General features: G+C 48.6%; 3 protein-coding genes across 4 annotated transcripts; 1 reads left to right on the forward strand and 2 right to left on the reverse strand.

Moving 5' to 3' along the window:
• Positions 1-8,534: 8,534 nt before the first annotated feature.
• MRPS18A (mitochondrial ribosomal protein S18A) lies at positions 8,535-26,008 on the forward strand. Its single transcript, NM_001257635.1, is given in 6 exon segments — positions 8,535-8,671; positions 15,191-15,222; positions 18,008-18,115; positions 20,998-21,121; positions 21,343-21,412; positions 25,399-26,008. Coding segments are annotated over 6 exon segments (591 nt in total). The 5' UTR covers positions 8,535-8,559; the 3' UTR covers positions 25,544-26,008.
• A 282-nt stretch (positions 26,009-26,290) lies between these two features.
• On the reverse strand, positions 26,291-51,484 carry RSPH9 (radial spoke head component 9). Of its 2 annotated transcripts, none has more exons than XM_028847519.2 (5): positions 51,195-51,484; positions 46,275-46,440; positions 42,152-42,236; positions 41,116-41,262; positions 26,291-26,513 (listed from the first exon to the last, which is right to left on the reverse strand). In XM_028847519.2, exons 1-5 carry the CDS (start codon positions 51,419-51,421, stop codon positions 26,353-26,355), a joined length of 786 nt encoding a protein of 261 aa, XP_028703352.1. In that variant the 5' UTR covers positions 51,422-51,484; the 3' UTR covers positions 26,291-26,352. The 2 variants fall into 2 exon arrangements, with proteins under 2 accessions (XP_028703352.1, XP_028703351.1); XM_028847518.2 differs by having other exon boundaries at positions 42,152-42,281.
• Positions 51,485-55,665: 4,181 nt separating this feature from the next.
• Positions 55,666-60,709, reverse strand: MAD2L1BP (MAD2L1 binding protein). Its single transcript, NM_001265944.1, has 3 exons — positions 60,645-60,709; positions 59,911-60,176; positions 55,666-56,546 (listed from the first exon to the last, which is right to left on the reverse strand). The coding sequence occupies exons 1-3, from the start codon at positions 60,688-60,690 to the stop codon at positions 56,034-56,036; spliced, it is 825 nt and encodes a 274-aa protein (NP_001252873.1). The 5' UTR covers positions 60,691-60,709; the 3' UTR covers positions 55,666-56,033.
• Between the last annotated feature and the right edge of the window lie 239 nt (positions 60,710-60,948).

The following is a 60,948-nucleotide window of genomic DNA, read 5'->3' on the forward strand; positions in this document are numbered from 1 at the left end:
AAAAAGAGAGAGAGAGCAAGTAAATTCCAGGGCAACCATCGAGTTTACAAAATGTTTCTTTGTCAGACAAAAGCTTTCACCCCTGGAGTGTTCACTAGTGCATGTCATCATTTGTTTATAAAAGGCACATAGTAGCTCCTCAATTGATACCCATTGGCAAAATAAATGATGAACAAATGTGTGGATAGAATGAATAACTTGGGCAGAGTAAAAGTCCTCGTGAAAAGACAAACAGCACTAAAAAAGCAATGGAAAGTGTTGAATTAGCAGAGACTCTAGACACACCCCAATTGTTTCCAGGCCTATTGCGTCAAGCAGGACACACCTGTAGAGCAGCCACCACCAGGCAAGGGGTTCTTTGTCCAAGGACTCCCCACCCCACCCCCGCTCATACCTGTTTGGGAGGCAGAGCTCTAACAGGAGGGAACTGCCCTTTATAAAGGTCATAGGAAACAGAGGTGTGTCCCCAGGCCGGCCCAAAGCTGCCAGGCCCAGGCCGTTCCCCATAGCAGTTCTCTCTCTCCCCAGCTTAAGGTGCTGTCCCTTCCTTCATCTGCACAGAGCCCTTGAGGCGGAGGAGGGCAGCGGCTGCAGATGAAACCAGACCCTTCTTGGGAGGCTCAAGCCTCAGTTCCTGGCCTAGGCAGGGCAGGCCACATGTTGTTATGGTTGAGTCGACCAGCTGGGAATCAGCAGGGGGTTTGTAAGGAAACTGCATTAATTAGGAAAAAGCAAACATGACTGTCACTCCAGTCTGCCAGCCCCTTCCTCTGATTTCCCTTGCAGTTCCCCCAGCCCCACGTGGTCTCCATCAGATCAACTCTCCCTCCACCTTCCCGCCCCTTTCCCCTTTCCGTTGCCTCTGCTCCTTCATGGCTCACATCTGCACTGCTCTTGGCTCTGACCCCTCTTCCTGGGCGAGGTGGGAGGAAGGCTGGAAGAGCACATCCATCCACAGCTGGGACCAGAACCTCCCCAGCCCTGAAGCCATAGATGGGCTGACCTAACTCCTTCCTGGGCTCTGGCCTGAGCCTCACTGTCCTGTTAGCCAGCAGCACATCACTCGACCAGATCATCCCTACTGCGAATTTAAGTTTTCCTTGGCAAAATGAACATTTCTGGGTTCATCTCCTGTGGGTTTCCCTGAACATCTTCATTGAGAAGGTTTATTTGGGATGTAAGTTTATCTCCAGAATTAAGACAGAGTCCAGGACAAGATGTGGAGAAAGAAGGGCGGTCTCCTTGGGAAATGGGGTGGAACCTAGGGGACTGGGCTCCTCCGAAGAGGAGGTGGTAGAAGAAATAAAGAGAGGTTCAGAAATAAAAAGAGGTTCCTCAGCCTACCTTCTCTCATACATGTGTATACAGCGTCATTGCTGCTCTTCGAGTTCCAGGATTGCCACTGCAGCTGGAAATAGTTCTTCTCATGCATGAGAATGGCTCTGTCAACAACCCCAGAGACTTAGGCTCAGAAAAAGACCCTTCCTTTGGGTGGCAGCTAACCATCTGCAGCTCTCAGACAAGGGCCCTGACCCCCTTTTATTCCACAGCACAGTTGTACTTACAAAAAGAATCCACAGCATACTCAACTAGGGAAAAGGGAATAAAAGACTCACTAATTAAATAGAACATACTGTTTTTGGAGTAGGAAGCTAGATATTAGAAAAAATTTTGGGCCAGGTACAGTGGCTCACGCCTGTAATCCTAGCATTTTGGGAGGCCGAGGCGGGTAGATCACCTGAGATCAGGAGTTGGCAGCCTGGCCAACTTGGTGAAAGCCCATCTCTACTAAAAATACAAAAATTAGTCAGGTGTGGTGGCAGGCGTCTGTAATCCCAGCTACTCGGGAGGCTGAGGCAGGAGAATCGCTTGAACCCAGGAGGCGGAGGTTGCAGTGAGCCGAGATCCCACCACTGCACTCCAGCCTGGGGGACTAGAGTGAGACATCGTCTCAAAAAAAAAAAAAAAAAAGCAAGCTAAAAGCTTAGCAATTGGAGATTGGTGATTGAACTTCCAGACAATGAAATAGTACATAACCATTAGAAATAGTGTCAAAGTATGCCTGTAGTCCCAGCTACTCAGGAGGCTGAGGCAGGAGGATTGTTTGAGCCCAAGGGATTGAAGCTGCAGTGAGCCATGTTCAAGACACTGCACTCTAGCCTGGGTGACAGAGCAAAACTCCGTCTCTGAAAAAATAAACAAATAAAGATATAGATGTATATATGTATGTGTATATATACGTATACATGTATATATACGTGCATATATCTGTGTATATATGTGTGTATATATACATACACACACACACACACACACATATATATATAGTGCCAAATGACAGAAAAAGAGACCACGGGAACTAAACAGAGATTCCAGAAACCAGACCAGATGAAATGCAGTGGGGGAAAGTGTGAAACTTTTCATTAGTCAGGCATGGTAGCAGGCACCTGTAATCCCAGCTGCTCGGGAGGCTGAGGCAGGAGAATTGTTTGAACCCAGGAGGCGGAGGTTGCAGTGAGCGGAAATTGTACCATTGTACTCCAACCTGGGCAACAAGAGCAAAACTTCATCTCAAAAAAAGAAAAGGAAAAGTGTGAAATTTTTAAATGGTGCTAGGTCAGTTAGATACTGAAACTATAGGGGAAAAATGAATCTTAATCCCAGTTTCAGACCACATAACTAAACAATTCTAGATGACTCAAAGACCTAAATGTGAAAAGTAAACAATAAAGTTTTCAGAAAAAAAAGACAGAAGAACATCTTCATGACCTTGAAGAGGACAAAAATTATTATTTATTTTTTACTTTTTTTAGAGACACCTTCTTACTCTGTCACTCAGGCTGAAGTGCAGTGGCGTCATCATAGCTCAGTGTAACCTCAAACACCTGGGCTCAAGTGACCCTCCCCATCTTAGCCTTCCAAGTAACCTGGACTGCATGCACATACCCAGATATTTTTTTTTAAAATAGCGTCTTACTCTCATCGCTCAGGCTGCTGGAGTGTAGTGGCATAATCATGGCTCACTGCAGCCTTGACTTCCTGGGCTGAGGTGATTCTCCCACCTCAGCCTCTGGAGCAGCTGAGACTACAGGCATGCACCACCATGTCTGGCTAATTTTTTTGTGTATTTCCAGTAGAGACGGGGTTTCACCTATTGCCCAGGCTGGTCTCAAACTTCTGGGCTCAAGCAATCATCCTGCCTCAACTTCTCAAAGTGTTGAGATTACAGGCATGAGCCACCACGCCCAGCCAGAAAAAGAATTGAATAGGAAACAAAAAGTATCAACCATAAAAGAAAAAAACTTATAAATTGCACATATTAAAAATTTTTAAATACTCCTCATAAAAAAAAAAAAACTACTACAGGAGAATGAAAAGGCAACCCACAGAGAGGGAGATGACATTTAAAGTACATATATTCAAGAAACGATAAGTATCCAGAACATATAAAGAACTACAAATCAATAAGAAAAAGACAGGCCGGGAGCTGTAGCTCTTGCCTGTAATCCCAGCACTTTGGGAAGTTGAGGCAGATCACTTGAGGGGAGGAGTTTGAGACCAGCCTGGGCAACATAGTGAGACCCTGTCTCCATAAAAAAAAATTAAAAACAAGCTGGGTATCAAACTGGGCACGGTGGCTCATGCCTATAATCCTAGCACTTTGGGAGGCCGAGGTAGGCAGATCACCAGAGGTCAGGAGTTTGAGACCAGCCAGGCCATGATGGTGAAACCCCATCTCTACTAAAAATATAAAAATTAGCTGAGCATGGTGGTGGGAGCCTGTAATCCCAGCTACTCAGGAGGCCGAGGCAGGAGAATTGCTTGAACCCAAGAGACTGAGGTTGCAGTGAGCCGAGATCATGCCACCCCACTCCAGCCTGGGTGACAGAGCTAGACTCCATCTCAAAAAAAAAAACAAAAAAAACCAAATAGTTGGGTATCATAGTGTACGCCTATAGTCCCAGCTCCTCAGGAGGCTGAGGTTGGAGGATCACTTGAGCCCGAGAGGTCAAGCCTATAGAAAGCCACGAATATGCCACTGCACTACAGCCTGGGTGACAGGGAAGTCCTGTCTTTAAATAAATAAACAAATAAATAAATAGAAAAAAGAAAAGCAAAACACAGGCAACCCAATAGAACATGAGCCAAAATATTAAACATACATTTTACAAAAAGGATGTCTAAATGGCCTATATTGCTATATAAACTGCATGCTTAAAATTTATTGGCCAGGTGTGGTGGCTCACGCCTGTAATCTCAACACTTTGGAAGGCCAAGGCAGGTGAATAATCTGAGGTCAGGAGATCCATACCAGCCTGGCCAACATGGTGAGACTCTGTCTCTACTAAAAATACAAAAATTAGCTGGGCATGGTGGGGTGCACCCGAGGCTGAGGCAGGAGAATCACTTGAACCCAGGAGGCGGAGGGTACAGTGAGCCAAGATCACACCATTGCACTCCAGCCTAGGGGACAGACTGAGACTCTGTCTCAAAAATAAATAAATAAATAAATAAATAAATAAATAAATAAATATAAATAAAAACAAATGGTCTATAAACATATGAAAAGTTTCTCATCTTCATTAAGCATCGGAGAAATGTAAAATAAATACACAGTGAGAGCCTACTACAGGCCAACCAGAATGGCAAGATTAAAAGGACAAAAAAAGAAATCAAATATTGACAAGGTGTGGAGCAATTAGAACTGTCACACACAGTTGATACCAGAGTAAACTGGTACAATCATTATGGAAAATTGTTTGGCAGTATCTAGCCTGGCCTTTGGGCCAGACATGGTGACTTGCGCCTGTAATCTCAGCACTTTGGGAGGCTGAGACAGGCAGATTTCTTGAGCTCAAGAGTTCGAGACAAGCCTGGGCAACATGGCAAAACCCCACCTCTACAAAAAATACAGAAAATTAGCCGGGCATAGTGTCATGTGCCTGTAGTCCCAGCTACTCAGGAGGCTGAGGTGGGAGAATCACCCGTGCCCAAGAAGTCCAGTCTGCAGTGAGCCATGATCATGCCACTGTACTCCAGCCTGGGTGACAGAGCAAGACTCTGTCTCAAAAAAAATTTAATTTAATTTAAAAAGGCTTTTGTAAAAACTGTCAAGGCAATATCTTCTACTAAAGCTGAGCATAGGCATACCCTGCAACCTAACAGTTCCACTGCTAGACAGACCCCAGAGAAATTTGTTCCTTTTTTTTTTTTTTTTTTTTTTTTTTTGAGGCAGAGTCTCACTCTGTCGCCCAGGCTGGAGTGCAGTGGCGCAAGCTCAGCTCACTGCAAGTTCCGTTCCCGGGTTCACGCCATTCTCCTGCCTCAGCCTCCCAAGTAGCTGGGACTACGGGCGCCCACCACCACGCCAGGCTAATTTTTTTGTATTTTTAGTAGAGACGGGGTTTCACCGTGGTAGCCAGGATGGTCTCAATCTCCTGACCTCGTGATCCGCCCATCTCGGCCTCCCAAAGTGCTGGGATCACAGGCGTGAGCCACCACGCCCGGCCCCTGGAAGTTTGTTCTTGTGTTCACCAAGAGTTACGTAGAAGAATGTTACAGCACTATTTGTAGTAGTCCGAAGTGGAAAGTATCTAAATTCTATCAACAGAAAAAAAAAGTAATTTTTAAAAATATGGCATATTCACAACGGAATATTATATAAAGGTCACATGCAGGGAAAAGTAACGTATCATGCTAAAAGTCAGGATAATGATTATCCTTGGGGGGTAGTGTCTGGAAGGGGACACAAGGGGATGTTCTAGGGTGCCAGTCATGTTCTGCTTGAACATGCCACTCCACTCTAGTATGGGTAGTGTGTTCCCTTTGTGAAAATTCATTAAGCAGTACACCGATGATTTGTGGTTTTTTTGTTTTGTTTTGTTTTGTTTTGTTTTTGAGATGGAGTCTCACTCTGTTGCCCAGGCTGGAGTGCAATGGCATGATCTCGGCTCACTGCAACCTCCACCTCCAGGGTTCAGGTGATTCTCCTGCCTCAGCCTCCTGAGTAACTGGGATTACAGGAGCCAACCACCACACCCAGCTAAGTTTTGTATTTTTAGTAGAGATGAGGTTTCACCATGTTGGCGAGGCTGGTCTCAAACTCCTAACCTTAAGTGATCCATTCTCCTCGGCCTCCCAAAGTGCTGGGATTACAGGCATGAGCCACTGTACCCAGCCTGTGTATTTTTCTTTCATGGGTAATACTTTAATTAAAAGATGTGTTGTTGTTTTTTAAAGCTAGTCTCCTGATCAAAACCTGGTCTCACAGAATTGTAGGGACTAATCATAAATGGACTCAGAAAAATAAGATATTATAAGGCAAAGAATATCCACAGTATTATTTCATCTTGCTAAATGTAAACAACGCTTATCTCTGGATTTTAGATGACATTTATTTTCTTTTCACTTTATTTATTGTTTCATTTTTCTACAATGATCACATGTTACCTGTTATAGTTGTTTTTTAAAATAAAATTTGGTTATGATAAGTTAAGATAAGATAATGAGAAGAGGGTTGGCATTCAAATGCTTTAGCTCACTATGTCCAAAGCAAGCCCTGGGTGAGGCTCTGTTGCTGCCTTTGTCTCTACCGGATTCCTGGAAGTTGGAAATGGGTGAAGAAACAGGGGATGCAGTACAAACACAGAAGGTTATCTATACAGAGGTCATCTATACATCCATAAGCTCAAGGTAATCTACACAGAACAAACTTGGAAGATATAGGAAGAGTCAAAGCTTTCTTGATCCTGGCTGGGACACCTAGACCTACACCCCACTAAGACCCTCGGCTTCACTTCTAATCCACGTGTCAGTCTCTGCCACCTTGATTGACTTTTCTTTTAAGTTTCACCTTCACGGGGTTTACCTTTGCTAAATGAGATGTTTTAATGTACCCCAATGCTGCATTTCTCGTGTTCTCCCTCTCTATGATGATGCCACTCAAACTTTCCATACAGCAGCTGCTCTGCATCCTCCTAGCCTACTAGGGTGATGGTCCTAACTGGATGATGGGCTCCTCTCCCACTCATCAGAAAACATCCTATGCCATTTAATAAGCCTGACTTTTCCCATCTATGAATCAGAGAAGGATAACTAGAAAATCCCTCTTCAGGCTCATTACGGAAGGTGGAAATTATCCTTCCAAGTGGAAGAACTGAGTTGTGAATGATTTTCCTTTCCTATGGAGCTCCAGAGGAACATCCTATATGTCCCACAAATCTAAAAGAGGAAAAACTGGGCCGTTGTATTTTCTCTTTGGTACCATAAGCTTCCTTACAACACAAGTGAGTCCAACTTGTGAAAAGAGTCATCTCCATAACTGCTCTATTAACTAGCTTATGTTTATTGAGCACTTTTGTTTTGTTTTGTTTTGTTTTTGAGACAGAGTTTCACTCTTGTCACCCAGGCTGGAGTACAATGGTGCAATCTTGGCTCACTGCAACCTCCACCTCCTGGGTTCAAGCGATTCTCCTGCCTCAGCCTCCCAAGTGTCTGGGATTACAGGTACCCACCACCACACCCACCTAATTTTTGTATTTTTAGTAGGGACGGGGTTTCACCATGCTGGTCAGGCTGGTCTTGAACTCCTGACCTCAGGTAATCCACCCGCCTCAGCCTCCCAAAGTGCTAGGATTACAGGCAAGAGCCACCACACCCAGTCGATCACTTATGTTTTATCACATCTAATTTTCAGGGTCTAGTCCTCCCCTAGGCCCTATAAAATAGATTCTACTCATTCATTCAACAAGTATATATTGTACTCTTATTATGTGTCAGGACTATACTAAGTGCTGGAGATGTGAGAGTCAACAGAAAACAATGTTCCTGACTTCATGGAGCTTACAGTCTGGTGAGAAGACACATACAAAACAAACATAAAACTGAAATTCTCCCAAGCACTAAGATGGAGAGGCATCTGGTGCTGAGAATGGGCAGTCAAGCAAATAAGGAAATAAGGTTTGAGGCAAGCTCTAAGAAATAAGTAGAAGCTAACTAGACAACTAAAGAGTAGACAAAGGAAACAGCTTGTGCCAAGGCCCTGGGGCTAGAGAGAGGTCAAAGTACATGCAAATCAAAGATCAGTGTGGCAGTGGTCAGGGAAGAAGGTGGTATCAATTCTATCCATGGTCTGCCTGATATCCTATACTCCAGAGCCAGAGTTCCTAACCATTTCAACCTCTCCTGTAGAGGTCTAGCCCAGTCACAGAAGCTGAAAGACCACAGCTCACGCGCAGTGAAGAGAAAACTTTAAAGACTTAGGTAGGAGTGTTGCGTGCGATTTTCCTAAGGAAGGCTTCCAGGAAACGAATGCAACCTTGAAGACTTGCAGGCATTGGCAGACAGGAGCTAGAAGACCTCCCCTAGATCCTTAACACGAAATGTAGGCTTGACGCAGAAGCCTCTCTTCTTACCCCAAAGCAGACAGGTGAGAGAAGTTTCGTGACAGGAGTAAGCGAACTACAACCCCGCCCCCGCCGTTCCTGCCCCACCACTGCGGCGGCGCGCGCCACGTTCCGGAAGCGGAAATGGACAAGAGCTCAGGGTAGGTTTCTCAAGATGGCGGCCTTCAAGGGTTTGGTGTCCGCATATGGGGGGCTTCTCCGTGGGCTCCTAGCGGGCCCGGCAGCGACCAGCTGGTCTCGGCTTCCAGCTCGCGGGTTCAGGGAAGGTGAGTCATGCGTACCAGCAACCTCCTGAAGTTAAGAAGAGCGGCGGAGATTGCTTCCGCCAGCCCCGGTGCGCCCCTTCCTCCCTTTCCTTCGTGCGATTCTGAAACTTAGGCGGTACCGGCTCCCCAGGCGTGCTTAAAAGCCCCTTCCAGACCCTGGTGCCTTATCTTGAGCTCCTGCCCCTTGTGAGTATCCTCACGAGACCGAGGAGGACGAAGAGAAAGCCTGCTTACTTAGCAGGAGCAGAAAAGAAACCTGTCCCAAGGTTCAGAAAAGTTTCGGAAACGGTTTTCTTGTTAATTCTCCCTTCTATATTCTCCGAATCGCAGTCTCTTTTATTAAAGAGTCTCTGGATCACGAAGGAAGGCCATCTGGGTACCCTCCCCCCCCCCCCCCCCCGAGCCTCCCTTTCCACTTTCTCTTCTCAAAATGCTGTGATCTGATGGCGGCTTTCTCTGCCCGGGCCGCTAGTCTCCCTGTGAAGGGGAGGCCAAAGTGGAAAGGCCATTGAATAGCTGAGACATAGGCAAATGCAGAATGGTAGTTCAGCTTTTCATTAATCTTAATCTGGGAAAGCGGCCTGAGTCGAGCATCAACTGAGAGCTTACTGAATGCCAAGTGCTATGCTTCAAGCTGTGAAGGAATTCTGGAGACAGAAAATACAGCCCTTTTTCTGAAAAGCTTAGGTTCTAATGAGATTATGTATATGCACACTCCAATAAATGCAAGTTAGCCTTTTACGTGATGAAGTACAGGGAGACTCAGTTACTGGAAACAGCAAACCCAGTTGAAAGTTTTCATAAAGAGGATGTGTCTTGAGCAGGCTCACAAAAGGATGGAATCTGGCGGAGAGTGAAACGGTCTTTTAGGACATAGCCTTCCTTTGTGTACTCCTGGAAGCAGGAAAGGATGAGTGATGTGCAAAAGAAGAGATGTGGGGTTTTTTGAGGATCTGGCATAGTATTGGGCAGCATATCCTTTAACGAAAGCTGAGAAGTATCCAGTGCCAAAGAGTGATCATTGTTGTCAGAGGGAGCAGAAAAGTCTAAAAAGAAGAGCCTAATGAAGGGGCCATTGGATTTGTCTCAGAGGAGGTCTGTTTGTAGCTTTCAAATAGCAATTTCAATAGAGTGGCAAACAAGGAATCCAGTTTGGAGAATTGAAGGAGATAGTTGATGAAGAAATGGAAATAGCAGGTATGTTTGAAGAATTCAGCCCGTAAGGGGAGTGTTTGCTAGAAAAAAAAGTCTGGATACTGCCTGGTTAATTTATCCATTAGTAGACCCATTAATAAAGACACTAAAGAAATCATGCAGATGATAGAAAGAATTTGGATGTCTCATCTGTTCCCATGCTGCAAAATAGGCATATTTCCATACCATTTTGGGGGAGTCTACCAAGTGTCAAACACTATTGGCTACAATTTGCATATTCTTTTGAAATTCAGAGTTGAGGCAGATTTTGCTATCCAGAAAAAAAGGCAAGAGGAATCATTTTGTTTTAATAACAAATATTTGAAATTAGACTTAAAGAATTTTTTCAGTTGGAGAGTTTGTGAAATGATGGACTGTAACCCAGGTACAGTGGTACATATCTTTAATCCCAGCATTTTGGGAGGCCAAGGTGGGAGGATCACTTGGGCTCAGAAATTGGAGTCTAACCTGGGTGACACAGTGAGAACCCCTGCCTCTTTAAAAACACGAAAAATGGAGGGACTGTAAATCAAATGGGTCTCTGAAGTCCTTCATCTAAATGTTAGGTTGAATTAATGTGATTCTACATGAAGGCATTGCCATATTCTATATTCTTAAGACTCACGTGTCTTCAAAGCTTTTAAATGAAAACATTTTATTTTGCTATTCTATCCATTATTTGTAAGGCATAAAGTATTGTACATATAGCTAATTTTGACTAGTCTCAGCTGGTATATGTGACACTCAAACAATATTGTACACATAGAATTTAAAGTTGTGGGAAAGAAGCTGGGTCTCTTGCTGAAAATATTCAAGCATCTTTTCGAAGTATCAGATAATAATACATGATTTTAGTCAGCTTATGAGGACTGAGCACCAATTTTCCTGTCTATGAAAACTTTCAGTCTAAAGCAGTGATTTTCAACTGGGGGGGGCAATTTTGTCCCCCAGGAACAATTGGCCATGTCTGCAGACATTTTTGGTTGTCACAACTGGTACTACTGGCATCTGGGGGGTAGAGGTGAGGGATGCTGCTAAACATAATCCACAAGTCAGTTCCCCACAACAAAGAACCTTCTGGCCCAAAATGGCAGTCCTGCTGCTGTTGAGAAAGCCTGGTTTAAAGTTTGACCAGAGAGATACACAAAACCAAAAAAAGATTATTATGGAAAAAGCAAGACTGAAGGAGGACAAAAATAGAAATTGTGACTTCCTGTGCCTGCTTCAAATACTGTGCAAGGTTTTCCACATACATTTATTTAGTCTTCTCAAAAACACCTTAAAGGTGGATATTAACTGTCCTCATTTTTATAAATGAGGAAATGCAGTCCCAAGGGGTTTAATAGCTTGCCCAGCATCCAATAAGTGATGGAATTGGAAGTAGAGCCAGCCCTCTTCCCTCTCCACCAGTAACATCACCTTGGTATTCCATGGCAGGGCCTTCCTTGTTCCCTCCTTCCCTGAAAGCTCTTAGCAGTTAACTTGCCAAAGACCGTTTAGTGCCTTTATGGTTGGCACTGCCAGATTTAGCAAAGACTATGTTGGATCTCATTCCTCCCTTATCCCTCTCAGAGTCCTTGTGAAGGAAATGTATTAAAAAAAAAAAATTATATAAATTGTCATGATCTATCAGCCACTTAGAGAAGGGTATATTGAATTGAGCAAAGGCCAAAGGGAATTTGCTTCATCTCTTTCAGTCAGTTAAGAAGGCCTTCTGGAAGACCTAACATTTCAGACAAGGATATGCCTGGTAGGTTGGGCAGTCCCATATAAAAGCTTTGAGAGAGGAGTGAGTTGACGTCTTTAAAGAATTCAGGGGACATAGTCCAGAGTAACCTGCTAACTCCTCATTCTGAAGCATAGGTCAGAGGAACGTTCCTTGAGGGGTCCAAGGGAAAGAAAGGGAGGTGATGAGGGAACCAGAAACTTCAATGGTAGAATTAAAGATGAACTGGAGGAAGCAGGGCTTGAGGCAGGAAGGTGTTTGCGAAGGTGGTCAGTGGCCAGAAATGCAAGCACACATCCCAAACATGGTACTCCTCTCCCTGACCCTACATAAGACTATTAGGGCCACTGCCCAGCCATCAGTTACTCCAGTCTTTCCTACTCTGCTTGGGCCCTGGTTTCCACAGATCCTCTCCAAGAGGGACCTTGGTCTCTGGGCACTTCAGCAGTGCCCTGCACTCCTCATCCTTTTTCACTTCCTGTTTTACTAAGCAGTTGGGTCTTTACATGGTTGCAGTTCACTATGTCTGTTCATGTGGCCATCAAGGTTTTTTGCATTTTCCATGTTTGTTGTTGTTGTTTAAGAGACAGAGTCTTGCTGTGTTGCCCAGGCTGGCCTCTAACTCCTTAGCTCGGGTGATCCTCCTGAGTAGCTGAGACTATAGGTGTCACCCCCTCTCCTCCTTTTGCATTCACTGCAATCTCACCACAATGCCATTTGTTCCAGACTATTATAATTCAGTTATCTTGGACTCCATCCTAGGCAAGTATTTACTGAAGTACTCAAAGGACCTTTTTACGAGGCATGGACTTTATTACAGTCAAGTTCCCATACAGAGTTTAGTTCTTTTCCTCCTCTAGGGCAAAGACTGCGGACCCTATTCTACTGTAACTCTCCACAGTAGGTAGAACGAAGCTGTACAGTCCACAAGTGCCCAGCAAATGTGTTGCCTCATTTGGGACAGATTATTTCATGTGTATGAGAAGTGCTTATCTGGAAAGATTTTGGCCCTTAGTTCTAGTTTAGAAAACTGCTTCATCTCTTCGCTTAGCTTACTAGATACTGCCATATCTCAGAACACAAGGGTGATTCCATCTTTTTCTAAACAAGTTTTCTGTTAGTGCCTAAATCTCTCAGTCCAGCTTTTCTTAGCCACCCCCACTTCTCTTGAATAGGGAGGCAGCCAGGAACAAAATGGATCTCAGGTTTTGTTTGGTTTTGACACATTTTTGTATGCACGCTGTAAATCAATACTATTTTGATTCCTATCTCCTCTTTCCAGAGGCTTAAAATCTACTAAGGGCCTCCCTAGGCTCCAACAGGGCCTTCTCCCCCTGCACTAAGACACCACCCTGATCGATGTCAGTTCAACGTGAGTTCTCAGGTCATTCCTTCTGGTTTGACAAATTGTCTCTGTTAGATAAGCATCTGCCTATTGTTTTACCCACTGGCTTCTAGTAAGATGATTCGCTGGCTCAGGGTTGCTGTGTGGAGGGGGAGCTTGTGAACAGTGGAGCTTGCCATGGGCTTTGATCTGTTTTCCAGGGGCCAGTGGGATGACTTCAGGGTTTGGTACTTTGCCGGGAGTGATGTGTGTTTTGTTAGACTTGTTTACCTCATGGTTAGGACCCAAGTGCCTCCACCAAGCAGGGAACCACATGTTTATCCACTTGTGTTTCAGGGCATTGTTCTTCTGCTGACTCCAGTGGTACCAGAACGTGTCTCTCCTTTTGTTTCCTTTGGGGATTCTTGGAAACTTTCCCCCCTACTTGTTGCTCAGATTAGGTTGTCTCTCAACTTGGTTTTTGCAAATTTGCAGAGTTGCAGGGTGCCGGGAACCCTTACTGGACTGGGGATGTGCCGTCCTCCTACCTCCCTTCATTTCTCCCCATCCTCCATTTGTAGGTTGATTCTGCAGACTGACGTATTGCAGTGACCTTCCCTCTGCAGCTGTGCTGGCTTCCAGACTGAGGACCATGTTGAGTCTCACCCAAATCCCATTCTTGGGTTGGTCTGTGTTCCGTACAAGTAGATCTGTGTGTGGGGTGACGCATTTTCTTTTACATTGAAAAACCTAGGTTGTCTTTGAATTGATTAATAACTACAGTGTTCTCTAGAGAAAGCCTCAGGGCTTTTCTAGTCATTGTTATTCCTTTGTATGTCTGGCGTTGGACACTGAGAGGCTGTCAGGTTGGTTGTTTTGGAGCAGTGAGTATGAATGGGTTGCCCAGAAGACAAATAAGGGACAATTCCAAGCAGTCTGTGTCCAATTAGGTGTTGGTCACAGAGCTCAGTGATCACAGATGCTGCCATGGACCTCTGGTTGGGTTACAACTGCCTTTTGCCTTAGATGGTCCCTTCTCTTTTTATTGGTGTGTGTGTGTTCGAGATGGGGTCTCGCTCTGTCCCTCAGGCCGGAATGCAGTGGCATGATCATGGCTCACTGCAGCCTCAACCTCCTGGGCTCAAGCAGTCTTCCCACATCACCTTCCCAAGTAGCTGGGATTACAAGTGCATGCCACCATGCCTGGCTAATTTTAGTAATTTTTGTAGGATTTTGCCACGTTGCGCAGGCTGGTCTCTTAACTCCTGAGCTCAAGTATTTCTTCCCACCTCAGCCTCCCAAAGTGCTGGGATTACAGGCATGAGCCACTGTACCCAGTCTGGCTTCTGTCTTTCTAAAGAAACTGTCAGCAAGGGAGTATCTCCAAGAACTATCTGATTATATTAGCCGAAATGTGGGCTATTGGCTCGGTTCTTCTTTGAATGATGGTTGAAGTTGTCATTCTGCATCTTGGTTAGGTAAGGTAGTAAGATAGGAAATGTATTTAGCCTGACAGATGTGTGCAACTGGTTGTCTTGCCTTCAGGTTCTCTTCTGACTGCCTCTCCTAAATAGGCAAAGCATGGAGGGCATCCCTCTCCGTTTGGAATGGCAATACTTGAAATTCTTCTTGGACCCAGTATCTTCATGCTCCTTATTCCTACCTGTCCATCAACCCTCTCCAGTATAGATGATAAAATGCAACCCTGCAGGGAGGAGAGGATTTCACTCACGACCCTCACGATGTGTTCTAGGAGTGAACTTGCCTTTTTGCTCATTCACTGGGTGCCACTGGAATAGTGTTAGTTCAGTGCTGTATCTTACATTGTTAATTCTTCAAAGCAGAAACCATTCTTATCTGATTCTCTTTGTGCAGGAACACACACCGCTTGGGTACTTTTGAAGGTCTTTTACATACCACTACCCCACCCTCTTTTATTGCTAGCCACTGTAGGACAGGATCTGACCAATTCCTTTGGATAGAACCAAGATAAATCTTTGCATAGAAAGGCAAAAACAGTGTGGAACTCCTTAATCCCATACCAGAGAGGTGATGCTACCTGGGCATCCTGGGCTTGCCCCCACCCCGCCTCAAGGGCATAGAGCCTTGGCACTAGTGGGGTGAACCCTGCGTGCTTTCTGTTCCAGGTGGAGACCATGAGAGAGTACAGACGGAAGGCTGCTTTTTTCCAAATGTGTAGAATTTGAGCTGTTATTTGAAACTCTCTGTTCCTTATTAAATGGCTGACCTAATTTTTCCCCCTTTATCTCTGTAGTGGTGGAGATCCAAGAAGGGAAGACAACTATAGTAAGTATCATTGAGTTGGCCATGTATAACCTCTTTAACACTTGCAGCTGCCTGGCCGCTCCTCTGAGGGAGGGAGGGGCCCAAACTGGACGCCCAGCTCCAGGATCAGCTCTCTCAGTGACCATAAATCCCACAGTCTACTATTTTTCAAGCTGTGCGCTATAGTGTGGTTAATCAGGAACAGTTGCTATGCCTGGGCTGAGGTATCTGCTCTTTGATTAAAGTGGCCTTTTGTATAGCAAGGTCTCAGAGGCCTTTGCTGATAAGCTCTTTGGCGGGTGATGAATCAGTTTCCCGATGGGGAAACTAAGGCATTATTGCACGCCTAGAGAGCCAAAGTAAGTTGACCCAGAGCCAAGAGCCTGGACCTCAGTTCCTTTCTTTTCTGCCTAGAATGACTAAACTACTCCTTAAATGATGCATTTAAAAAGTGACATTCTCCCGGCCCTGGCCTTACTAGCTGGCGCCCTGGCTTGTCTGTTGGTAAGAAAGTTGGAACAATTCTTCATCTACGCACTCCCCTCTTTCGTTCCCTGGGCCCATCCCACCTCCCTTCCTTGGGGAGTCATGGGGCCTAGATTATCCTATAATCCTTAAAAGACAACAACGTTGTTTTCACATGGCCTTCTATGCCTCCAAGAAATCCTCAGCGACTCCACAGAGCTCCCAGAGGCCTCTGTAACTTCCATGTCAACCAGAGATTTAACCCTTTAGGTAGCCAGCCAAGCTCAGTCCTTCCCAAGGCAGTCTTATTCCCAGGACAAGTCCATTAGGTTTCCCCCTAGAATGCTCCCTCTGCCTTTCCACTACTTAGCCTCAAAACAGTTCTTTTTAGGGGACCGCCCCAGTCCCCTTAGGGTACCTTTTAGGCTTCTTGATTCAAAGCCAAAACAAGCATTCACTCTATAAACTCCACACTGGAGGAAAGAAATACATCTGACTTTTGAGTATAAAGAGCGTTTTTCATGTGGGTCATGAGTCTGCTGTTTGTAGAATAGATGTGGAGGCATTGTGGCCTATGAGAGCCCTCAGGGGAGGGAAGAGCCCATCCATGCCTTTAGCAGCATGGCCATGGCTGACTGGGTATTATTCTCTCCCCTATGAAATAAGATCAGACACCTACCTCACTAGATTCTGGAGGTTAAGTGAACTAATATATGTGAACCATTCTTAGCACTGAGCTACACATATAATGGGGAGTCAATAAATGTTAATTCTCCCCACCGCCGAACCCCTGACCCACTGCAACCCGCCTCCCAAGGCCTACCATGTACTTGGGAATTTTCTGTAACATCTCAGTTTCTGGCATAGTTGTGATTGCCGTGGCAGAAGGAGGGTAGCTGTGCCCTGCACGGCCAAGTAGTACTTCCAGCCCCTTTCCCCTGTGCCACTTCTCCCCCAAGAGACAGTGTTGCTTCCCTCCCATAGCCTCTCAGACCCATCCCAGCCTCACTCTCATAACCCATGGCCTCAGTCATCAAGGCTCTCTAAACTCCCCTCTTGCAACTGGAGCTAATTCCCAGATCGTTGGTTTATTGCGCTTAGTAATTCCAAAACTGTATCACAGGATACAGCAGCGATAGGGAGGTCATTTCACACTTGGCCTCAGCATGGTTTAAAGGTGGCATCCAAAATGATAAAAGCAAGGAGCATGACAGGGAAATGTATCCTCCCATCTGTATCGTGTTAGGTTTTCCTTTCTTTTGTTTTTTTTTTTTTGTTTTTTTTTTTGAGACGGAGTCTCGCTGTGTCTCCCAGGCTGGAGTGCAGTGGCGTGATCTCGGCTCACTGCAAGCCCCGCCTCCCGGGTTCACGCCATTCTCCCGCCTCAGCCTCCCAAGTAGCTGAGACTACAGGCACCCGCCACCACGCCCGGCTAGTTTTTTGTATTTTTAGTAGAGACGGGGTTTCACCATGTTAGCCAGGATAGTCTCGATCTCCTGACCTCGTGATCCACCCGCCTCGGCCTCCCAAAGTGCTGGGATTACAGGCTTGAGCCACCGCGCCCGGCCGGTTTTCCTTTCTTTTGTAAGAGAGAAGGAGTGCCTGCATATCTGCTTATATGGCACAACCCGGGTTTTTTCAGCCTTGCTATTCCTGGCATTTGGGGCTGAGTAATTCCTGGTTGTGAGGGCTGTCCTCTGCAGTGGAGGATGGTTAGAACATCCCTGCTAGATGCCAGTAGCACTCCCTCCCCCGGACATGACAATCAAAAATGTCTCCAGACATTGCCAGATGTCCCCTGGGAAGCAAAATCACCTCTGGTTGAGACCCACTGGCATAGCCTTAGCTCTGTAAGATAAAGCTGGGAACTGCAGTTTCCCCCTAGGAGGACATGTGGGATGGAAGGGATGCTTTCTTTGGACTCTATATCCCTGTGCCACTTGAAACTTTTTACCATGTGCATGTATAACTTTCCCCCAAAAGCCAGGGAGGGAAAAAAGTATAGTGTTCTGGTGCCTTTGTTTTTTCTTTTGAGGAAGGAAAGGTAGCATTCAATTGATACAGCAAATCCCTCCCTCCCTCTTGCCACTGGTATTTTCAGATGGTTTCCATTACCCCTGTAAGCCACCAAACCACATCCCTGTAGCTATCTCAAGGCCTAGCATACAGCAACTACAGAGTAAACACCACAGTTCAGGCAGAGAAACCTCTTAGCTACTCCCACAAGAACCCCCAAGGTAAACTTTCACCAGCATTCCCATCATTTTGGGGTTTGTGCAAAGATAATGTGGCTCCACGCAGGCCCTGTCTCTCACACTGGCTCTCCTTCTCTGTCTCCTAGATTGAAGGCCGTCTCACAGCGACTCCCAAGGGCAGTCCAAATCCTCCTAACCCCTCTGGCCAGTGCCCCATCTGCCGTTGGAACCTGAAGCACAAGTATAACTATGACGTGAGTCTGGGTACAGAGACACTCAGTTCTGTGTGTTGTGAAGCTCTCAGATTCCCTGGTTAACTGGAGCAGTGTCCCCCCGTTTTAGCTACTGCTGCATTTCATGGAACCACCAGAGATGGGAGCATTTTGTCCAGTTGTTCTCGACCCTGGCTGCGCATTAGAATCACCTGGGGAGCTTTAAAAAATAGTGTGATGCATGGGCTCTACCAGGTCCTCCCAAGCCACTTCGTAGATGTAGTCTCATTCACTGCAGCTCTCCCTCTGAAGAAGACCCATCACCATCTTCAGTAGCCTGGGAGACTGAGGTCACGGTGCAGAATCAGCCTCGGGGGGTGGGGCCTGAGCATTTTTTCAGTGCTCTCCCGTGGCTCTAATGAGCAGCCAGGGTTGAGAGCCACTGATTGAGTTTGTGGTCTGGTTGCGCCTCAGACCACTAGGGCCCTTAACTCAGTTCACAGGGGTTGTCCTCTTGTGGGATAGAATCATGATCTGGGTTTGGCTCTCCTCTTTTATGATGAAGGTGTATTTGAACAGACTTGGTTCTCACTGTGATCTGGGAACACATTACCCTGTCGTTCTGTATTGGAGCTATAAAGATACCTGATTGCTCAAGCTCTTCTAGTGCAGTCGTTTCCAGGGAAAGAAGAAAGTAGTGAATAATAACAACAGGTAACATTGAGTGCATACTGTGTCAGGCACTGAGTACTTACCTGTTTTAGTTCACTTAGTTTTCACAATAACCCTATGAAGTAGGTACTAGTTTCATCCTCATTTTACAGATGAGGAAATTTGAGGCATGGAGAAGCCAGTGAACTTGCCTCAGATCCCCCAGCTGGTATCAGAACTGGGATACAAACTCCAGGGACGAAAGCCCAGGCAGAGCCTGTGCTCCTAATGACTACACTACCTCCTCCCCAGAGATGGGGAGGGCGTGGGACTAAGGACACAGCCCTGGAGAAATCCTTACTTGTTCTTCAGAGCTCTCACTGGTAACATGAAGCACCCTATTTTTGGGTTTCAGGTGATTCAGGCTCTGGGCCAGTTTGACCTGTAAGTTGTCCCTATGCCCCTTTGTGGAATAGGATGACTAAAGGCAGAGATCCTGGTCAGGTGATAAGAGCAGGAGAAGCCACATGCCAGTGGGATCTGAACAGAGTGACCCAACTAATCTCGTGGGCTGGAAGCCTTGGCTTGAGGCCACCCTGAGGGATGGGGGGGTTCTTTCTGTCCTGGGGCCCTTCTCCTGATGGCCGCCTGGAGTAACAGAAAGCAAGCACACAGGCAAGGGGCAATGTTTCCAGCTGCTCACCATGCGGAAGTTAGTGGGGTTGTGGGCATCCTTGGAACCTCAGCTGCTGATAGGAAAGCAAACCCCACACCCGCCCAGCCACCGTAGGGCACTCTTCCTACCAGCTTTTTCCAGGAAACATACTTGGCTGTCTCCAGCAGAAGAAATCGAATCCCGTCTGAGGTAAAGGCTAAAGTTGTTTTTCCTTTTACCCCTTTCCACTCAGAGCACCATTAGCCTGAGCTGCACAAAGCTGTTAGCTTGCTTGGCAGCCTACGGTGGATGGCTGGGGCCTCCAACCCAGTTGATTAGCCCTGGATTAATCCAATCCAAATTCTTTTCATCAGATTCTGAAAAGTACAGGGGTGGGAATTGAAGGCCTAGGTCCCTCAGGAACTGTCCAGTGATTAAAACAAATCTGCAGTTATGCAGCAAGGCGCCTGCCAGGGCAGCAAGTTGGTTTGTGGAACTTGACTGCTAAGATTGGCATGCCAGGCACTTGCAGGGAGGGGAATGGTGAGTTTTCTTTAACCCCTTAAGCCATTCTATGAGAATGGGGTCTTGCTATGTTGCTCAGGCTGGTCTCGAACTCCTGAGCTCAAGCAGTCTGGGAATCGTAACCTTTTAGACCTGGCAGGGAGGTGGTCCCTTTTCTTGATTCTGGCTCTGTGTATCTGTTCCTTTGACAGATCCAAGCAGCCTGGTGAGCACGTGATGGTCTGAAGGAAGCCCAAGAATCCATTCAGATCTGGTTACAGGGGGCCTAGATCATGTGAGATTAAACTTCACAACCCTGGTTCCATCCTCCTTGGCTTTTATGCCTTCCTAGCACTTCAGAGGGAACGGCAAGAGGTGGAGGGGCTGTTTGCATATACTCTGGCTTGTGGTATATAGACCTTAAGGTCTAAAATGTTACAAGTTTTCCTCTTGTGTGGAAACATATGGCAGCCTCCTAACCCCACCTGAGCAGACATTTTATCCAAGAAAGATGCTTCAGGTTCATAAAAGATTGGTGACACTTCTTGAAAAGTTTCTGTTCTCTAACCTAGTCTATCAGAAGATCTCACGAGGCTAGGTGTAGGGGTGCAATCCCAGAACTCTGGGAGGCCGAGGCGGGCAGATTGTTTGAGCCCAGAAGTTCGAGACCAGCCTGGGCAACATAGGGAGACCCCATCTCTACAAAAATTAGCCAGGCGTGGTGGCACGCACCTGTAGTCCCAGCTCCTCAGGAGGCTGAGGTGGGAGTACCACTTGAGCAAGAGATTGGGAGGCAGAGATTGCAGTGACCCAAGATTACACCACTGTACTCCAGCCTGGGCAACAGAGTGAGCCCTTGCCTAAAAAAAAAAAACTCATAGAGAAGCTGGGAGCTTTTGGGGTTGGTAATGGGGTACAGAAAATCTTACTAAGTTGGGATTAACTTTTGTTGCGTGAAGGTAGCAGACCAGTGTGCAAAGCTCTGTGTGGAGGAAGTGATCTCAGCCAGGTTCCCAGGAGACATCAGCCTCCCCTATAGACCATGAAGCCCTAGCTTCCCAGCATCAAAAGCAAGCCCAGCTGACCCTCATCCCCTATTTTCGGTTTCCACTAGGATGTTCTGCTGCTTAGCCAGTTCATCCGGCCTCATGGAGGCATGCTGCCACGAAAGATCACAGGCCTATGCCAGGAAGAACACCGCAAGATTGAGGAGTGTGTGAAGATGGCCCACCGAGCAGGTAGAAGGTCCTGGGGACCAAGAGGGGCAGAGGGCCGCAGGCGCTCTCTCCCTACCCGGCTGCCCCATGTTTCAGCCCCTCCTGGAAGAAAAGAGGATATCCAGAGTGTTAATTATACTCCCCATCCAATGCCAACCTCCCCACTCCCTTGGGCTTTCCCTCTGGCCCCCTCAGAGCTGCAGAGGGAGCTGCAAAGACTATCCCATCTTCCCCCCACTCAGGTCTATTACCAAATCACAGGCCTCGGCTTCCTGAAGGAGTTGTTCCGAAAAGCAAACCTCAACTCAACCGGTAAGCAAGCCTGGGTGTGAACAACCTGAGCGTTCTGCAGGCCCTTAGCCCTCACTGGCTTCTACTGGGGAAGCTACTTGCCGGAAATCATCCCACAGCTCAGGAAAGCTATGCACCTTGGCTGTCTGTTCCATTCCCTGCCAGTTTGAGCATCCACCCCCATCAGTCCACCCCTGCTGCAGTCTTTGCTTCTTCTGTTGCCTTCTTTGCCTCAGCCTCTTTCCTCTGCTTCTTCTTTTGCCTCAGCCTCTTTCCTCCCCTGTAGCGCCCTTAGCAAAGGGGCAAGGAGGGTAAAGGCCTGCTGATTGGGCATTAGAATGTGCTAATCCCCCATTTATGACATCACACTGGGTTGCTATGGGGATGTTAGTACTACTACAAACTTTCAGTATCCCAGCTCTCTCCAGTGCTGGGGTTATTAGAGGACAGAAGGCCTTAGAAATGGGAGGGCCTTCTGGGTTAGTGCCACTGAATAAAGCTGTGCAGGTCGCACACTGGACAACTTCAGGGTAATATCCATGTGGACTAGGTCACAAATAGTGCTCCCCAGAGTTGTACAGTTAACAACCTACACAGCACCATGTGGCAGCCTAGGAGGCCCTGAGTTCATATAGAGAAGGAGAGGATGGCCCCCAGCCCCTGGAATCACTCTGTCTGCCTTTTAGTCTAAGCAGGACCCTGTAGAGTGGGGGCAGATTCTTGTCTGACATGCAAGCAGCTGTCCCATTGCAAGTTCCCTTCTTCCCTCCTCTCTGGCATCAGCACGCTTACATAGTCTTAGATCTCTAGTATCCTCTTGTTGAGAGTAGAGCCAGGTCTGTAGAATTGATTTGAGGGGGTTCTTCTCCCCTGCGAATGGCCCTTTCCTCCTGTCCAGCTGGTGGTTCCCAGACTGGAGTGAGGAACATATTAGGTGGGTGCAAAAGTAATTGCAGTGTTTGTCCTTTTTTTTTTTTTTTTTTTTTTTTTTGAGACGGAGTCTCGCTCTGTCGCCCAGGCTGGAGTGCAGTGGCCAGATCTCAGCTCACTGCAAGCTCCGCCTCCCGGGTTTACGCCATTCTACTGCCTCAGCCTCCCAAGTAGCTGGGACTACAGGCGCCCGCCACCTCGCCCGGCTAGTTTTTTGTACTTTTTAGTAGAGACGGGGTTTCACCGTATTAGCCAGGATGGTCTCGATCTCCTGACCTCGTGATCTGCCCGTCTTGGCCTCCCAAAGTGCTGGGATTACAGGCTTGAGCCACCGCGCCTAGCCTGTTTGTCCTTTTTTTAATGGAATTGCTCTCTGTAAGGTATCAAAGATGACTGACACAAAGCAAACGCCTCAGCCCCCAGCAAATCTCCTAGGCTGATTCCCACCAGAACGCAGGCATGGAGGGTAAGGGGCTGCAGGGGTTGTGGGATGTGGGAATGCAGTGCTTCTTCCTGGTACCCTGCCTCTCTGTCCCTGGAGGCTAAGTCAGAGCTGGACCTTTACCAACACCATGCCAGCACCCTGGCTGTGTGCCCATCTCTACCTGCACCCCCCACATTGCTAGCTCAGCCATCTGCCAGCAGCTCTTGGAGAGCAGGACATGCTAACCTCTTCCTATGTCTCCTAACTGTGCTATGGACCATTTGGGGGTTGAGCCCACCCCCTCTGGCTTTTTAAGAGACAGCAGCAGGCCTGAGGACACAATCCATCCTGCCTCAGGCCTTTGAAGCTAGGCCAGGCACCCTCCCATACATCCGGCATCCTTTAACGTGACACAGGATTGATGATGTGTAGGGGCTTGTTGGTTGCAAAAGGCCACCCTGAGCGGGAGGGGGAGTTCAGGCTACGAAGGAAATGGATTCCCTTGCAGGGGAGTCTCATTTAATGCTGCCATGCATGGGCCCAGGCTCTGCTGGGGCCTGGTGGAGCCATACTTTGTCCCTCCTCCTGCTACCCCTTCAGGAGAGGTAGGAAGGGGCTGGTTTAGGAAAGAGACTTGGTTCTTGCTAGAGTTGAGGTGTTCCCAAAGAGCTAGCTGGAGGCCATCCAGCCCACCCCCTGCCGGCTGGCTGCTCCATGTGGCACAGGCATCAGACCCAAGGCCAGCTAAAGCCCAGCTTGCCTCTCCAAGGCACGGGAGAAAGAACAGCTTTAGGGCAGTAGCTCTGGAGAGCCTTTTCAGCTTATCCTCTGCATCCCTAAATCTCAATGAGCACCCCTTTTGGGGAGCCTGCTCCCATACCCCATCTCTTCATGTACCCCTCTGAAGCCTGGGAGAGGCCAGCAAAGGGGCCATCCCTGGTGCCCTCCCTTTACCTTACTCTTCCATCACCCAGCACCACCAACCATAGAAAAAGCAGTCTCCTCACACCTGTAATCCCAGCACTTTGGGAGGCCAAGGCGGGTGCATCACTTGAGGTCAGGAGTTCAAGACCAGCCTGGCCAACAAGGTGAAACCACGTCTCTACTAAAAATACAAAAATTAGCCAGGTGTTGTGGCGGGCGCCTGTAATCCAAGCTACTCCGGAGGCTGAGGCAGGGGAATCGCTTAAACCCAGGAGGCGGAAGTTGCAGTGAGCCGAGATCACGCCGCTGCACTCCAGCTTGGGCGACAGAGCGAGACTTTGTCTCAAGAAAAAAAAAAAGCAGTCCCTGTAGCTAGCCTCCTTCACGGTCATCACCCTGGCCAGGGCAGTGACAGTTCCGGGAGATACACGGAAGGCCCTCCCCTCCCTGCCCAGCACACACTTGGAGTGCAGGTCAGCACCTCCCGCAGCTTCCCCTCAACACAGGGCTGGCAAGGTCCAGCAGAGCTCAGTTGAACTGCATAAATCAGCAATCATTTTTTCACTTCTTTTATCTAAGAGTTTTTAGCTAAGGTTATTGATTTTTTTAATAAAAAAACCTTTTCTTTGACGGTCTCTAGAGACAACTGGGTTGAGCCCCAACCTAGAATGGAGGCAAGGGAGGATTCCTGGCGTTTGTCATGGCTGAGCTTTCAGAATGAAGGATGGGCCTTTCTGGACAGGATCCAAGTTTTATTCTGGACAGAGTAAAACCCAATCCCAGCCGGCATGAGCCACTTTTCTGGGAACTATCAGGGCCCTGATCATCCCCAAAGGAGGCCAAAGGTCCATGGGCTGCAGCCATCTTTCCCCACCCCCCTCCTACTTACAGGAACCTTCCTAGGCTAGAGCCACACCCACGGGCCCTTACCCCTTGATTCTCATCACAGGTTGGGTGAGGGGCAGGGGTCTTACACCGGTTATGGTACCCTGGGGAGTTCCCTGAAGGCTGGGGTAGCTGAGTGAGCCAAATGGAGAAGAGTAGTGGGTTTCTCCAGGCCCTTACATCAGCTCTTCTCACCCCATGGTTGAGGCCAGAGAGGAATGATCTGCTCTTCAGGCAGCCTCTTTTACACCTTTTCCTCAGCAAACACACACCAGCATTGACAGTTATAAAGATCAAGGGGGCCAGGCGCGGTAGCTCACACCTGTAATCCCAGCACGTTGGGAGGCCGAGGCAGGCTGATCACGAGGTCAGGAGATCGACAGCATCCTGGCCTACATGGCAAAACCCCATCTCTACTAAAAATACAAAATTAGCTGGGTGTGGTGGTGGGCACCTGTAATTCCAGCTACTCAGGAGATTGAGGCAGGAGAATGGCTTGAACCCGGGAAGTGGAGGTTGCAGTGAGCCAAGATCACGCCACTGCACTCCAGCCTGGTGACAGAGCAAGGCTCTGTCTCAAAAAAAAAAAAAAAAAGATCAAGGGAGCTTGTGGCCCTGGGCTGCCTGACCCTGGCCACACAGGCTTGCGGCAGCAAGATCCCAGCCCATCTGTTTAGAGGACGCTCAGCAGTTACTCCCAGGAAAATCCCTGCACTTCAGGAAAGGGAAACTGGTGAAAGGATTTGCTTGCCCAATCATGGCCTGGCCTGAGGAGGCAGTGCTCCATACTCCCAATTCCAGCTTGGGCCCCAGCCCTCACAGGCTCTTTGTTCTCCCTCCACAGGTACCTGACGCGCTGGGCTCCTGGCTCCGTCAAGCCCATCTACAAGAAAGGCCCCCGCTGGAACAAGGTGTGCATGCCCGTGGGGTCACCCCTCCTGAGGGACAATGTCTGCTACTCAAGAACACCTTGGAAGCTGTATCACTGACAGAGAGCAGGGCTTCCAGAGTTCCTCCTGCACCTGTGCTGGGGAGTAAGAGGCACACTCATAAGCCCTCGGCCGCAACTATACTCCAGACCATGATGGCCTGGCCCCTTCGACATGGATGGACAGGGGACAGTGGGACTAACTTCAGTACCCTTGGCCTGCGCAGTAGCAATGCTGGGAGCTAAAGGCAGGCAGGGCAGTTGGGTCCCTTGCCAGGTGCTGTGGGGCTTGGGCCATGCTCAGTGCTGGGGACAGGAGTTTTTCCCAATACAATGTCATAAACATTGAGTTTGGGCTCGTGGGCTTACCCACTGGGTGTGTGCTCACTGCCTGGGAAGTGCAGGGGGTTCTGGGCACATTTCCAGTTTGGTGCAGAGTGTTGAGTCACTGATCTCTTGTGATGGGGCCAATGAGTCAATTGAAAGGAATTCATGGGCCAAACAGGTCCCATCCTCTTCATGACAGCTGTGAGCTCCTTACTCTGGGAGAGCTGCAAGGAGCCAAGGTGGGCTACCTGACACACTTGCCGCTCTCGTGTGAATCCAAGAAACTGCCTTTCTCAAAGGGGCCCTGGTGGTCACTTCCCACAGCCATTTCACCCATCATTGTCTAGTATCTCTTTCATTAGCACATTCCAACCCTCTGCCACTTGGTGTAGAGATGAGCTCCCTGGCTCAGTGGGCCTTTCAGAACCTGGAACCAGATGGAGGTGGAGATAAGAAGGTAAGACAGAACAGGCGGGCCAAGTTCACTGAAGCTTAAGAAAATCATGTTTAGACTGTTGTTAAAAATCCAGGCTGGCTTCCATTCTATAGCATGAAAGGCAAGTCCATGTTCTTCTCACCAGTGCCCACGTAGATGTAGCCATAGTGCTTGGTGCGGGGAGCATGGTAGAAGGTGAGGCCTGGCCAGAGCAGGCTGCGCAGCACCACCAGGGCATTGCCCCTCTCCATCTGGATACTCCAGGACCCTGAGAGGAGACAGGCAGGAGGTGAGGCCTGGGTGCTGCTGGAGCCGGAGCTCTGCCCTTCGTGCTGTGGCCCCTGGCTCCTTGGGCAGCCAAGCCCAGGTGCTAAGGTTCCACTGGAGAAAGACCATTTAATTCTCCAGGTGCTTTACTCCCTGATTGCCTTTTAGCCATTATTATTTTCGTTTTAAGAGACATGGTCTCACTCTGTCGCCCAGGCTGGAGTGCGGTGGTGCAACCACAACTCAACCTCAGCCTTGACTCCTGGGCTCAAGCAATCCTCCCACCTTAGCCTCCAGAGCAGCTGGGACCATGGGCACGCACCACCATACCCAGCTAACTTTTTTGGTTTTTTGTAGAGATGGGGCCTCACTGTATTGCCCAGGCTGGTCTCAAACTCCTGGGCTTAGGCGATCCTCCCACCTTGGCCTCCCAAAGTGCTGGGATTACAGATGTGAGCCACCACACCCAGCCCTTTTAGCCATCTCACTGCTCATTAAAACAACTTTCAGGGGGAGGGCAAAGGAAATGAAAAGAGGTGAAACTCAAACCAGTCTGTTTTGTTCCTGTCAGCAGGTCTAGCTAAAGGTTGAGTTGCGGAGGAGGCTGAATCCACAGGCAGAGGGGAGTTGGGCTGGGCCAAGGGAGAGACACCGACTCCTCCCACACTACCCAGTACAGTCACCAGTTCTAGTGTGGTTTGCCCCTACTTGCCGTTTTGCTCTGTCTTCCCCATTTCCTGAAGCCTCTCCTGAGTTGGATTAGACCAGACCAGGAAAGGAAGGCTCAAATAGAAGTTTGGGCAGTTCAGTCCTCCTAGCTCAGTGGCCCTTTCTGACAGCTGGTAGACTGGGAGCCATCCTTGGTGGGAGGGGACTTGGGCTGCCCCTAGTGAGCCTTTGTCCTAGGTTCTGCCCTGGTTTTTGCCTCCCCACACAGGAGCAGCCCAGCTCAGGGCTGAGTCGTGCAGCCATGAGGACTTGGCTGGAAGGGCCTGATTCAGCTCCAGAACCCAGGGAGGGAGCCACAGTGTGGGAGGAAGGAGCCTGGGAAAATCGCCTCTGGATGCAGATCTGGGGCTTCTATTCCCCTGCGCACTGAGGCCTCTCCCGGCCCAGCCACAGCCCTGCTCCAGGCCCTGCCAGAAAGGCAAATGCTTTGAAAGTTTTGGTGTTGGACCAGCCAGCCATGCACTGAGAGCTGCTCTTCGGCCTTCATCAGCTGCCAGCTCAGCCCGGCTGCTTGGCTCCTGCTGCCCCAGCTTCCCACAGGCCACCTCCAACCATGGTCCACCCTAGTCACTCCACACCCTGCAGCCTCACAACTCAGTCCCCACCCACTGGGGGCCACCCTGCATCCAAGAAACCTGATTGCCAGGAACCCCTGACCCTCATGGCAGCTCACCCCTACTCAGGGTACAGCCGCCTGCCCAGGTCAAAACCAGAGTTTTCTGGGAGTATATAGTTTGGCTGTCCCTGGTCCTGCTCAGGGAGAAGCCAGTCACAAAGCTTACTTTAGCACTGTGCAGTGGCCAGCACCAAGTGCCATCACTCATGCAAAGGTTGAAGTCAGATTCACAGTGTGGACTTGTCAGCTCCACACAGTACCTGCTGGACAACATCAAGAAGAAAGTAGAGTGTCCCTGTGTTAGCCGGGCTCCGGCTGGAACACTGCCCCGAGAAGGAGTATTTCCTCTGACTCTTAAAAGTTTTCTCTGGGTGTTTGGGGTCCTCTGCCTCTCAGATCTGCCCTCAGAGTTTGATAGTCCCTAGCCTGGTACTTTCCTGGTCATGCATCTCCAGAAAAGAGATTGCTTAGGGTTGATGAGGGTGGGGGGTCCAACAGGACAAAGTGTTCCTACTCCACTGCTTCAGCCTTGGACAAGAAGCACAGACCCAGGAAGATCCCATTCCCTCCCTTGATCACCCCACCAGCCTAGAGTATCATCAGGGTTCAGACTCCATAGGACACAGTCCCTCAGCCCCTTGAACTAAGAAAGACCAGACTGCCTCATCTGTATCTGCCTACCGAGGGAGGGCAGCTTGCAGCCTGCCTGGGCCAGGTGCTGCCCTGGAGAAAATGGGATCCTGGAGTCCTCTAACCTAGACCCTTCTCAGTTCATTGCTGCCAGCACCTTAGCATGCCTGGGCAAGGGCTTGGTCCTGCCCTGCCCTCACACCAGCCTGCCTGCCTAGGCTTTGGCCACCTCTTGCCACCAGTATATAATGTGGGGGGCGGGGGGCAGTGTTCTTGGACAGAGTGGCCTAGGCCTATCAGCAGGGACTCCTACCCAGAGAGCAAGGAGAAACTGGCAGGGCAGCTAGGGAAATACAGTGCCCCCGCCTGGCAGGGGGCAATGCTGCGCAGGCGGGAGGGTGCTGGTGGAATACGGTAGCGGCATGTGGGGCCAGTCAGAAACAGCACTGCCTCCCTCCCTCGCATTCCTGTCACACTCCTGTCCTCTCCTAGTCCCTGGCTCAGCTGGTCGCCCGGGAAACACACAGACTCAACGTGCCAGGAGTCACGTAGCATCTACCTGAAGAGCCAAGCACTTGCTGTCACCTTCACCCACTTTCTTACTGCAACTGCTGAACAGGCTGAGCCCAGCCAGCTGCTGTCGCCGCCTCCAGGACTCAGGGAAAAGCCCCCTGCAGACTTGGTGCTACAGGTTCACAGCCCCCGCTCTCCCTTTTCTCCCCAATCCCTCCTGCCCCCTAGCAGCCACTCTTCTCCAGAAGCTGTGTTTTGAGGATGTGATGGGTACAGGTTGGTAAGTCAGGAGGGGGGCCTCCTGGGTTTCCTGGGCCCTCAGGGTCTCACCCACCTTGCTAGTATGGAAACCTCATGCTGGGGCATACTTTAATTACATTCTCCTGCCATCCTGGAAGAAAGGCAGCTCTGGGATTAAGATCGACGGAGAGTAGGCCAGGCTGGGGACCAGGGCTGTCCGGGGGCAACAGATGGCCTAAATCCTCTCAGATGAGCACCAACAAAATTTTCGTCACACAAAAAAATAAATGGCCATGAGTTCCCAGTGGGAGAAGCACCCCCACCCCCTGCAAGGGCCATAAGAATCATATACCACCTAGACGCCTGAGGACAGAGGAGGAAGGAGAAACCCCTGGTTGCCAGACCCCTATCAAATCGATGAGTAGCAATCAGGCTGCGTGGCCCAGTAGGCTGAACACTTGTCAGCCAGGCTTCCAAGGAACTGGGGCAGGAAGAGCCACCTGCACACATCCCGAAAGGAAGGCTGACCCTGGGCACCATGTGCTCCGCCACCCTCTGCCCCCTATGCTTGCCTCCCTCGCCCCCTTCCCGGTCCTCTACAACCACCAGCAGCAGCTTTCAAAGGCTGCTTTCCAGGGTGGCAGGTCCATTGCTGCCCTCTGCTGCCTGAACTGAGCATTGCTGCTGAGAAATTGCTTGGGAAGGAGCCCCAGTCTGTCTGCACCTGGAAATTCTGAGGCCTCTGCACCAGCCCAGAGTGGAGCAAGGAGAGGAGCAGTGCCCTCCAGCCCTCCCCTTTTACCTCCCAGGATACCGATTCTTGCAAGGCACCTTCTAGTTTACATTTCCCTTTCCTATCCTCTGTTTCATTTGATCTTCCCAAACCTCTGAAGCAAGGGAGGTGTCTTTCTTATTCCAAGGGCATCACAGGTGCCTGTTGTAGCTGCTCCGTGGCTATTTGCTGATATAGTGGATGTTCAGGGAGCACTGAATGGCAAGATACTGCCTAGGAATCTAGGCTCCTGACTGGCATGGTGGCTCACGCCTGTAATCCCAGCACTTGGGGAGGCTGAAGTGGGCAGATCACCTGAGATCAGGAGTTCGAGAGCAGCCTGGCCAACATGGTGAAACCTCATCTCTGCTAAAAATACAAAAATTAGGCATGGTGGCATGCACCTGTAATCCCAGCTACTTGGGAGGCTGAGGCAGGAGAACTGCTTGAACCCAGGAGGCAGAGGTTGTAGTGAGCCGAGGTGGCAGCGAGACTCTGTCTCAAATATATATATATATATATAGCCTCCTGACTCACAGCTGCATCTGTGCCACCTGGCTGCAGCCCAAGGTCAGAGAACTCTTAGTCATTACCCTGGATCCAGCAGGAGGACGGTCATGCCACCCCAGAACCGGCTACCCACTCCCATGGAACTTTGCAGATCCCTGGACACGGCATGACAACTCATGAGGACAACAGCTCTCCCGCTCCTCTCTTCGGCCAAGGTGTCTCTTGTCACTTTGGCCAAGGGACAAGATGTCGAGTCATTGGCCTACCTCATGGACACAGAGCAGGGGTCCCAGGAACAGGGCCAACCTAAACCACACCTGCTCAGAAGCCACATGAAGTCACCCTGAACAACTGCCTCAGACCCTGAAAGGAAACAGTTATCCTAACTGGCCAGAAAACAGTTGCCAAATCCCATCCCTCCAGCCAGTTCTGGTGTCCCAGGGAACTCCTCCTTGGGGTTTTGGCCCCAATTAGCAGCCCAGCCCAGCTGCTGCCTGCCTGGCAGGGGAGCCTCCAAGCAGCTCAGACTGCTCTTTTCCTAGCTGATAAGGAAGGGGACTAGGGAGGAAAATCAGCTGTCTGTTCTCCTGTGACCATCCACACTTCCACTCCATTGCCATGACCCTCATCAAACCATCATGAGAAAAAGGTGGGCCTAGGCTGGGCATGGTTTTTACAGGCTTACACCTGTAATCCCAGCCCTTTGGGAGGCTGAGGTGGGTGGATCTCTTGAGCTGAGTTGTTCAAGACCAGCCTGGGCAACATGGTGAAACCTCAACTCTACAAAAAATACAAAAACTAGCCAGGCATAGTGGTCCACACTTGTAGTCCCAGCTACTCGGGAGGCTGAGGTAGGAGGATCACTTGAGCCTGGGAGGTGGAGATTGCAGTGAGCCAAGATTGTCCCACTGGCCACTGCATTCCAGTCAGGGCAAAAGAGCAAGACCATGTCAAATTAAAAAAAAAAAAAAAAACTGCGCCTAACTTCCTGGAGGCCTTCTGGTAGTAGTGGCTCTGGGAGGCGGGACCTGAAGGTTATGGGGAGGTTTCCCAAGGTAAGGCCAGGAGCATCCCTCCCCTGAGACCCATGTGCACAGGAAATGCCAGGAGTCCTCAGCTTCCAAGTTTCCAGCTCATAAAGCAACATGGTGGGGTGGACTGGGAAGTGGAGCCAGCAGCTGATCCTGCAGCCCTGAGGTTATAACATCAGGGCAGGATGCCTAGGGCCTTGGGTAACTGCAACTCACCCACCTGCCAGGCCCAGATCCCATACCTCCCATAGGCCTGATGAATTCACTTGCCAACTGGACACATCAGAGTGGCTCACCAGGCTGGAGTGCAATGGTGACCAATCACAAGTAACATGAAACTCCTGAGCTCAAGCGATTCTGTCACCTTGACCTCCCAAAGCACTGGAATTACAGGCATGGGCCACCTTGCCCAGCCCCAATCCCTGCAACCTTTAGGAAGACTCCAAAGTCTCACATTTTACTTCTCCTGTTGCAAGACAGCTGCCTCCAGGGTCCACCTTACCTGAGACAGCAGAGGGCAGATAGGGCTGATGGTGTTCCCTTAGGAAGACTTTGCTGGGCCCCACCCCATCTAGCTGACTTTGGTCTTGGCTGCAGAAGCTCTATCACCCTCTTCACCCCTCTCAACGCATAGTGGACGAGGCTCCATGGGCAAGGCAGCGCTACTACACCAGCCCCTCTCACCCAGCACAAAGGAGAGCCTCATCTTCTGATTCTGGAGCATCCAGCTGCAGGTAAGAAAGCTGCAAAGGGCTTCCCAGACACACCCTGAATCAGGGGACAGGGCTGCTATCCTCTGATTAGGGGAATGAAGAGGACTTCTGTAGGCCCACCCCTCAGCCCCTGGCTCTGAGTTTCCATCACCACTCTGTTCCAGGCTCCCTTTGTCAACGAGGGACGTACAGCCCCCTCAGGCTCCTGGCAAGTCTGGGAGCAGAGACAGAGGAGATGACGGGTGTCTGAGAAGTGTGTCTGATGGGCAAGAAATGCCCCAACCCCTATAGAGCTTCTTCATATCCCCCTACTTGTCCAGGAGACCCTCCTATCTGTCACTACAGCACTGGCCCTGCCCAGAGTACCTTGACTCAGATGTTCCTGTATGATGGAAGCCCAAATTGCCACTCCTTGATGGCAGCTCCTACCCACTCAGAACCATTGCCTGGCCCCTGGGGCACTGCAGTAGCCCTGAGATGGCCTCATGATCCCTGGCTTGCCCTGCCCTGTCTAGAGCCACCTGTGCACCACTGCCTTATTGTCACAGACCTGCTCACAAGCCACCAGCAGCTTCTACGGCCTTGGTCTTCTAGGCTGTCCTAGGCCTGCCCCAACTCATCTCTGAGGACTTGCTACCACTAAAAAAATTAATAAGTCCGGGTGCGGTGGCTCACACCTGTAGTCCCAGCTACTCAGGAGGCTGAGACACTAGAATCGCTTGAACCTGGGAGGCAGATGTTGCAGTGAGCCGAGATCGTGCCACTGTGCTCCAGCCTGGGCGAGAAACTCCGTCTCAAATAAACTCCGTTTCAAAATAATAATAATAATAATAAAAAAAATAATCACAGGCTCACTTTGATATATGGGTCTTCACAAACACTGCAGTTTTTTGTTTTTGTTTTTGTTTTTGTTTTTGAGACAGAGTCTCGCTCTGTTGCCCAGGCTGGAGTGCAGTGGCCGGATCTCAGCTCACTGCAAGCTCCGCCTCCCGGGTTCACGCCATTCTCCTGCCTCAGCCTCCCGAGTAGCTGGGACTACAGGCGCCGGCCACCTCGCCTGGCTAGTTTTTTTTTTTGTATTTTTTAGTAGAGACGGGGTTTCACCGGGTTAGCCAGGATGGTCTCAATCTCCTGACCTTGTGATCCGCCCGTCTCGGCCTCCCAAAGTGCTGGGATTACAGGCTTGAGCCACCACGCCCGGCCACAAACACTGCAGTTTTTATAAACTGAAGGTCTGTAGCCAGGTAAAGCAGTATATCAGTGCCATTTTTCCAACAGCATGTGCTCACTTTGTATCTGTGTAACATTTTGGTAGTTTTCACAACTTTTCAATTTTTTTTTTTTTTGTCTGAGACAGAGTCTCGCTGTCACCAAGGCTGGAGTGCAGTGGCGTGATCTCGGCTCACTGCAACCTCTGCCTCCCAGGTTCAAGTGATTCTCATGTCTCAGCCTCCTGAGTAGCTGGGACTACAGGTGTGCACACTACACCTGGCTAATTTTTATATTTTTAGTATAAATGGGGTTTCACTATGTTGGCCAGACTGGTCTCGAACTTTTGGCCTCTAGTGATCTGCTGCCTCGGTCTCCCAAAGTGCTGGAATTACAGGCATGAGCCACCGCACTCAGCCCTTTTTTTTATTATTATATTTGTTACAGTGTTCTGTGATCAGTGATCTTTGATGTTACTATTGTATTGTTTTGGGGCACCACGAACTACATCCATTTAAGATGGCAAACCTAATTGATAAATATGTGTCTTCTGACTTCTCCCAGCCCTCTCCCTCTCAGGCCGCCCTATTCCCTGAGACACAACAATCGTTAAATTAGGCCAATTAATAACTCTACAGAGGCTGGATGCGTTGGTTCATGCCTGTAATCCCAGCACTCTGGGAGGCTGAGGGAGGTGGATCACCTGAGGTCAGGAGTTCGAGACCAGCCTGGCCAACATGGTGAAACCCTGTCTCTACTAAAAATACAAAAATTAGCCAGGCATGGTGGCACATGCCTGTAATCCCAGCTACTCAGGAGGCTGAGGCAGAAGAATCACTTGAACATGGGAGGTGGAGGATGCAGTGAGCTGAGATTGTGCCATTGCACTCCAGCCTGGGCAACAGAGTGAGACTCTGTCTCAAAAAAAATAAAAAATAAAATAACTCTACAGTAGACTCTAAGTGTTAGGTGAAAGGAAGAATCCCACGCCTCTCACTTTAAATCAAAAGCTAGAAATGACTAAGTTTAGTAAGGAAGGCATGTCAAAAGCTGAGATAGAGCCAGGCATGGTGGCTCATGCCTGTAATCCCAGCACTTTAGGAGGCTGAGACAGGAGTACTGTTTGAGTGCAGGAGTTCGAGACCAGCCTGGGCAACACAGCAAGACTCCATTTCTACAAAAAAAAAAAAAAAATTGCCAGGTATGGTGCACACACCTATTGTGTGTGCTGTTGCACTCCTCAAGAGGTTGAAGCAGGAGGATCACTTGAGCCCAGGAGTTCGAGGTTACAGTGAGTTATGATCACGCCACTGCACTCCAGCCTGGGTGATGAAGCAAGACCCTATCTCTAAAACCAAAAATAAAAAAAAAATTGAGATAGGCTGAAAGATAGGCCTCTTATACCAAACAGCTAAGCTGTGAATACAAATAAAAGTCCTTGAAGGGAATTAAAAGTGCAACTCCAGTGAACATAAAAATGATAAGAAAGTGAAACAGCCTTCTTGCTGATATGTAGAAAGTTTGAGTGGTCTAGATAGGAAATCAAACCAGCCACAACCTTCTCTTAAGCCAAAGCCTAATCCGGAGCAAGGCCCTAACTCTCTTCAATTCTATAAAGGCTGAGAGGTGAGGAAGCTACAGAAGAAATGTTAGAAGCTAACAAAGGTTAGTTCATTGACTGGGCATGGTTGCTCATGCCTGTAATCCTAGCACTTTGGGAGACTGAGGCAGGAGGATGGCTTGAGCCAAGGGGTTGGGGCCAGTCTGGGCAACATAGGGAGACCCTGTCTCTACAAGAAATAAGTCAGGCATAGTGGCACACACCTGTAGTCCCAACTACTCAGGAGGCTGAGGTGGGAAGATCACTTGAGCCTGGGAAGTCGAGGCTACAGTGAAGCATGATCACGCTGTTGCACTCCAGCTTGTGCAACAGAGTGAGACTCTGTCTCAATCAATCAATCGATCAATCAATCAATGTTAGTTCATGAGATTTAAGGCAAGAAGCTGTCCCTATCACATAAAAGTACAAAGTGGAGTGGCAAGTGCTAATGTAGAAGCTGCAGCAAGTTAACCAGAAAACTTAGCTAAGATCACTGATTAAGCTGGCTACAATAAACATAGATTTTTAATGGAGATGAAACAGCCTTCTATTGGAAGAATATGCCATCTAGGACCTTTTCTTTTTTTTTTTTTTTTTTTTTTTTTTTTGAGACAGAGTCTCGCTCTGTCACCCAGGAGTACAGTGGCACAATCTTGGCTCACTGCAACCTCTGCCTCCCGGGTGCAAACAATTCTCCTGCCTCAGCCTCCCGAATAGCTGGGATTACAGGTGCAGGCCACCATGCCTGGCTAATTTTTGTATTTTTAGTAGAGATGGGGTTTCACCATGTTGGCCAGGCTGCTCTCGAACTCCTGACCTCAGGTGATCCGCCCACCTTGGCCTCCCAAAGTGTTGAGATGACAGGCGTGAACCACCTACCCGGCCTAACATCTAGGACTTTCATAGCTAAAGAGAAGTCAATACCTGGCTTTAAAGCTTCAGAGAACAGGCTGACTCTTTTTAGTGGCTCATACAGCTGGTGACTTTAAGTTGAAGCCAATGCTCATTTACCATTTTGAAAATCCTAGGGCCCTTAAGAATTATACTAAATCTGCTCTGCCTGTGCTCTATAGATGGACCAACAAACCCTGGATGATAGCATGTCTGTTCACAGCCTGGTTTACTGAATACTTTAAGTCCACTTTTGAGACCTACTGCTCAGAAAAAAGGATGCCTTTCAAATTACTACTGCTCATTGACAATGCACCTGGTCACCCAAGAGCTCTGATGGAGATGTACAATGAGATTAAAGTCGTTTTCCTGCCTGCTAACACGACATCCATCCTGCATCCATGGATCCAGGAGTGACTTCACCTTTCAAGTCTTATTTTAAAAAGACATTTCATAAAGCTATAACTGCCATAGATAATGATTCCTCTGATGGATCTGGGCAAAGTAAATTTAAAACATTTTGGAAAAGATTCATCACTTTAGATGACATTAAGAATATTCATGACTAGGCCAGGTGCAGTGGTTCACACCTGTAATCCCCGCACTTTGGGAGGCTGAAACTGGCAGATCACGAGGTCAGAAGATCGAAACCATCCTGGTTAACACAGTAAAACCCCGTCTCTACTAAAAATACAAAAAATTAGCTGAGCGTGGTGATGGGCGCCTGTAGTCCCAGCTACTCAGGAGACTGAGGCAGAAAAATCACTTGAACCCGGGAGGTGGAAGTTGCAGTGAGCTGAGATCATGCCACTGTACTCCAGCCTGGGCGACACAGTGAGACTCTGTCTCAAAAAATAAATAAATAAGAATATGTATGACTCATGGGAGGAGGTCAAAATGTCAACATTAACAGGAGTTTGGGAGAAGTTGATTCCAACCCTCATGGATGATATTAACAAGTTCAAGACTTCAGTGGAGGGCCAAGCACAGTGCCTCACACCAGTAAGCCCCACATTTTGGAAGGCTGAGGTGGGTGGATCACTTGAGGTCAGGAGTTCAAGACCAGCCTGGCCAACATGGTGAACTCATCTCTACTGAAGATACAAAAAATAGCCAGGCATTGTGGTGCATGACTGTAATCTAGCTGTTTAGGAGGCTGAGGCAGGAAAATCACTTGAACCCAGGTGGCAGGGGTTGCAGTGAGCTGAGATCACACCACTGCATTCCAGCCTGGGCAAAAGAGCAAGACTCTGTCTCAAAAAAAAAAAAAAAAAAAAAAACAGGCCAGGCTGGGCGCGGTGGCTCATGCCTTAATCCAACACTTTGGGAGGCCAAGGTGGGCAGATCACCTGAGGTCATGAGTTCAAGAGCAGCCTGGACAACTTGGTGAAACCCTGTCTCTACTGAAAATATTTTAAAAATTAGCCAGGCACGGTGGCAGGCACCTGTAATTCCAGCTATTCAGGAGGCTGAGGCAGGAGAATTGCTTGAACCTGGGAGGCAGAAGTTGCAGTGAGCTGAGATGGCACCATTGCACTCCAGCCTGGGTGACAGAGTGAGACTCCATTTCAAAAAATAATAATAAAAAAAATAAAAATAAAAGTAAAAAGTAGAAATACAAAAATTAGCCTATCATGGGCCAGGCACGGTGGCTCACGCCTGTAATCCCAGCACTTTGGGAGGCCAAGGCGGGCAGATCACAAGGTCAGGAGATCAAGTCATAGATTTTTAATGGAGATGAAACAGCCTTCTATTGGAAGAATATGCCATCTAGGACTTTTTTTTTTTTTTTTTTTTTTTGAGACAGAGTCTCGCTCTGTCACCCAGGCTGGAGTGCAGTGGCACAAGTGCTCTGTCACCCAGGCTGGAGTGCAGTGGAGTGCAGTGGCTAACACAGTGAAACCCCACCTCTACTAAAAAAAATACAAAAAAATTGGCCGGGTGTGATGGCGGGCGCCTGTAGTCCCAGCTACTCAGGAGGCTGAGGCAGGAGAATGACGTAAATCCGGGAGGTGGAGCTTGCAATGAGCCAAGATCATGCCACTTCCCTCCAGCCTGGGCAACAAAGCGAGACTCCATCTCAAAAAACAAAAATTAGCCGGGCTTAGTGGCTGGTGCTTGTAATCCCAGCTATTCAGTAAACTGAGGCAGGATAATCTCTTGAACCCAGAAGGCGGAAGTGGCAATGAGCTGAGATCATTGCACTCCAGGCTGGGTTACAAGAGTGAGACTCCATCTCAAAACAAAAAAAAAAGACTTCAGTGGAGGAAGTAACTGCAGACATGGTGGAAGTAGAAAAAGAACTAGAATTCAGAAGTGGAGCCTGAAGATATGACTGAATTGCTGCAACCTCATGAATGGATGATGGGTTACTTGAATGGATGAGGGGTTGCTTCTTACAGATGAGCAAAGAAAGTGGTTTCTTAAGCTGGAACCCACTCCTAGTGAAGATGCTGTGAACATTGTTGAAATGAGAACATCAAAGGATTAAGAATATTACCTAAGCCAGGTTCGGTGGCTTACACCTGTAATCCCAGCACTTTGGGAGGCCGAGGCAGGCAGATCACAAGGTCAAGAAATCGAGACCATCCTGGCCAACATGGTGAAACCCCATCTCTACTAAAAATACAAAAATTAGCTGGGCATGGCCGGGCACGGTGGCTCACGCCTGTAATCCCAGCACTTTGGAAAGTTGAGATGGGCAAATCACAAGGTCAGGAGATTGAGATCATCCTGGCTAACACGGTGAAACCCCGTCTACTAAAAATACAAAAACAAAAATTAGCCAGGCATGGTGGCAGGCGCCTGTAGTCCCAGCTACTCAGGAGGCTGAGGCGGGAAAATGGCATAAACCTGGGAGGCAGAGCTTGCAGTGAGCTGAGACCGTGCCACTGAACTCCAGCCGAGGCAACAAAGCGAGACTCTGTCTCAAAAAAAAATTAGCTGGGCATGGTGGCACACACCTGTAGTCCCAGCTACTCAGGAGGCTAAGGCAGGAGAATCGCTTGAACCTGGGAGGTGGAGGTTGCAGTGAGCCACTGCACTCCAGCCTGGCAACAGAATGAGATTTCGTCTCAAAAAAAAAAAAAAGAATATTACCTAAACTTAATTGATAAAGTAGTAGCAGGGTTTGAAAGGATTAATTCCAATGCTGAAAGAAATTCTACTGTGGATAAAATGCTATCAAACAGTACTGCATGCTAGATAAATCTTTTGTGAAAGGAAGAGTCCATTGATGTAGCAAGCTTTGTTGTCGTCTTGTTTTAGAAAATTGCCATAGCCACCCCAGACTTCAGCAATCACCACCCTGACCAGTCAGCAACCATCAACATCAAGGCAACACCCTCCACCAGCAAAAAGACTACAATTCACTGACGGGTCAGGTGATCATTAGTATTGTTATGAAATAAAGAATTTTTAATTGTTTTTAACATTTTTAGACATAATGCTATTGCATACTTAACAAACTATAGTATAGTATAAACACAACTTTTCAAAAAATGTGTGACTCACTTTACTGCAGTATTCACTTTATTGTGGTGGTCAGGAACCAAACTTGCAATATCTCTGAGGTATTTTTCTTTTTTTTTTTTTGAGACAGAGTTTTGCTCTGTTGCCCAGGCTGGAGTGCAGTGGCACAATCTCAGCTCACTGCAACCTCTGCCTCCCAGGTTCAAGCAATTCTCCCTACCTCAGCCTCCCAAGTAGCTGGGTATATAGGTGCGCGCTACCACACCCAGCTAATTTTTCTATTTTTAGTAGAGACGGGGTTTTGCCATGTTGGCCAGGCTGGTCTCGAACTCCTGACCTCCAGTGATCTGCCCACCTTGGCCTCCCAAAGTGCTGGGACCACCGTGCTCAGCTGGTGTGTTCATTTTCATTTGAGTCCTTACTGTGCATTAGGCACTGTTATAAGTATTTTGTACATGAATTTACTCATTTAATTCTGGCATCCAAATGCTCACCAGGCCGGACCCTGCTTAGTTTCCGAGATCAGAAGAGATTAGGCATGTTCAGGGTGGTATAGGAGTAGTCCATTTAATTCTCATAAAAACTCAGTGAGGTAGAAAATATCAATTCTCCCCTTTATAGAAATGAGAAAACTGAGGTACTGGGAAATGGAGGGATTTGCATGAAGTCACACAGCTAGTAAGGGGCCAATTCAGGATTCAAACCCAGCCTGTCTGATTCCACAGACCTTGCGTCGCCATCCCCATCCTGAGATACCGCCCAGCTGGGCCGTTCACTGCTCTTCAGAAGTGTTTCCCCCAGAGGTGTGGGTGACTATTGTCCTGTAGTTCCTATTGTCATTTAAACTGTTGTTTACTTAACAATCCAGTTCATGCCAGAGCTGTGGAGTTCTAACACTTTAACACTTACTGTGTCCTTGGGTTTAACTCTCTGAGCCCCTGTTTCCTCATCTGTAAAATGGGGATAAAAATAATAGGCTGGCTGTGAAAATTAAAATGAGATAAGGCATGGCAAGAGCTGAGTACGGTGCCTGGCACACAATAAGCGCGTCATGTTTCATGAGTTAGTTGTTATTGTTGTCATTATCATTGCCGTCATCATCATTAGATCCTTCTCATTCTCAGGAATACCCAACAAGGGAAGAGAAAGAAATGGGGCGCTGAGTCTGTGCCTTGGGCCTGGCCCCCAATGGCCTAGAACCTGGCACCTGAATTGGGTTATAGCATCCGAGGACATGTTGTTCTCTACGGGAGATGCTCAAGGGAAGGAAATGGGGTCAGCAGCACCAGCTATGTGCCAAGCATTATATCCAGTCCCCAAATCCCAGACTCCCAAAAGTAACAGTTGAGATGTAAGTATGGCTAATATTTTCAGGGATATTTGGGAAAAGATTCCCAACCTGCCTCCATTCAAGATTGCTACAAAAATCAAGAGACACTGAGATACCTCCTCTCTGTGAAAACATATGGAAAACAATCCTACCTTTTGTAATTCAAGAACATTCATCAGTGTGTACTATAAACTGGGCCCTGGGGAAGCCCCACCCTCAAAAACCCATGGTGAACCACCAATTCCCACTAGGCCCTTGGTTCCAGTCTCAGAGAAAAATGGCAGGTGGCATGGCCTGCTGCTGTGGCCTGAGGACAAATTCCATGGCCTCGAGGTAATGGACTATTACCTTTGGGAATGTCATGCTCCAAGGAGTCCATGAAATCCAGGGAGGGGTCCAGGTCAGCCTTCTCAAGCAAGGTCTTATTCTTTAGCTCAACAGGCTCCCTGAAATGGAAGTAGGAGCTGAGCTTCTTGGCCTCAGACAAGGACAGTCCTAGAAAGAGGTGGCAGGCAGGAAAAGGATGGTTAGCCCAAAACCCCCCGGCCCCCTTTCTCTCTGCACCGGGACCACATGGTAGGGCTTACAAAAGACCGTGTCAACCACTGACAGAGAACTGAAGGAAGGAAATGGATTAGCGTTCCCTCAGTCCAAACTCGGACCAGATCCTGCCATAAGCAGAGTCCAGCCAGGCGCGATGGCTCATGCCTGTAATCGCAGCACTTTGGGAAGCCAAGGCAGGCAGATCACCTGAGGTCGGGAGTTTGAGAACAGCCCGGCCAACATGGCAAAACCCTGTCTCTACTAAAAATACAAAAATTAGCCGGGCATGGTAGTGGGTGTCTGTAATCCCAGCTACTCGGGAGGCTGAGGCAGGAGAATCCCTTGAACCCAGGAGGCAGGGGTTGCAGTGAGCCAAGATCGTGCCACTGCACTCCAGCCTGGATGACAAGAGCGAAACTCCATCAAGAAAGAAAGAAAAGGAGGGAGGGAGGGAGGGAGGGAGGAAAAGAAGGGAAAGGAAGGAAGAAAGGAAGGAAGGAAGGAAGGAAGGAAGGAAGGAAGGAAGGAAGGAAGGAAGGAAGGAAGGAAGTCCAAGGAGGAAGGAGATAGGAAAAGGCCCAGACCCATGTAAAGCCCTGGGACCAAGGGACTACATGCTCTCCCACTCCTCAGGCTGAAGAGAGTCAGGGACCACTGACTGGGGAGCCCATACTGACCACTGGTGCCAGGTCACTGGGCATACCCTTCCAGGTGATAAGGTCACAGCTACTTCTTCTCTGATAAAGTGTGTAAGTACCCCCACTGGACTCCCAGACATATGTTTTATTGTGCTTGGGAAAAGACACCCCCCAGCCCTTGAGAAGGGCCCCAGAGAACTTACCTTCAAAGGTCCGATTGACATGGGTGGGTCCAAAAGGTGTCTTGAAGAGGGCGCCTCGGGGGATGATGGCCACAGCCTTGTCAATCTGGTCAATGACAGACACCAAGCGGGTCTCTTCCTTGATTTGGACCTGAGGAGACAGGAGAGGAGCCCCCCCTGCCAGGGCACTGTGCCCATCCACCCCTGGCACAAGGTCCCTCTGCATGGCCATCTCACCTGCACCACCACAGTGTAGTGGACACCAGAGCCACGCAGATCACTCTGGGCAAGCCCTCACCTTCCTTCCTATCAAGATTTTCTTCCTCTCTTTTTATTTATTTTTTAATTCGTAATACATACAGGTGGTATGATATTCAAAACTACAAAAAAAAAAAAAATCAGTCTTTCTCTCACCCCTGTCTCTGAGCCCCTAGTTGCCCTCACTGGGGACAACCATCATTGAAGGTTTCTTGTGTACTCTTCCAGAGGCATACCATCCTATCAGCATATTTAAATGTTGCTTATTTTGCCTTCTTAAAATATAAAAGTAATCATGCTCACTGTAGAATATTTGGACAATACAGAAAGACATACCAAAGAGAATTAAAACCACTCGTAACCCTACCTCCTAAAGATAATCACTGATAACATATTGGTATACTTTCTTTGTGTTTTGTTGTTGTTGTTGTTGTTTTGTCTTTGTTTTTGTTTTGAGACAGGGTCTCACTCTGTCACCTAGGCTGGAGTGCAGTGGCGCAATCATGGCTCACTGCAGCGTCAACTTCCCAGGCTCAGATGATCCTCCCACCTCAGCCTCCCGAGTAGCTAGGAGTACAAGCACATGTCACCACACCTGGCGAATTTCTGTTTTTTATTATTATTTATTTATTTATTTTTGAGACCGAGTCTTGCTCTGTCACCCAGGATGGAGTGCAGTGCAGTGATCTCAGCTCACTGCAATCTCTACCTCCTGGGTTCAAGTGATTCTCCTGCCTCAGCCTCCTGAGTAGCTGGGACTACAGGAGTGCACCACCGCACCCAGCTAATTTTTGTATTTTTAGTAGAGACAGAGTTTCACCATGTTGGCCAGGCTGGTCTTGAACTCCTGACCTCAGGCGATCCACCCACCTTGGCCTCCCAGACTGCTGGGATTACAGGTGTGAGCCACTATGCCTGGTCAATTTTTGTATTTTTGGTAGGGACAGGGTTTCACCATGTTGCCCAGGCTGATCTCCAACTCCTGGGCTCAAGAAGTCTGCCTGCCTCAGCCTTCAAAGTGCTAGGATTACAGGGTGAGCCACAGCGGCCAGCCCTCTATGCGTATATTTAAAGCAAAATTAGAGTCACAGTTTATATTGTTTCATATCCTTCTCTTCAGTTTAACATTATTTTGCAAGCATTTCCCCATATCATACCATTTTTACACAGATGAAATTTAGTTACAATTTCTATCTAGGGCAACCCTGAACAAAAGGATTTCATAGAGATTTTGTGGAAGAGCTCGACAGAGAATGCATGTCAACAGAGGCCCAGAGAGTCACGGAGCCACCTATTTGCCATGGGCAGCCTACCTGAATGGTTTACAAAAGAAAGGTAGAAACTAAGCTTTAACAAGTGCTGAGGCCAGGGTCTTTAAATATGTCACCTTATTTAATCCACACAAGCCTGCAAAGCAAATAAAATTATCTCAATTTTACAGAAAAATGATAATAAAACTGAGGCTCATGGCTGGGTGCGGTGGTTCACACCTGTAATCCCAGCACTTTGGGAGGCCGAGGTGGGCAGATCACCTGAGGTCGGGAGTTTGAGACCAGCCTGATCAACATGTAGAAACTCCATCTCTACTAAAAATACAAAATTAGCCAGGTGAGGTGCCAGGTGCCTGTAATCCCAGCTACTTGGGAGACTGAGGCAAGAGAATCACTTGAACCCGGGAGGCAGAGGCTGCGGTGAGCCAAGATCGCGCCATTGCACTCCAGCCTGGGTGTGACAGCGAGACTCCATCTCAAAAAAAAAAAGAATGGGAAGGCTCTTTAAGACACTGATATAGAAAGATCTCCAAAATATATTGTTAGGTGAAAAAAAGCAAGGTTCAGAATCATGTGTATAACTTACTGCCATGTTTTGTTTTGTTTAGTTTTGTTAAGGTAAAAAGAGAATATGTATAGGTATGGTGTTTGTTGAGGCTTATATTTGCATGAACTGTCTCCAGAAGCAGCAACTGGAAATTTAATGTGAATTCAAATGCCCAGGGGATTTTTTTTTTTTTTTTTTTCTGAGACAGAGTCTCGCTTTGTCACCCAGGCTGGAGTGCAGTGGTGCGATCTAGGTTTACTGCAAGCTCCGCCTCCGGGGTTCACGCCATTCTCCTGCCTCATCCTCCCGAGTAGCTGGGACTACAGGCGCCCGCCACCACGCCCGGCTAATTTTTTGTATTTTTAGTAGAGACGGGGTTTCACCGTGTTAGCCAGGATGGTCTCGATCTCCTGACCTCGTGATCTGCCCGCCTTGGCCTCCCAAAGTGCTGGGATTACAGGTGTGAGCCACAGTGCCCAGCCAATGCCCAGGGGATTTTTTTTTAAAGGCAGATACCTGATGCTGAGGCCCAAGATCCTACATTTCTAACTCTTAGGACATGGTGAAGCTTCTGATCCAGACTCTACTTGGAGCAGAAAAATTTAGACACACACATACACATATGTACACACATATGCACATGCAAAATAGTTAACATCAGACCAGGTGCAGTGGCTCATGCCTGTAATCACAACACGTTGGGAGCCTGAGGCGGTTGGATAACCTGAGGTCGGGAGTTCGAGCCCAGCCTGGCCAACATGGTAAAACCCCGTCTGTACTAAAAATACAAAAATTAGCTGGTTGTGGTGTCAGGCACCTGTAATCCCAGCTACTTGGGAGGCTGAAGCAGGAGAATTGCTTGAACCCAGGAGGCGGAGGTTGCAGTGAGCTGAGATGGCGCCAATGCACTCCAGCCTGAGCGACAAAGCAAGACTCCGTCTCAAAAAACGAAGGAAGGAAGGAAGGAAGGGAGGGAGGGAGGGAGGGAGGGAGGGAGGGAGGGAGGGAGGGAGGGAGGGAGGGAGAAATAGTTAATGTCCCCTAAATAGAGGACCTGTGTGACTAGTGGACAGAGATGGGAGGAAACTTTACTATATTCCTTTTTGTACCTTTGAATTTTGAACTTTGAATTTTGTACCTTTGAATTTATTATTTTGTGAAATGAAAACTGATACTAAAATATAAGAACCTGTGCACATTCCCTGACCCCAGAGTACAGCACAGAGCACCCCTTCTTCCCAGTCCCCACCCCAGAGCCTACCCACAGCCTTTATCCAGATGCTTAGGAGGTAGCTGTGTGGCCTTGGGCACATCACTTAACCTCTCTCTCTAAACTGGTAGGAGAATGTCCTCTTCTCTACCACCTGGAAAGTAATGTACCAACTCCATAGGGTTTTAAGGATGAAACGAGATGATATAGGCACAGTAGCACGTTGCCTAGCACACCCAGGTACTCAATAACCAACGTGGCACAAAGATAATAATAACATTAGTCGCCGGGGATGGTGGCTCATGCTTGCACTCCTAGCTACTTGGGAGGCTGAGGCAAAAGGATTATTTGAGCCCAGGAGTTTGAGACCAGCCTGGGTAACACAATGAGTTTCCTGTCTCAAAAAAAAAAAAAAAAAAAAAAAAAAGAGGAGATAATGATGGTACTTGTTGCCATAATTTTTTTTCTCTCTTTTTTTTTTTTTTTTTTTTTGAGACAGAGTCTCACTCTGTCGCCCAGGCTGGAGAGCAGTGGCGGGATCTCTGCTCACTGCAAGCTCCGCCTCCTGGGTTCACGCCATTCTCCTGCCTCAGCCTCCTGAGTAGCTGGGACTACAGGCGCCCGCCACCTCGCCCAGATAATTTTTTGTATTTTTAGTAGAGATGGGGTTTTCACTGTGTTAGCCAGGATGGTCCCAATTTTCTGACCTCGTGATCCGCCCGCCTCGGCCTCTCAAAGTGCTGGGATTACAGGCTTGAGCCACCGCACCTGGCCTATTGCCATAATTTCTATTGGGCTGGGTTCTGGATGAGCCCAGGCTCTCCTTTAGGTCCTCCTCCTGCTCTCCTCTTCACTCACCACTATTTCTTCTTCAAAGACCTTGTCACCTTCATTCACCTTCTGCAGCTCAGTGTGTTCATATTCGTATGATGGGTCCCCCATGAAGCGGCCCTTCACCACAGACGACTGTGCCACCATCTCCTCTGTGGCAGGGGGCAAGAGGCTCCACTCTGTGCAGTTCAGGCTGCCAACAATATTCACATCACTCCTGGATTCAAACTCCCCTGCTCACCCACTATTCCTATTACCTTCCCTTCTCTCTAGTGGGTTAGGGCCAGGAAAAGCTGTTGAAATGGCCACTTTTCCTCCCAATGCTGTCATGAGACCATCAGAAGCCCCAAGTGCTGACTGGGCATGGTGACTCATGCCTGTAATCCCAGCACTTTGGGAGGCTGAGGTGAGCGGATCACTTGAGGTCAGGACTTCAAGACCAGCCTGGCCAACATGGTGAAACCCCGTCTCTTCTAAAAATACAAAAATTAGTGGGGCATGGTGGCACATGCCTGTAGTCCCAGCTACTCAGGAGGCTGAGGCAGAAGAATCGCTTGAACCAGGGAGGCAGACGTTGCAGTGAACCAAGATTTCCCCAGCCTGGGTGACAGAGTGAGACTCCGTCTCAAAAAAAGAAAAAAGAAGCCCCAAGTGCCAATGGTGAGCACACCCCTCATATGTGATAAGCAGAGTCAATTTCATTCATTCCATGTATGCTGAAATTAAATGAGCCTCTTCCTAGATATCTAGACTATGAAATTCCAGATGAGTTTCTGGTAGCTGAACTTTCCTCAGTTGTGTGGACCCATGTTTTGGTGGGCCCTAAATTCATGCTCAGCCTGCCTACTGAGTCAACAGCACAACCATTTCATCCCATTTCTCAGAAATGCCTAGCCTATGCTCAAGGACTTCTCCTTTGAGCCCTTTGGGAGCACTCACCAGGCCCACCCAGTCCCTTCTTTCTCACTTCCTGCTGCTGGGAGAGGAGGTCCTTCCCACTCCTCTCAAATATACCCTGGGCCTAGGTCCCCAGTCTGGCCTCTGCTCATCTTCCTGCCCTTCACTCTCCACCAGTTCTCCCTCAACATAAAAACTGCTCAGCTGGCCAGGCACGGTGGCTCATGCTTGTACTCTCAGTACTTTGGGAGGCCGAAGTGGGCAGATCACTCAAGACCAGCCTGGCCAACATGGTGAAACCCTGTCTCTACTAAAAATACAAAAAAATTAGCCAGGCCTGGTGGCAGGTGCCTGTAATCCCAGCTATTCGGGAGGCCAAGGCAGGAGAATCGCTCAAACCCAGGAGGCAGAGGTTGCAGTGAGCCGAGATCATGCCATTGCAATTTGGCCTGGGCAGCAAGAGCAAAACTCTGTCTCAAAAAAACAAAAACAAAAACAAAACAAAAAAACTACTCAGCCTACTAAAACAGCAGCCCCCCCAAATCCATGTCCTTCTAGAAAATGCTGTTCCTGTCCTTCCCTCCCTCTTTCCCAACTCTCAACAATAATCTCAGAACAACAATTGCCCTGTGGGGGCCTTTCCTCCCCATCCTTTTCACTCTTCAGCCCACTATGCCATGATTTCTGCCCCTACCACTTCAAGAAACTGCTTGGGAGAAGGCCATCCATGACACCTAACAGCCAACAAATGCATCTCCATCCAGTTCTATTTCCTCTGACATCTTCCTTCCTCCTTCTCCAGGGTCTTAAGTATTTCCAGGGACCTATTCTCACCCTTCTTTTCTTTTTGCAGTCTTACCCACCTGCCTTCCAGAGCCCCAGCTACTACCTAGTCCGTATCCAGAATCCAACCACTTCCAAAGCTCCCACCCTGGCCCAAGCCACCATTCCCTACTGTCTAGATATTACCATAGACTCCTAACTAGTCTTCCTGCCTCCACATCTATTCCGCCTTTGGACTAGTCCCCACCCAACTCTTCACACCTAAGCCGTCATGTCACTCCTCTGTGGAACCTTCCAGTGGCTTCCCATTAAGCTAAGTCTTACAATGCCCCACAAGGCCCTGCGTGATTGTTTCCTACCCCTCACCTCTCTGAATCTTGTGTCCTACAACACTCCCCTCACTCATTCTTCTCTAGCCACACTAGTCTCCCTTGGGTTCCACAAACACACTAAGCACAAGGGCATTTGCACTTGCCTAGAATTCTCTTCCCGCGGATATTTAAGTAGTTCACTCTCTCAGTCACTTCAGGTATCTTGTCAAATGTGACCTTATCAAAGAGGCTATCCCTGACCAAACTATTTAAAATAGTACCCCATCCTGTATTCGCTTTTTGTGTGTGTGTGTGTGTGTGTGTGTGTGTGTATGTGTGACGGAGTTTCACTCTTGTTGCCCAGGCTGGAGTGCAATGGTGCAATCTCAGCTCACTGCAACCTCTGCCTCCCAGGTTCAAGCGATTCTCCTGCCTCAACCTCCCAAGTAGCTGGGATTACAGGCTTGCAACACCACGCCCAACTAATTTTGTATTTTTAGTGGAGACAGGGTTTCTCCATGTTGGTCAGGCTGATCTCAAACTCCCGACCTCAGGCAATCCGCCTGCCTCGGCCTCCCAAAGTGCTGGGATTACAGGCACGAGCCACTGCACCTGGCCCATCCTGTATTATCTATCCCCCTTAGCTTTTAACATCATCTGATATGTAACAGATGTGTGTGTTTAGCTATTGTCTATCTTTCCTTCCCTGTCCCCTAAACACACACTACAATGTAAGCTCCATAAAGACAAGGATTTCATTTACCACTGAGCTCCTGGTGCCTAAATCAATGCCTCACACATGACAGCACACAGTAGGTGCTTAGCAAATGCTCATAGAATAAAATGAAATGAATCCCAAATCTCTATCTTCAGTTCAACATTTTCTTCTGTATTCCACATCTGTACTTTAATATACTTTCTTAACACCTTGTAACTCAGGTACCTCACACCAAATTCACTATGTCTTCCCTAGTCCTGCCCCTGAATTCTCTCCTACTGAGTGGTATTAGTACTTAATTTACTCAGCTGCCTAAGCTAGGAGGGGTCAGCCTTGACCTCTTCTTTATAACAATCCTTATTCAACCTCACAAGTCCTGACAATTCTAGTACTTAAATCTTTCCAACCCATCCCCTCCTCTGCATTCCCTGGGCTACGTCTTCCTTTCAGGCCTCATTCATACGGACACTACAATGGACTCCTAACCACAGTGCTCACCACACGTTCAGGCCATTCTGCCCACTCTGATCTGAGCAGGCTCTTCTTGCAAGCCCCTCAGTAGCTCCCCATGTTCTATAAACAAAGTTCCATATCCTTTTGCCTCTAGAACCAGTTCTACACAACATCATACTACTGTTCTCCCAAACACTCTGAGCCTTCCCCAGCCAACAAGTTTGTCTAACTGTTCCCTAAATAAATAAGCCGTGCTGGCCTATTTATTTATTTAGAGACAGGGTCTCTCTCTGTCACCCAGGCTGGAGCGCAATAGTGATCCATAGCTAACTGCAACTTTGAACTCTTGGGCTCAATCCTCCCACCTCAGCTTACTGAGTAGCTGGGACTACAGGTGCACACCACCATGCCCTGTAAATTGTTTTCTTTTCTTTTTTTTTTTTGAGACAGAGTCTCGCTCTGTCACCCAGGCTGGAGTGCAGTGGCATGATGACAGCTCATTGCAACCTCCGCCTCGCGAGTTCAAGCAATTCTGCCTCAGCCTCCCGAGTAGCTGGGACTACACGCGCCCGCTACTACACTAGGTTAATTTTTCGTATTTTCAGTAGAGACGGGTTTCACTGTGTTAGCCAGGATGGTCTCAGTCTTCTGACCTCGTGATCCTCCCGCCTCAGCCTCCCAAAGTGCTGGAATTAAAGGCGTGAGCCACCACGCCCTGCCTTTTTTTTTTTTTTTTTTTTTTTTTTAATGGATGAGGTCTTGCTATATTGCCCAGGCTGACCGAATAGACTGCTTTATAAGGTAGTAAGCTCCCCTTTAGTCAAAAAGAGGCTGGCTGGGCGTGGTGGCTCACGCCTGTAATCCCAGCACTTTGGGAGGCCAATGTGGGTGGATTACTTGAGGCCAGGAGTTCAAGACCAGCCTAACCAACATAGTGAAACCCTGTCTCTACTAAAATTACGAAAATAAGAATAAATAAATAAATAACCGGGTGTAGTGGCGCGTGCCTGTAATCCCAGCTACTCGGGAGGCTGAGGCAGGAGAATCGCTTGAACCCGGGAAGCGGAGGGGGCAGTGAACCAAGATGGCGACACTGCAAACGAGTCTGGGTGACAGAGCGAGACTCTGTCTCGAAACAAAAATAAATAGTCTGGATGGTCCTGTATGGTAGTGACCAGGAAGTATGGTAGTGACCAGGGAATTTTCCCCAGCTCTCTCCCCATTCCGCATTCGTTCTCTACTTCCAAAAGCGCCTCCAGCTGCAGAGCAGACACCTCCATCAAAGAGCACCACCCACTCCCTCGGGCGTCTGACCCTCCTCCAAACTGAGCCAGCACTTGGTTGGAACCTGGTTTATTCTCCAGGTCCGCATTTTCCAGAAACCTTCCCACTGCTTCACCTGCGTTCTTGGCCCTGCCTCTCTTATAAACCAATCTGCATCTAAGTTTCCCTTGGCCTCCTCAGGCAGAGAACACGCTCTCGCAGGGCCCCGCCCTCCGGGACCTACTCCGTCCATTGCCCCGCCCCTTCAGGCTCCGCCCTAGCCTCAGATTCCGCGACTTCCCCAACCCTGCCTTTTCCCTCAACCACCTCTTGACCGTCCCCAGGCCCGCCCCACCAGGCCCTAGGCCCTTCCCAATTCCACTCATCTCAGATCCCGCCCACATCTCCCTTGGCTCCATGGGCTCTGCCTCTTTCAATTGCTACGACCCGCCCACCCCGCCCTGCCTCTAGGTAGCCACCCTCTGGGGTCCGGCGGCGGCCCCGCCCCGGGGGCCTCCTCACCTGTAGAGCGTCTTGCGCGGTGCGAGCTGGTCCTCACTCAGGCCCTGCGCGATGTAGTAATCGGCGACGAGGCCAAGGATGCGGCCCCAGAAGAGAACCCGATCGTAGCGGTAGTCGCGCTTAACCAGCATAAGAGACGTGAGCAGCGAGGCCCGACGGTCCGGGCTGAGGCCCTGCCCACTGCCGGACGCCAGCTCCAGAGATAGCAGGAGGCTGTCGGCGTCCATCAGGCCAGCGTCTCTGCTCAACGCCCGTAGAGTTGCTAGGAGAAGCTGCCTCCATGGAGACCTGAAGCTCCGCCCTTCCGCCTAGCAGTACGCTGGTTTCCACCCACCCCACCGCCTACCGCCCAGCCCTCCTCCCCACAGAGGCCTGGGCAAACATCAGCCCCCTCCCTCTTCCTTTCCAGAGTTTGGGACGGATGTCTTCAGTTGTCACGGCCACAGCATGGCTTCCCCTACTGTTAGGCTACAGTGTGGGGTTGGAGGTCCTAACCCAGCCTTTTTCCATAGATATTTGGCCCTCCCTGAGCCCTTTCACATAGTCGACAGTCTTCACCGTATATGCACCTGGGGTCTGGAAAGAAAACAATACAAAACCCCAACACTGACACTAACTGTACTATTTCACCCGTCATGTCACTTCTTGACCTCAGAATGATCTGTGAAGAAAATAATTTGAGATGTCTCTTGGCTCTAATTAAGATTCTGTCATCGCCACTACCTCCACCCTCACCCCACCCCAAGCCAGGTCTTACAGATTGAGGTCCATCCATTCTCTTCCATCTTCACCAGCTGTCTTCTTCATCTACCCTTTCCATAGAAATATTCTAAGTGACAAATGAAAATCTAGGCAATGGGGCAATCTCATCAACTACCACCTTTCTCATCAACTACCAACTACCACTAACTGTTGTTTTTAGATCCAAATGGTAGCAAGAGATGAAAGGCCAGAACCTCACTGCAGCTGGAGCTTCACTCCCTGGGCTAGACTACTTCTCCACATTCACTTCTTGAATCCCCAGGCAGGGACAAACATAAACAGGTTCCTCAGCAAGCTTGTTGCCACAGGAGATGGACTTTATTGTTAATGTTGCTAATTTGATATTTTCATTTCTGGATTCCTTTGAAGAGCACTCAGGAAATCAGAATGACCTGAGCCTCAGCTGATAAATAAATGTCTAAATTACCCAGATAATTACTTTTTTGATTGTCTGGGCATTGTTGGTTTTTGGGGATTGAGACAGGGTCTCACTTTGTCACCCAGGTGGGAGTGTAGTGATGTGTGATGTCAGCTCACTGTAGCCTCAACCTCCTGGGTTCAAGTGATCTTCCTACCTCAGCCCCCCAGGTAGCCGGGACTACAGGTGCGTGCCACCACACCCAATATTTTTTGTATCTTTAGTAGAGATGGCGTTTTGCCATGTTGGCCAGGCTGGTGTTGAACTCCTGAGCTCAAGTGATCCGCCCACCTCAGCCTCCCAAAGTACTGGGATTACAGGCATAAACCACCACACCCAGCCTTAGGCATTGCTTATGAAGGAAGGCATTGTTATGAGATCAGCCTGAGCAACATGGTGAAACCCCGTCTCTACTGAAAATACAAAACTACCATCCTGGTTAACACGGTGAAACCCCATCTCTACTAAAAAAAAAAAAAACAAAAAAACTAGCCGGGCGAGGTGGCGGGCGCCTGTAGTCCCAGCTACTCGGGAGGCTGAGGCAGGAGAATGGCGTAAACCCGGGAGGCGGAGCTTGCAGTGAGCTGAGATCCGGCCACTGCACTCCAGCCTGGGTGACAGAGCGAGACTCCGTCTCAAAAAAAAAAAAAAAAAAGAAAAGAAAATACAAAACTTAGCCAGGCATGGTGGCGCACAGCTGTAATCCCAGTTACTCGGGAAGCTGGGGCAGGAGAATCGCTTGAACCGGGGAGGCAAAGATTGCAGTGAGCCAAGATCATGCTACTGCACTGCAGCCTGGGCAACGGAGCGAGCCTGTCTCAAAAAATACAACTAACTAAATAAATAAAATTAGTATTTGAGGTAGTTGATTTGGCTTAATGTGTTATCTCAAAACGATTTATGGCTCCCTGGTTTACAACGACCCCCACTCCCTTTAGGCAGACCCCTCAGCCTTTCCTTTCCCTGAGCAGGAGATATGGCTCAATCTCTCTTCTATAATAGCAGTAGACAGAAAAAGTCAAAATTCTGGCTGGTAGAATATGCTTCAAGTGGTCATAGCACAGAAAAGAGCCCAGGCGGCCGGGCGCGGTGGCTCAAGCCTGTAATCCCAGCACTTTGGGAGGCCGAGGCGGGCGGATCATGAGGTCAGGAGATCGAGACCATCCTGGCTAACCCGGTGAAACCCCGTCTCTACTAAAAAATACAAAAAACTAGCTGGGCGAGGTGGCGGGCGCCTGTAGTCCCGGCTACTAGGGAGGCTGAGGCAGGAGAATGGCGTAAAAACCCGGGAGGCAGAGCTTGCAGTGAGCTGAGATCCGGCCACTGCACTCCAGCCTGGGCGACACAGCGAGACTCCGTCTCAAAAAAAAAAAAAAAAAAAAAAAAAAAGAAAAGAGCCCAGGCGTTTTGCTTTCATTGATTCCATATTTACTCAGCACCTATTGCAGGTTCCATGGCAGACACCAGAATCTGAAGCCAGAGAGGAAAATCTTACAGCTTCCTGATGCTAATGCCTTTGGCAAGGCAAATCTTGGCTAAATATTTCAGAGTAAAACCACATAGGATGTGCAGTACTGTAGGGGAATCCAAGTTTCACCATTTAGGCAAACTGCTCAATCTCCCCTGGCCCTATCTATAAAATCGGGACAATAATTCATGCACTGCAGAGTTGTTAGGGTTAGATAATGTAAGTGCTTAAAATAGTACATATACTTTTTAAAAAATAGTGTATTTTAGGAGTACATATATGTATCTTATACTATGTACATACGTGTGAGTATATATATACCTTTTTTTGTGTGTGTGAGACGGTGTTTCACTCTGTAACCCAGGCTGGAGTGCAGTGGCATGATCTCAGCTCACTGTAACCTCCACCTCCTGGGTTCAAGCGATTCTCCTGCCTCAGCCTCCCAAGTAGTTGGGATTACAAGTGCCCACGACCACGCCTGGTTAATTTTTTTTCTTTTTTTGAGACAGGGTCTCACTCTGTTACCCAGGCTGGAGTGCAGTGGCGTGATCTCGGCTCGCTGCAACCTCTGCCTCCTGGGTTCAAGCAATTATTCTGCCTCAGCCTTCCTAAGTAGCTGGGATTACAGGCACTCGCCACCAAGCCCGGGTAATTTTTGTATATTTAGTAGAGACAGGGTTTCACCATATTGGTCAGGCTGGTCTTGAACTCCTGAACTTGTGATCCACCCACCTCAGCCTCCCAAAGTGCTGGGATTACAGGCATGAGCTACCGTGCCTGGCCTTTTTGTGTGTGTGTATTTTTAGTAGAGACAGGGTTTCACCATGTTGGCCAGGCTGGTCTCCAACTCATGACTTTAGGCAATCTGCCCACCTCAGCCTCCCAAAGTGCCGGGATTACAGGCATGAGTTACTCACCTAGCCTATATATACCATTTATATATTATACATACACATGCATATACCTATCCCCAACACCAGCAAAGTGTGGATTCTGTCTTCAACTTGCTTCCAAAAATTGAGGTGTTTGGCCGGGCACAGTGGCTCCTCCCCTCTCGCTACTCAGCATACCTGCTCAGTTTACTACAAACCAAGCACCAGGCCAGACTATTTCCCAAAATCACTGCTTTTATTCAGTGGCCTGGTAAGCTAAGTTCTTTACCACAATCTTCCCACATAAAGATGACCTCTGCTTTGGGGGATACAGAATTTAAGCATCACAAAAATCTGTATGTGATAAGAAAAGCACATTGGCTAAAAGATAGCTAATGAGGACTCTAGTCCTAACTGTGTTATCAAAGTACATATGCACTTGGCCAAGTCACTTAACTTCCTAGATTAGCCTGGGGCTGAAGAAGAGAAAAAATCATTATTAAAAAATCCTAAGGCTGGGCACAGTGGCCCACACCTGTAATCCCAGCACTTTGGGAGGCCAAGGCAGGTGGATCACTTGAGGTCAGGAGTTTGAGACCAGCCTGGCCAATATGGTGAAACCCCATCTCTGCTAAAAATACAAAAATTATCTGGGTGTGGTGGTGGGCACCTGCAATCTCAGCTACTCGAAGGCTAAGGCAGGAGAATTCCTTGAACCTGGGAGGCGGAAGTTGCAGTGAGCCAAGATTATGCCACTGCACTCCAGCCTGGGCGATAGAGCAAGACTCCATCTCAAAAAAGAAAAATATAATAAATTTTTGAGACGCCCTGAAGCAGAAGAGGCCAAGGAGAAAGACAAAATAGCCTAAAACCTGACAAGTTATTTTAAGTCAAAAGAATTTCAGGAAAATATAATAAGAATCTATTTATTTTATATTTAAATTCATAAGTCACATCCACATTATGTTCCTGGGAAAAATTCTGAAAGGACACAGCAAGGAGCAGAAAGGGCCACCTTCATGGAGTTTCTGTCTATGGACCCATCTTTGCTTTACAACCCCTAACAGAAATACCTGACCCAGCACCCTCTGGGAAAATCAACCTTTGATTCAAAGAGATGTTGTTCAGCAATGATTACAGTCACCGCCACATGCCATCAGCCCATCAGGAAACCTGAGGAGGGGAGGCAGACAACCAGAAGGAGAGTTGCTTCGTCTCTCACCAGGAAGAAACTCTAGCTCCAAACTAGATGGGTAATTCAGTGCCACATGAAGAAAGATAATTCAGCCATTGTGTTTTTATAATTAAGAAGCACTCATTCACTCGCGGAAGCCTTTAAGTGTCACTGGTGCCTGGAACCAAATGTAGTCTTCCCAAGCCGTGGTTCGGATGGAAGGTCTGCCACATGACAGGGTCACAGTCAGTTTATGGCCCCGGCTGGGCACTCGATAGTTGAGCTTGGGTTGAAACCAATCTTCTCCACAGTCGCGGTGTCCCTGTGCCATGATGATGGTGCCCATGAGAGGAGGAGCCTGAAGCTCACTAAAGGCATCAGCCATGAATATGGCTCGGAAGAGACGGCGCAAACAAGCTGCTGTGCTCAGGCTCTGGTCCACGCTGTAGGGGGCCAGCAGAGACAAATCGAGTTCATAGAACTCCTTGGGGCTTAGGGAATTGCCCCCAAGGAGAATCAGCACTCGTGGTACTAGTGTCCGTGCAAAGAAGTCCTCCAGGTGGCTGAGGACACTCTCCAGTTCTGCCACAGCTTGTTGGCATTTCCTGCTGCTCACCTCAGTGGTGGCCCGAGGTTTCTTCTTCAGCATCTCCTCTGCCTGTGAGGACAAAGAATGGCGGGAGAGAAGAACAAGGCAGGGGGAAGCTAATGCCCTTTGAAAAGAACCCTGCTGGGATGTGTACATAGACTTACAGGACTGAATTTCTAGCTCAATGAACCGCCACAGCCACAACACTGTGTTTTATCAGAGGGCATTATACTGAAAAGGAAAATATATTATTTGTACAAAACCATAATTCTCCCACATATAGAACAGCAAACACAGTGTTCTGAAGGTGGAGAATATCCAGATATAAACAACTAAAATAGAGATTTGGTAGTATGACAAAGTGACAACAAATTTTTGCTATACAGGGAGTGATAACAGGAATAAGGATTATTTGGTCTAATAAACATGACTCTGAACTTGTTCTTCCACTTAAACATAGTAAACTGAACAATGCTTATTTGCGCTTCCACCTGAAATACTACAAAATGAGAGAAAAGAAATTAAGAAACAAATGAACGAAAGAAGAGGAAAGACCGAGAAAGAAAACTCCCAAGGGCAAAGAACTGGAGACTACACAACACTAGTCAAATGCAAACACAAAGTTTTGGAAGACAGAAAGAGGATGAAGAGTTGGCCGAGCGCAGTGGCTCATGCCTACAATCCCAGCACTGAGAGGCCGAGGCAGGTGGATCATGAGGTCAGGAGATCAAGACCATCCTGGCTAACACAGTGAAACCCTGTCTCTACTAAAAATACACAAAATTAGCCTTGCCGGGCACGGTGGCTCATGCCTGTAATCCCAGCACTTTGGGAGGCCGAGACAGGCAGATCACAAAGTCAGGAGATCGAGACCATCCTGGCTAACACGGTGAAACCCCGTCTCTACTGAAAATACAAAAAATTAGCCGGGCGTGGTGGCGGGCGCCTCTAGTCCCAGCTACTCGGGAGGCTGAGGCAGGAGAATGGCGTGAACCCAGGAGGTGGAGCTTACAGTGAGCCGAGATGGCGCCACTGCACTCCAGCCTGGGCGACAGTGCGAGACTCCGTCTCAAAAAAAAAAAAAAAATTAGCTGAGCGTGGTGGCGGGTGCCTGTAGTCCCACCTACTTGGGAGGCTGAGGCAGGAGAATAGCATGAACCCGGGAGTCGGAGCTTGCAGTAAGCCGAGATTACGCCACTGTACTCCAGCCTGGGCGACAGAGCAAGACTCTGTCTCAAAAAAAAAGAAAAAAAAGAAAAGAAAGAAGGTGAAGAATTAAGAGTTCAAGAGAGCTGAATACCAAGTGCTGACAGAAGGGACTCCCAAGGGATGCAAACTGATACACACAGCAGAACCCCAGAAAGGTTTAGGAAGTGGTGATACAGGCACCACAGAGGCAAGAATGAATATAGGGGAAATGAATGAAAATCTGTGTCAAGATGCTTAGATCATCTGCCAAATTTCTCCCCCATCCAGAGGGAAGACTTTCCAATACTATGTTTAAGGAATCCCCCCAAAGAGATCACCAGGTTGCCACCTAATCTCCTTATAGTGAAGTCTATAAGCTCATAAGGCCCAGGCATGCACACAGAGCTTGCAGTGATTTGTTCTTAAATATTCACCAGACACAATAAAATTCTCCAACATGAAAGTCAAAGACCAGAACAAAACAAATGGAGAATGGATTCTAGAAGAAACTGAGATGCCGCAAAGAACAAAGAAAAACTTCAAAAATTAAATAATATCCTCAGGCAAAAGAAGTTCATGGCCTGGTGCGGTGGCTCACACCTGTAATCCCAACACCACTTCGGGAGACTGAGGCAGGTGGATCACCTGAGGTCAAGAGTTTGGGACCAGCCTGGCCAACATGGTGAAACTCCGTTTCTACTAAAAAAACAAAAATTAGCTGGGTAAGCCAGGCGTGGTGGCTCACACCTGTAATCCCAGCACTTTGGGAGGCCAAGATGGGCAGATCACTTGAGGTCAGAGTTTGAGAGCAGCTTAGCCAAAATGGCGATACCCCGTCTCCACTAAAAATACAAAATTTAACTGGGTGTGGTGGTACACACCTGTAATCCCAGCTACTTGGGAGGCTGAGGCAGGAGAATCGCTTGGAACCCAGAAGGTGGAGGTTGCAGTGAGCCAAAATCGCTCCACTGCACTCCAGCCTGGGCAACAGAGCGAGACTCTGTCTCAGAAAACAAACAGGCTGGGCATGGTGGCTCATGCCTGTAATCCCAGCACTTTGGGAGGCTGAGGCAGGCAGATCACCTGAGGTCAGGAGTTCGAGACCAGCCTGGCCAACATGGTGAAACCCTGTCTATACTAAAAATACAAAAATTATTTGGACATGGCGGCGCATGCCTATAATCCCAGCTACTTAGGAGGCTGAGACAGGAGAAGCGCCTGAACCTGGGAGACAGAGGTTGCAGTGAGCCGAGATGGCGCCACTGCACTCCAGCCTGGGTGACAAGAATGAAACTCCCTATCAAAAACAAACAAACAAACAAAATTAGCCAGGTGTGGTGGTGCATGCCTGTAATCCCAGCTACTTGGGAGGCTGAGGCAGGAGAATCACTTGAACCTGGGAGACTGAGGTTGCAGTGATCTGCGATAGTGCCACTCTCCTCCAGCCTGGGTGACAAAGTGAGACTCCATCTCAAAAAAAAAAAAAACAACAAAGCAAAAAAAAGTTCATACAGAAATTCAACAACAGGATGCTATTAAAAAGAAACATGCAGGCCGGGCGCAGTATTTCACGCCTGTAATCCCAGCATTTTGGGAGAGGCCAAGGCGGGCAGATCACTTGAGGTCAGGAGTTCGAGACTAGCCTGGCCAACATGGTGAAACTCCATCTGTACCAAAAATACAAAAATAAACCGGGCATGGTGGCACGTGCTCTTAGCTACTGGGGAGGCTGAAGCACAAGAATCGCTTGAACCTGGGAGGCAGAGGTTGCAGTGAGCAGAGATCACGCCATTGCATTCCAGCCTGGGCAACAGAGCAAGACTCTGTCTCAAAACATAAAATACAAAAATTAGCTGGGTGTGGTGGCGGGAGCCTGTAATCCTAGCAACTCAGGAGGCTGAGGCAGGAGAATCCCTTGAACCCAGGAGGGGGAGATTGCAGTGAGCCAAGATCTCACCACTGCACTCCAGCCTGGGCAACAGAGCGAGACTCTGTCTCAAAAGAAAAAAATGCGAAGAGCCAGTTCATTAAGACCAAATGCAACACGAGTTTCAGAAAGAAAGAACAGGAGAAAAAGCCAGAAGGGTTAGGCTACCAAAGACTAGAATGGGGAGAAAGTGACTGAAGCCCTGGAAGCTGCTTAGTCTCTCAGGCTCTGAAGATTTCTTAGACCCCCTTTCTACCTGCCTCCCATCTAAGAGCCACAAAGTCTTCCCACCAACTTGCTCCCAAAGCCTGTGCCTACCTGGGGAGAAGGTTTTCGGTAAAAGTTCTTAAGCTGTTCATAGGGCAGAGGGAGTTGCTGGCGTTGGTACATGATATGCTTTAGAAGTTCACAAGTAAACTGACAGCAGCCTTCCTGGCTTACAGGCCCAGGAAACACCACTGGTACTATGCAGTCTCTTGGGCAAAAGGGCTCCGAAGGGTTGAGAGGTTCCTGGGTAGAGCTTGTCTCAAGCAGTTCTATCTGGGAGGCGTGAGTTTCTTCTGACTTCTCATACCACTCCAAATCTGGTAGATGAAAAGAGGGACAAGAGAGAAAAATTTAAAACCTAAAAGCCAAAGTCAGTCTTCTCATTCCCTGTGGCCACCAAACCAGCCACCCTGAGAAAGCAGGCACTCCGACATACGCCCATACCCTCCGCAGCCTACAGTGTGGGCCGTGGCAGGGAGAGATTCCTGATCCCTGTTGCCTGAGGAGATTTAATTGACTGAAAGATAGTGGGGGTATTTCGGAGGTAGTAACTAGGGCTCCCCGCTCAGAAAGCAGCGGGACTTGATCTGGGGAAATGAGTCAAAAGTGTAGTCAAGCAGGGTCCAGTGCGACCCACGGCGATGGAGTCACAGCTAGAGCCTTGTAGGACACCCGGAAGACAGGGAAGATGGGCTAGGGAGAGGACCAAGGGATAAATGGAGGGCGCGGAGGTAGGGAAGAAACGGGTCCCTAAGGCTTCCCAAACTCTGGGCCCCACGCCTTACCAGGGACTGAGGCTGGGGACAGAACCTCCGCCTCCGGCGCCGCCATCACGACCTCCTCCCCTTACTCCTTGCGGTTAGAATAAAGGTCCCGCGGGGCATCATGGGAAGCCCGCGCCTCCACTTCCGGTTCAGTTGGGCCGGAAAAAAGGCGCGGCGCCACGGCAGTGTTGGGGAGGCTAAGTGGAGTTGGGATTTGATCCCTCCGTTCCTTCCTTAACACCCTGGCAAATATACGCCTAACCCTTGCCCAGCAAGAACCCAGGCGTTCTCAGCCAATGAGCGCTGCTTTCCAAAAGACACCAAC

The sequence above is a fragment of the Macaca mulatta genome, chromosome 4 (assembly GCF_049350105.2).
Source record: "Macaca mulatta isolate MMU2019108-1 chromosome 4, T2T-MMU8v2.0, whole genome shotgun sequence".
Taxonomy (NCBI): Eukaryota; Metazoa; Chordata; class Mammalia; order Primates; family Cercopithecidae; genus Macaca; species Macaca mulatta.

What these genes read in the sequence shown, in the direction of transcription:
- MAD2L1BP (NM_001265944.1), bottom strand. Translation starts at nt 60,690, where the DNA reads ATGGCGGCGCCGGAGGCGGAGGTTCTGTCCCCAGCCTCAGTCCCTG. An exon ending in GTCCCCAGCCTCAGTCCCTG is followed by an intron (nt 60,177 to 60,644) that starts GTAAGGCGTGGG and finishes TTCATCTACCAG; the next exon opens with ATTTGGAGTGGTATGAGAAG. An exon ending in ACCGAAAACCTTCTCCCCAG is followed by an intron (nt 56,547 to 59,910) that starts GTAGGCACAGGC and finishes TTGTCCTCACAG; the next exon opens with GCAGAGGAGATGCTGAAGAA.
- RSPH9 (XM_028847518.2), bottom strand. Translation starts at nt 51,421, where the DNA reads ATGGACGCCGACAGCCTCCTGCTATCTCTGGAGCTGGCGTCCGGCAGT. An exon ending in CCGCGCAAGACGCTCTACAG is followed by an intron (nt 46,441 to 51,194) that starts GTGAGGAGGCCC and finishes TATTGTTGGCAG; the next exon opens with CCTGAACTGCACAGAGTGGA. An exon ending in TCTTTGAAGAAGAAATAGTG is followed by an intron (nt 42,282 to 46,274) that starts GTGAGTGAAGAG and finishes CTGTCTCCTCAG; the next exon opens with GTCCAAATCAAGGAAGAGAC.